The 68847-nt window shown below is 39.5% G+C and overlaps 8 protein-coding genes and 1 long non-coding RNA gene across 12 annotated transcripts; 4 read left to right on the top strand and 5 right to left on the bottom strand.

Moving 5' to 3' along the window:
* Nucleotides 1-2634: 2634 nt before the first annotated feature.
* Nucleotides 2635-3860, bottom strand: LOC139192270 (uncharacterized). Its single transcript, XR_011576314.1, has 3 exons — nucleotides 3526-3860; nucleotides 2926-3049; nucleotides 2635-2817 (listed from the first exon to the last, which is right to left on the bottom strand). It is a non-coding gene; the product is annotated as an uncharacterized lncRNA (long non-coding RNA).
* Nucleotides 3861-21169: 17309 nt separating this feature from the next.
* On the top strand, nucleotides 21170-28066 carry LOC103400039 (ubiquitin-like domain-containing protein CIP73). The gene is made up of 16 exons (XM_029094817.2): nucleotides 21170-21397; nucleotides 22441-22584; nucleotides 23755-23872; nucleotides 24051-24131; nucleotides 24353-24459; nucleotides 24578-24649; nucleotides 24797-24958; nucleotides 25084-25153; nucleotides 25253-25425; nucleotides 25671-25835; nucleotides 25932-26003; nucleotides 26085-26214; nucleotides 26322-26741; nucleotides 27084-27466; nucleotides 27660-27746; nucleotides 27857-28066. The coding sequence occupies exons 2-16, from the start codon at nucleotides 22462-22464 to the stop codon at nucleotides 27863-27865; spliced, it is 2172 nt and encodes a 723-aa protein (XP_028950650.2). The 5' UTR covers nucleotides 21170-21397; nucleotides 22441-22461; the 3' UTR covers nucleotides 27866-28066.
* A 240-nt stretch (nucleotides 28067-28306) lies between these two features.
* Nucleotides 28307-30171, top strand: LOC114819130 (small ribosomal subunit protein uS17-like). Its single transcript, XM_029094818.2, has 6 exons — nucleotides 28307-28538; nucleotides 28648-28688; nucleotides 28848-28948; nucleotides 29413-29557; nucleotides 29679-29768; nucleotides 29870-30171. The coding sequence occupies exons 1-6, from the start codon at nucleotides 28527-28529 to the stop codon at nucleotides 29958-29960; spliced, it is 480 nt and encodes a 159-aa protein (XP_028950651.2). The 5' UTR covers nucleotides 28307-28526; the 3' UTR covers nucleotides 29961-30171.
* Nucleotides 30172-33176: 3005 nt separating this feature from the next.
* On the top strand, nucleotides 33177-36330 carry LOC103431391 (probable protein phosphatase 2C 27). Of its 2 annotated transcripts, none has more exons than XM_008369544.4 (4): nucleotides 33177-33639; nucleotides 34524-34721; nucleotides 34845-35056; nucleotides 35338-36330. In XM_008369544.4, exons 1-4 carry the CDS (start codon nucleotides 33490-33492, stop codon nucleotides 35897-35899), a joined length of 1122 nt encoding a protein of 373 aa, XP_008367766.3. In that variant the 5' UTR covers nucleotides 33177-33489; the 3' UTR covers nucleotides 35900-36330. The 2 variants fall into 2 exon arrangements, with proteins under 2 accessions (XP_008367766.3, XP_008367765.3); XM_008369543.4 differs by having other exon boundaries at nucleotides 33177-33681.
* Nucleotides 36331-36890: 560 nt separating this feature from the next.
* Nucleotides 36891-39592, bottom strand: LOC103431390 (putative glycerol-3-phosphate transporter 5). 3 transcript variants are annotated; one of them, XM_029094815.2, is made up of 3 exons: nucleotides 37945-39592; nucleotides 37219-37797; nucleotides 36891-37062 (listed from the first exon to the last, which is right to left on the bottom strand). In XM_029094815.2, exons 1-2 carry the CDS (start codon nucleotides 38915-38917, stop codon nucleotides 37247-37249), a joined length of 1524 nt encoding a protein of 507 aa, XP_028950648.2. In that variant the 5' UTR covers nucleotides 38918-39592; the 3' UTR covers nucleotides 36891-37062; nucleotides 37219-37246. The 3 variants fall into 3 exon arrangements, with proteins under 3 accessions (XP_028950648.2, XP_070670971.1, XP_070670970.1); XM_070814870.1 differs by lacking the exon at nucleotides 36891-37062 and adding an exon at nucleotides 37086-37130; XM_070814869.1 differs by lacking the exon at nucleotides 36891-37062 and having other exon boundaries at nucleotides 37132-37797.
* A 72-nt stretch (nucleotides 39593-39664) lies between these two features.
* On the bottom strand, nucleotides 39665-44789 carry LOC103431389 (110 kDa U5 small nuclear ribonucleoprotein component CLO). Its single transcript, XM_008369541.4, has 11 exons — nucleotides 44571-44789; nucleotides 43426-44176; nucleotides 43149-43217; nucleotides 41834-43030; nucleotides 41622-41720; nucleotides 41381-41539; nucleotides 41043-41128; nucleotides 40768-40966; nucleotides 40494-40604; nucleotides 40157-40363; nucleotides 39665-40036 (listed from the first exon to the last, which is right to left on the bottom strand). The coding sequence occupies exons 2-11, from the start codon at nucleotides 44164-44166 to the stop codon at nucleotides 39938-39940; spliced, it is 2967 nt and encodes a 988-aa protein (XP_008367763.3). The 5' UTR covers nucleotides 44167-44176; nucleotides 44571-44789; the 3' UTR covers nucleotides 39665-39937.
* A 1648-nt stretch (nucleotides 44790-46437) lies between these two features.
* On the bottom strand, nucleotides 46438-51680 carry LOC139191682 (uncharacterized). Its single transcript, XM_070812675.1, has 2 exons — nucleotides 51517-51680; nucleotides 46438-46981 (listed from the first exon to the last, which is right to left on the bottom strand). The coding sequence occupies exons 1-2, from the start codon at nucleotides 51678-51680 to the stop codon at nucleotides 46438-46440; spliced, it is 708 nt and encodes a 235-aa protein (XP_070668776.1).
* A 7927-nt stretch (nucleotides 51681-59607) lies between these two features.
* Nucleotides 59608-64511, top strand: LOC103400032 (uncharacterized). Its single transcript, XM_070813593.1, has 6 exons — nucleotides 59608-59858; nucleotides 61963-62943; nucleotides 63244-63417; nucleotides 63782-63924; nucleotides 64029-64139; nucleotides 64233-64511. The coding sequence occupies exons 1-6, from the start codon at nucleotides 59736-59738 to the stop codon at nucleotides 64312-64314; spliced, it is 1614 nt and encodes a 537-aa protein (XP_070669694.1). The 5' UTR covers nucleotides 59608-59735; the 3' UTR covers nucleotides 64315-64511.
* Nucleotides 64512-65129: 618 nt separating this feature from the next.
* Nucleotides 65130-67599, bottom strand: LOC103400034 (uncharacterized). Its single transcript, XM_008338714.4, has 5 exons — nucleotides 66937-67599; nucleotides 66058-66840; nucleotides 65883-65962; nucleotides 65710-65781; nucleotides 65130-65626 (listed from the first exon to the last, which is right to left on the bottom strand). Exons 1-5 carry the CDS (start codon nucleotides 67261-67263, stop codon nucleotides 65278-65280), a joined length of 1611 nt encoding a protein of 536 aa, XP_008336936.3. The 5' UTR covers nucleotides 67264-67599; the 3' UTR covers nucleotides 65130-65277.
* Nucleotides 67600-68847: the final 1248 nt, after the last annotated feature.

Below are 68847 nucleotides of genomic sequence, written 5' to 3'. Positions count from 1 at the left end.
ATTCAACACCCATTAAGAATGATGAATTTCGAACCACCAAAGAAAAGGGAATTGGAGTGAAGCACAAAGAACACGCCACTAACCTCAAAATGCACAATCTGGCCGAGAGCACCTTTGGAGAATCTATTGACAATGCTGCCACTTCATTGCAACACATTGGTGAGTCATCTAGTCCAATTCCCATTTCAACTAATAGGTTGTTACCTTCTTTAATGTAGGTCCCCAATCGGTGGGAGCATTTACATTAACTTTAGAAAGCTAAATGCCACAATCAGGAAGGATCACTATCCTCTTCCATTCATATAGCCCAATCAGGGGCAATTCGAGGAGCATGTGATGGAGGAAACACCCCCCATGCCATGGGGTCTAATCAAGTTTAAAATGAGGTCTTCGTTCGGCTACAAGACGTTAAAGCAAGCGCTTCTTAGGAGGCAATCCATATATTCAAATAAGGAAGACCTAGGAATCACTCCACAATTAGATTTGCGTTCCTAAACCCTTCTCTTTACTGCATTTATCTTGCCATGCTTAGTTCATTAGTTGTTTGTTTGCTTATGTGTGAATCTATGTTTGAAATATTGAGGACAATATTTGGTTTAAGTGTGGGGGGTAAACAAGTTGGTTTTACATTGATTTTCGTCGGAAATGAACATTGGGTAGAAAAGAAAATAAGTAAAAAAAACAATTATTACAAGAATGTGCAAACAAATAGGAATGAGCCTTCATTGATCAGGTGGTGCCTCAACATTTGACGGAGCTCCAGAAAGACAAAGAGCCAGAGTTTGATTTCCGGAACCTCAACATTTGGTGAAAATCCAGATGGCGAAGACAAAAGTTGCCTCTGGAGTAACGCCACAAACCTTTGATGATCACTTTGAATCCGAACTTTGAACTCTTGCAGCTGGTCAAGCCTTCTCTTCATACATGTTAAGTAACTAATTGCGAGCATGTGCAACTTTTTATTCTCGTGTTTGAGCCCTCTGATATCTTGCCGAAGACTAGCCACCTCAGCCGTCAGAGACTCAACCTGACGAGATCGTGCAAGAAGGCGTTGGTCCATGTTTGATACTGAGCCTGCACGTTGTACGCTGAAGGCCAGAGAGTCCTGAACAACCAGCTCGTCGGACCGCTTTGAAAGCATCCTACTGTCTTTTGGAGTGAGAAGATTTCTAGCAACCACCGTAGCAGTTGTATCGTTCTTTATCACAGAGTCCTCAACTGTAAGATGACCATTGGGGGATAAGAATGACGGATGCCAAATGTTGTCTAGAAAAGACATGTCAATATCTTCCCCAACATTTAAGTCAAGATGACGGTCAGATAGGCAAGACATTTCCAAAGGTGTTGAAGAAAAAGAAGAGGTCAGACAAATCAAGATCTCAAAAGTGCAAGAACAGAGCTTCTACAGACGGCAATTCAAGTGTGCTTTGGAACGTAATGTGTGCCTCTATAAAAATCAGAATTCAGTTTGTTTTTCAATTGTTATGAACATGTGTAACTAAGTTTTTTTTAGTTAGAAGTGAATTCAAAGTCATGGACATATGCTTAATATGAATTGATTCCTTTCAGTTATTATTTCGTAAAACATGAATGTGATTTACTTATCTATTTGATTGATAACTTATTCATGTGTGTTGATTAAGGATGCATACTTAGTTTGCATACATGAATCTGATGCTAAATTATAATAACTTTCACCTAATCGTTAGGAACTTATAATTAAAAGTGGTGGAGATTGCTAGTCACAATCGTGTTAAGTAGATTCTTGGTTGGAGTATCAAGCAGTTCATAGTTACGATAGTCTTGTCAATGCTTATGATTTCCATGAAACTTAATGATCTTTGAATGTATTTTTATCATGTTGTTCATATAGGGAACTTGAGAAGAATAATTTGGTTGCGATGCATTGTCCATTCAATACAATGAGTTTAGGGAAATCTGGGAGTTAATTAGTGTATTCGTGATTAATTTGGGGCATTGTCATTCATGGTTTAAAGAAAAAATACTGAAAATCGATTTATGTTGCATATGTTCATGTGTGGAAAATGACCCTCTAACTAGCTTTTCACCTTTGAATTTACCTTAATTTCATTTTAACTTACTTTGTTTGCTGCAATTTACTTAGTTTTGTCAAATTCGTCCAAAAACCCCCTTAGTTCTTATTTGGTGTTTTAGTTTAGTTAATTGAGTTCAAATCTGTCTAATTTAGTGTTTTGAGTCAATTTAGTCTTAAATTCGTCCAATTCACTCTCTTGAGTATGTTTTAAGTCCTTTTAACTTAGTTTTGCTGTTTTGAGTCAATTTGGTCAGTTTTGAGTTACAAGAGTCTAATTAAGAGTCTTTGAGTCTAATTAAGTATTTTAAAGTTTAGATTGGGAAGATTAGCATCCCTTCTAATCTCCGGCCTAGAACGAGAGTCTTTAGATCAAAACTCCTGGAAGAAGATATTCATAGCATCGTGTTTGTGTGCTCTTTTAATGGATCCATTGTTCTTCTAGGTTCCCATTATCCTTGAGAATAGAAACATAAAAGAATAATGGATACACTAAAAGAGCAAACAATCACGATACCATGAATAACTTCTCCAATAGTTTTGATCCAAAAAAATCATCCGGTTTTTTAATTTTCTTTGCCTTACATATGAAACTTAATTTATTAAGTGGGCAAGCCAGAATTTTCCATTCTGGCCTTTGTAGGTTTATAACAATTTCTACAATGCAACAGCTATTTATGCTATTTCTACTAGCTTGAGGTTCTGATGGGCCACTTGGAAGCTTTCTTTATTTTTGCCATCTCCACATTGGATCCGAAACCCAACTGCAGCAAGGAAAACAGTTTAACAAAACTCAAAACATTAACTTTTGTTCTCAATGCATACATACAAAATATTAAGTTTTACTTCGTCGATAACAGATGCATACATACCCCAAAACAAGTTTATGCAAGCAGGGAGCTGCCTTCATGGAAGAAGCTAAGCAAGCAAGGGATAAACTGAAGTAGGCATCAACTAATAATTCCAAAGGGGAAATTTATACTTCTGAAGGTAAACCTGAAAGCCAACTAAGGAATTAGGAACAATACAACCAGAAAAGATAACTGGCACATCATTGGCATGAGAGTCAGCTGAAGGCACCCCTTATAAATTCACCAATAACGCCAAACTTATAAATTGATACCTCAACTAGCAACAACACATTCTTGAAATGAAAATCTGCCAGCCATCCACGATGACTAAACGAAACAATGTTTGCATAAAAAAAATCTCAATCTATTTGAGTTCACCACAATATTTTTTGTCTCAAGATATTCAATGCCATCGAGGGACCAACAGCACTTAAACTAACTAAATCTTTGGCAAAAACTCAGCAATAATCGTTCAAGAAATGGACAGTTGGACAACAAGAACTCAACCGCTTCTCTGGTCAAAACAAAAACGAAGATATTTGAGGGCCTTGAAACCAAAATTGTTCCGGCAAGGGCGTCTACATATCTAATAGTAGTTTTGCAGAAATGTATAGTTGTTACCTGTGTGTTCTAAAATCGGCCTAGGCCGTCCCGATTGGATGCCAGAACAAAAGCGGGCGCTCCTAGGCGGTGGTGCTAGGCGGTTCTCCCCGTCGCCTTCCACATCCGGTCGTACTGAATGACCGCAGATTCCCCGTTCGTATCACCGCAGATTCGCCGATCGAACCACCGCAGATTCGTCGATGAAATCTGACGAGGAAGTGAAAGAGAGAGAGGGGAAGAGAGAGAGGGAGAGAGATCGTGCAAAGAGGGATGGAGGGAGAAAGAGATGATCTGCTGCATGGAAAGAAATAGAAGAGAGTGTAATGTCTTGCTTAGGTTGATAGGGAGAGATGATCTGCTGCATAGAAAGAAATAGAAGAGAGTGTAATGTCTTGCTTAGGTTGATAGGGTTTCCTTTTTATAGTAAAATATTTTGGCATTTGTTATTCCAAAATTTTCATTTTACATATCAAATTTTTTATATTTAGAAAGAAAAATACATTTATAAGTGTAAAATGCAATTTTTAGAGTGTTAATAATACTTTTTTTTTTTACAATTATATTAGGCCCAACTTCATCTTTCTTAAATAAAGAATGTAAGGCCCAACAATAACTTAAAATTTATGATCTTAAACTAACCTTAAAAGTTTACACGATGCTCATATTTTATAACAAATATTTATTAGGAAAATTAATGAAAAGAGTTTGAAAATTTTGAGTTTTAACGATAAGGACAAAATAAAGGGTAAAGTGAATAGTACCATGATTGACATTTTAGTGTAAAAATATGGTTTTTCGTTAAAGTGAATAGTACCGGGGGCTATTCGTTAAAGTTCTCAAATTTATTTGGGTGATTTTGTATAAAATCAATTAAAAATTATGATATTAACAATAGGTCAATCAAATTTATTGGAATTATAAATAGGTCAATGAGACTTTAAAATACATTAAAACACCTAAATCAAATTAAAATTACAAATGATGCCATTACCATTTAAAACACCAAACATTTCCATCTCTTTCATTGTAAATTGCACCTCCCACCACCTTCAGACTTCAACCTCCCCTCATCCCACCACATTCAACCTCCATTACTTCAACCTTATCCGCCTCCCACCACCTTCAACCTCCATTTTTCAGACACTGCAATGCAATGTCTGTTTCTTGTTATGTGATTGTGCATTCGGATTCAAATAGGTTTGTGGATTCAGACACTTCGTTGCAGTGTCTGTATCCTGTTATGTGATTGTGCATTCGGAATCAAATAGATTTGTGGATTTCGGTTATGTGGATTTAGACACTTTGTTGCAGTATCTGTTTCCTATTCTGTGATTGTGCATTCGGATTCAAATAGGTTTATGGATTCAGTTGCAGTGTCTATTTCCGGTTCTGTGGATTCAGACACTTCGTTGCAGTGTCTGTTTCATGTTCTGTGATTGTGCATTAAGATTAAAAAAGGTTTGTGAATTTAGACACTGCAACGCATTATCTATTTCTTGTTATATGAATTCAGACCTTTGTTGCAGTGTCTATTTCATGTTCTATGCTTTCATGTTAATGTGCTTTTACAACGTCGGAGTCTCAATCTTCGCCAACAAGTTTCCCAGCGTATTTGCTGCCACGTGCCTCACTTCCTTTTACGCCCGGAACACCCAATCCATCAATAACTTCACGTGCCTCACTCCCTTCGACACCCAAACCTTGGCAGCCCAAAATTGAGTTCTTCCTCGACAATTCAATCTAAGAAATTCGAAATTCGACCCCTAATTCAATTTTTTGCAATTTTTTTTTCAGATGAAAAAAGAAGAAAAAACTATTGATTTGGCGATGTCAGCTAAAGAACCACACAATGCGAGTTCAAGATTGGCGACGAAACTCTCGATTTGGCATCACTGGTAAATTTGTTGTTGGTTTCTCTATATTCGAACTTAATCGAATCGGTGGCTATAATTTCTTGCTTCGTCGGCCCTTGCGACTGCTTCTTCATCCCGTACAACACCTCCGTGACCTCTATTTTTATCTCGCCCTAATCAGACGATGTCGTCTTGGTCGACAAGGACATCTTCAACGGTCGATGTCTTCATCTTCGTCCTCATCTTTGACGTTCACACTCTCCTCCGAACTATCATTGCGTATGTCTTCTCTATTGCTTCCGTACAGTAACCTCTCGCCTCTCCGCCTCTTGCTCCGGCTCAATCATCCATATTCTTATCCATATCTAATAATATTTAGGGTGATTTTGTATTTTATAATGACTTAAATCTTATGTGGCATTTATCATTGACCTATGCCTAATTAATAAAAATATATCATTGATTAAGTCTAAAATATAAATATGTCATTGATGTATGGCTTTTTAGTAAAGTTTTTATTGACCTTTGGCTAAATTACCTTATTTATTTTGTATGTTTTGTATTGGACAAGGGGATCCTCTATAATTTTACATGTGAGGAGTTATTTCTTGGTTTCGTCAAGTCATTAATAACTTGATTATTTTTATTTTATTTTTTTTCAAATTTTATATACAAGAATGATTTTTTTTTTAAGTTTAAACATGCACTTATTTATATATTATGTTGATGCACAAAATCAATGAGTACTTTGGTACAACAGTCAAATTTGTGACCTTTGCTAGATTGCTCCGGTCACTAGTGTGGATAGGTATGTAAATGGATAGAGACAGGGAAGCAAACACAAGATGTACATGGTTTACCCAGATTTGCTACGTCCACGGAGTAGAGGAGTTCCCATTAATTGTAAAAGGTTTACACAAGTACATTGGTTCAAGCTCTCTTTTAGTGAGTACTAGTGAATGATTTAGTACAAATGACATTAGGAAATATTGTGAGAGAATAATCTCTATTTATAGAAGAGAGTTTCTAGTTTCATTCTGACATTGACACATGTCATGCTGTGATTGGCTTCTGATGTCGACGCGTGTCGCGTTATGATTGGCCTCTGATGTTGACATGTGTCGCGTTGTGATTGGCTTCCTGGTTGGAGGGAGACTCTTGTCGGTCCTTGGCGGTATAATGTTAACTGGTGCTTAGTAGTTTCAAGGTTGATCACGTATGGTACAAACAAACATATTATATAATAAATTATTCAAAAGTACAAATTCGCTTTATCTGCTTAGCCTCACCTACCTTTTAATTAAGGAAAAGTGGCGCATCTTTTCCTTTTTTTGTCCTTGGGGGAACCTATCTAGTTTAACGGGCCTCTTGGCCTTCGAATTGGCTGATACCGGGGCTTCTCCTTTGCCAGTTAGCTCCAAGCAATGGTAAACTCGAACTGTAGCCACTTGTTTGACAAGGATATGCTGTTATCTATTATTGTGTTCACATGATGGCAAATCTAGAAGGTTAAATGTAGTGCTATCTTCAATAATAAATCCATCACTCCCAACCAGAATGTGTTGTCCATCTTTCACAACTCAACTACGTTCTGGGATGCCAATCGCCCTAGCCTAATGCCCCCCTGATTTATGTGAGCACCCATCAGGTTCTTCCTTGGTAGTGTCCTTCTGACGAGCTCTTAGTTAATGTCAATGTTAATGCCAACTGGCTCTCTGCCAGTGGCGGGGGTTATTCTGCGATGATTGTTCAAGACCATAAGGGGTTACTTTATGGCTGGTAAGAAACTTGCCATCTCAGCATTGGGTGTGGTGGTTATGGAATCGCTGGCTCTACTTCATGGATATGAGTTGGCTGCAAAGCTGGGCTATGAATAGGTCACCCTCGAGTCCGACTATTTAGAGATAAATACTCCCTTACACCAAATGGCAGTTGGGAAGCTTTCCCGATCTTGGTGAAAATCAAGCAGATTGGGGATTCTTTCCAAGATTATTGTTAATCTTGGACTCCAAGATCGGCCAACCATACGACACATTTCTTGGCATCGTCGAGGAATTTGGAGATGAGCAGGAACACTTGGGTTAATTGACCTCCATTTTCATTGGTTCATGTGCTTAACAAGGATGACCTACCTTGTCCTCCGTAATGCTTCTTTTGTAATAATGGTGTAAGGGGTTGACTTGTTTGCTTTTGTTGCAACGTCTGTATCCCCTTACACTACTTCTTATCTTCTTTATTTGCAACTTGCTTGCCTCTACTTTAGGCTTTCCTTGTACTTCTAGCTTTTGCCCTAGTTATGAATATTTCCAGTTTCACCAAAAAAAAAAAAAAAAACTAGTGCATAAATGAAACTTTTAGTCTTTACCTTGATGTGAATGGGGGTTTCTCCTTTTTCCATGGTGGTAGGTCTCGCGGCAGAAATGGCAGGCGAGCTCAGCGTGTAGTTGTTATCAGGTTGGTGATCGTCGTGGAGGGTTAGTGGTGAGTTTTTGGGAATGATTATCTATTACATGACAAACTTTTTTTCTTTTCTTTTTTAATCTTATGATTATTTTTTGGGCTAAACTATTGTGCGTGGTGTTTATTTGTCCAAGATGGCCCCTTTTTGTTGGGCCTTTTCTTCTCTTACTAGTCCGTAGTGGAAAAGACAGGAGATCTTAAATCCAATTGCAAAATTTAAAAAAATTGGAAACACATCTTTTATGTCTGAAGATAAATGATATATGCACTTATTATTTAGCTAAAATAAAAAGAGCTGCGTGAAAATCATCTTTCTTTTCGAAATCCAATTATATTACAAATCTATTCCAATTGTATGAGGATTTGAAATTTTGAATGAGTCAAAAAGAGAGGAAATCCTAAATCCGATTGGATTATTGAATTCTCCTAAGTTTGGTAACAATGGTTGGTATTCTCCTAAGTTTGGTAACAAGTGTTGGTACATTTGAGCACATCCATATTTGAAAAATAATCGAACCTTGAAACTAGTCTGATTTTAAATTACTACGTAAGCACTCATCACCACTTGGACTAATTTAACAAGTTAACGGAGAAGTATTTCACTTACTTCATCCGTTGTACTCATCATTTGCTATGTCAAACATACTATTAGTGCGTACGAATACTATAAATAATAATAATAATAATAATAATATTATTATTATTATTATTATTATTATTATTATTTGTAAAGGCCCATATTTTAAATTATATTATATTTGTGATAAGGGAAAAGATTTTGATTTTTATATACTCATGTGCTTCATTTTGTTTAATTCGGTCTTCCATAAGGTTAGATATTTAGGCACTATTAAATGTACATAGGAAGTGGAGTAAGCCACGTGAAGGTCTTTCTAAGTTTGAGTTGGATAGGCTTGTGAGTTTGAGGTTCTAATTTGGAATTGGGTAAACATGGGTTGTGATTAATGAAGTGATTAGGAAAAGTAATAAGTAGGATGGGAGCATCCTTATATTGTTGACAGCACCTCCTCTACGTGTACGCACATATCCGTAACAGGTTAATGTTTTATCTCTTGCCGCTAGACCATCCAATCAGAGTAGAGCTATTGCTGCCTTTTAGCTTCCTATAAATAGGGGTTGAGCCAGGGGTGCAGAGATCAGTTTCTTACAAGAAAAAAAAAAGGGAATTGCAGAGAATGAGAGAGAGAGGGAGGGGGGACAGAGAGACGGCCGGCAAAAAGGAGGAAGTGATTAAGACACTAATCCACTACACCCCTGTTAACACTATGGCACCCAAATTATAGGTAAGGATTTCTTATTCTTTATTCTTTCTTTACAACTAAAATGAGGAATATAAGGGATTGATCTAAACAGAAGCAGTCAGCTCTTATTAATTTCGTGAAGTTAACTCATATGTCATGGTCCATGGGTGGTGTTATTCAAGCTAGTTTAATACTCTTATAGAAATCTAGGTTTTAAGTATTTATACAAGCTAATATATATGCATATATGCAAAGGGTTGTGCGATTATGAAGGAAGAGAATGAAGAGTTTTCATATAGGTTGAACTGTAAAATAAGAGGGAATGCATAAATGTATATATGGCTACACGTGTAGATTAAGGAATTAGGAAGAAAGAAAAGGAAAATAAGGAGAGCATGGACTTTAATATGAGAATTATAGGCTATTGAGATTTGTTTGGCACAAAGTGATCTTACCCTTGTTAATTAAGGGTTATGGTTTTGTTCTTGGGTTACTGAATGCAGAAATGAATGTGGAAAATAAAAGGAGAACATCGGATTTCACAAGGTGTGATCAATGTGATTGCTTCGTGATTGCTTACTTTGGAATCCAGGCAGGGGAAATACGGCAGACCTTTACAGATATTGATTCTATTAAATTTCGTGAAGTACTATTGTAGACATCGAAATTTCGTAAATAAATGTTGACCGGTAAATCAAAGTGTCAACGCTCATGTATTACATAAATTTTACACGTAGCGTGTGACTCAACGAAAATTGAAATGAGTTGGAAAAGTCATCAAATAGGACACGTGTCAACACCTGGCAGAAACGACTTATTTCATCTGGAATATTATATTCAAAATTAGGCCTTGGAAATTTCTATAAATACAAGCCTATTTCATTCATTTAAGGGAACCAATTCATATTACACCTTGAAGCTCTGAAGCTCTGAAACTCCGAAGCTCTCAAGCATCCAGGTTCCCGAAGAATCAAGAAAGCTCTCTTCGTCCTTCGTTCTTCGTCCATCGCTCTTTCAAGATCAAGCCCCGACGGCCCTTGAAGAAAGCACCATCATTCATCATCCGTTCATCCAAGATCAAGCCCCAACGGCCCTTTGGATCAACAATCATCCACCTTCAAGATCAAGCCCCGACGGCCCTTGAAGAAAGTGTTCTTCGTTCTTCGTCCAACAGTTCATCCAAGATCAAGCCCCGACGGCCCTTGGATCAACGAAACATCCACAAATCAACATCTTACGGAGATCAAATCAGAGGATCAAAATAGAGAGAGATTGTAACCCAAAACCATCAAAAAATACAAATATTTGTTTGTGCACGTTGTTCTTGTCTCTTTCGTTTTCAGGAATTTTCTGTGTTTACAAATTGGCACGCCCAGTGGGACAATCTCTACCTCTCATCTCTTTCTCCGTTCAAGGAATCCAAGCACACCTCAAAGTCAATGGCATCAAGCAAGGGACAAGCCGTTCTTGCAACCACTGAGGGAATGATCCTAAGCACTTCTGCCGCAAACGGACAATCCATTGGCGCCACGACCGCTCCTCAACATGCCACTTCAAAATTGGTGCCGCTAAAAGAGCAAGGGGAGCATCCAAGGTGTGAGTCTGTCATCAACCTGACCTCGCTGGGGGCACCGAAGCATGATGCTGAGGCACATAAGATGACATCCCAAAGCAGCCAACGACGTTCTTCATCAGCATCCTGGATGTCTAAAGGAAAGTCACGTCTATTGGTCGCACAAGTCATGACTATCGGCGTTACCTCCGTTGAAGAACAACTGGCTCAAATGAATGAAGCAATCGCAAGGCTAACCCGAACTGTGGAAGAAAAAGACTTGCAAATCGCTGCACTCGTCAGCCGACTGGAGCCACAGGACGACGAGAACCCTAACCCAGAAGATGAGCCTCAGGTGGAGAAAAACGATGCGAAGCCGGAGCCAGACCAAGCAGCGGCACTCATGGGATCTCTTTCTATCCAGCAGTTGCAAGAGATGATCACCAACACCATCAAGGCACAGTACGAAGAGAGCTCAAATACCTCCGGGTTGTACTCAAAGCCGTATTCAAAGAAGATCGACGCCTTAAGGATGCCGAGGGGTTATCAACCACCAAAGTTCATGCAATTTGATGGAAAGGGAAGCCCGAAACAGCACGTTGCCCACTTTGTTGAAACTTGCAACAACGCGGGGACGGAGGGAGACTACCTCGCCAAGCAGTTTGTGCGCTCGCTGAAAGGAAATGCCTTTGAGTGGTACACGGACCTAGAGCCCGAGTCCATCAACAGCTGGGAGCAATTAGAGCGGGAATTCCTCAACCGCTTCTATAGCACCCGCCGCACTGTGAGCATGCTAGAGCTGACGAGCACGAAGCAATGGAAGGAAGAACCAATCATGGACTACATCAACCGATGGCGTAATCTAAGCCTCGACTGTAAGGACAGACTCTCCGAGATTTCTTCAATCGAGATGTGCATCCAAGGCATGCAATGGGGTTTGCAATACATCCTTCAAGGCATTAAACCGCGGACCTTCGAGGAATTGGCTACTCGCGCCCATGACATGGAGTTGAGCATCGCCCATCATGGGAAGAAAGAACCGATCGCCGACTACAAGAACGACAAAGTTCTTGGGACAAAGGTGGAAAAGGCCGCATGGAAACCCACCAAGGAAGCGATGACGGTCAACACAGCTCCCGTCAAAATCTCCACACGAGGCAAGGCGATTCAAACCGAAGCTTTTCGTGATCAAGAGATGCGTAGACGCACTTTGAAGGAGCTTGAGGAGAAGATTTATCCATTCCCCGACTCTGATGTAGTTGCCATGCTGGATGACCTGTTGGACAAGAAGGTGATCAGTTTACCTGAGTGCAGACGGCCGGAAGAGATGAATCGTACCGACAACCCAAGATACTGTAAATTCCACCGCTTCATCAGTCATCCAACGGAAAAGTGCTTCGTACTGAAAGATCTCATCCTGAAGCTAGCACAGCAAGGGGAAATCGAGCTTGACCTCGAAGACACGGTGGCGGCACACACTACTACTATCGTGTTTGAATCACTCGATCCTGTGCATCTTCGAAGCATGCATGATCATTCCCGTCAATGTTCAAGTCACATGGCACCTCCTACACAACCATCACCGGGGGCAAGCAACCAAGATGCATCTACTGGTGATAAGAAATGGCGGACATCGGTGACCTACAAAAAAACGAGGAAGCCAAGACCACAAGCCACAAGGCCAAAAGAGGAGCCTAAACCCGCCCCTCGAACTTCAGTCTTCGAAAGACTGAATTATTCAAAACCTAGAATTGCAGCACTTGATCGCATCAGTGGTCGAGACCAAACTTCTGTCTTCAAAAGGCTTGAGACGCCAACACCGCAAAGATTAGTCTTTGAAAGGTTATCAAAGCCCAAGAAACAAAGCGGCACAGCTAGATCTCCTCCGCAACGGTCGGCTTTGGACAAACTTGAAGAAACTAAGAAGCCTTCTAGAAACAGGAAGACAACGCCAAAGGGAGAGAAGCTCGACAGTCTAGCAGGAAAAGACGATGTTCAAAGCTTGATTCCTTCAAGGATGAAGCGCCAAGCAACTTTGGAAGTCGACGCAAAAGGACCACTGAAGGTAAGGAGGCGCACCATCATCTACACCGGCCAATCTTCACGGCAACAAACCCAAGAGGACCACACTGAAGAGAAGGCCCAAGAAGATAAAGAAGACGAAATCCTGGAAAAAGACGTCACTTCCGGCTCTATCAACTCAAAATTTTCACCTCAATCGCTGGGGGCATGCTCCAAAAACATGCCAGTCAAGCCGAGTGAAGTTGAAGGATGGACTTATGTCACTCCGAAGAAATTGCACAAGAAGCATATGTCTTCTCCACAAGCTCACCAATGGGAAATGGGGCAAAACAGCTCCTGTTCACCTCTAGAACAATGTGAAAGTGTTGGAGATAATGAAACTTTGACACGAAGATCATCCATCCCCATCATGATGCGTGACATCTTCCCAGAAGACTTCTTCAACTACTCAGTCAAGGCTTCTTACTACGAAGATTGCGAGGAACGACTCTCTCAGATCGCTTGACGACCAAAAGCTCATTGTCTGCAAGAGCCTAAACTGCAAGACACCAAAGCTCCTTGTCCGCACGAGCTTAAACTGTAGGACACGAGGCTCCTTGCCTGCACGAGCCTAAACTGCATGGCACAACGCTCCTGGTCTACACGAGCATAAAAGGCAACACCAACGCTCCTTGCCTGCACGAGCTGAAACTGCAACACGGCACCAAATGCTCCTTGCCTGCACGAGCTGAAACTGCAACACGGCACCAAATGCTCCTTGTCTGCACGAGCTGAAACTGCAAACGGCACAAAAAAAAAATACCAAAAAAATATGTATGTATTTGAACTACGTTTTGACTTGATCTATTTATTTGGAAGGGTACGTAGGCAGCTTGAATATTCAATTTCAGGTTCAGTCACATCAAAATAAAGAAATAAATGTTTTATTGAAGGTGACTAATGAAAGTCACATCAAAATTACAGTTTCTTCAAAAGAAAAGAAAAGAAAAAAAAAATATATATATATATATATATATATATATATATATAAACTCCTTCTCGTCCCAGCCAAGCTGCCATGTCTTCCACTCACCTTCTTTACCACTAGGACCTTACATTTTATCCATTTTTTTTATCCGTTGAAAGTTTGAAAAGGCATGCAGCCCGTTGAGGTCAGAACTGAAGCCCATCAAGATTTTGGGCCTCATACCTATGGCGGCCCAAAGAATGTGCCAAAGTTTATGCAGAGGAATCCTCTCTCTGTCGCTCCACTTCATCCTCGACTACCGACATCAGAAAGAGACACTTGAAGAAAGGTGAGTACCCAGGCGTCTCAGAGACGACTCCGGTGTTTTGCAGAAAACCCTTTTCTCTGCACTCGGTCTTCCTCAGCGAGCTCTAAGAACTTCTGCAATCGGATGCACTACCCCTCCAATTTCAAGCGGAGCGCCGCCCCAGCACGGGTTATGTTCTTCTAGAACGAGTCCTGGGACGACTTGCCGAACCCGATCGTCGAATTTCTGCGTGCAGGTTTCGCGGAGCGCAAGGCGGTGGTCAGCGTTGACGTGGAGGGGTCAACGATGTTGTTTGACTTTGTGCGAATGTTGCATATTGATTTGGGGGCTGGGAGTCAGAGATCTATCGCTTGGATTGACGTGAACGGTAGGCCTTTCTTCCCTAAGGCGTTTGTCAGCGAGGATTTGGTGGACCGGTCGGATAGTCCGAAGGTCCAAATCAACCAACGGGTCAATGTATCGGGTCGGGTTTTGGGCAAGAAGCGGACGGAGGAAGAGCCGGCGGATGAGGACGAAGTAACATCGTCGATAAGGCCGTGGAGTTCGGAGTGGCCGAATGTGAGGTTGCTGGGAGGAGTTGAGAGGGTTTACACAGTGTGCAGCGATTTGTTTCTCGCGGGGATGAGGAAGGTCGATCTCTCGGCTGCTGTGACGGCAGTTCATCAGTGTGTTCGTGACGGGCCGTTGGATAAGGCTCGAATGGAGGTGTTTCAGAAGCAGATTGAGATCACCAAGGCGGCTCGGGGCTAGGCCAATGTTGTATACGCCTGGTGCGGCGTCTCGGGCAGCGATGTGAGAGGCATTTTGACACATGGGTTCGGCGCACCCAGCAAGGTTTCTGGGACGCAGTCGCATGGCGTCGGTCTTCACCTTTCGCATTTATCAGCGCCTTTCCTGAGTTGTGGGCAGTCGGAACAGGATGATAATGGCGAAAAATATGCTATTTTGTGCCGGGTTATACTAGGCAGTGTTGAAAAAATTGAGGCAGGAAACACCGATCTCGTTCATCAATTGCTCCAATCGCCACCTTCCTCCACGCCAGCCCGTATCCTCCACTCCTCCTCTCCAGCTTCAGAGGCCTGGGTTGCGCCACCTCCGCCTTGCAGCAAGTCTCGGTGCCGGAGAAGATCAGAACTCCGCCGATTGGAAGGGAAAGAAAGTGAAGAAGAACAAAGAGGTTGTTGACCACGGCGGCTTTGACTTTTCGCCACCAGAAGTTCAAATCCGTTCTGACGGCGTGCTCCGCCGTCTCTCCTCTCATCTTTGTCCTCTCTCATTCTCTTCCGTCCACCTCCCTCTCCAACTACGACAAGCTCATGGCGGTCAACGTCCGCGGGATGGCGGCATGAGAGGGAACATCATGTGCACGGCAAGCGTGGCATCGAGTGTTGGGGCGGGGCGTTCTTCACGGAGCTGCACCGACAGGGCCTCGCTCTTCCATGGCCGCCCACGCAATCCTCCGCAGCCACAAAGCCACCATCTTCATCCACCAGGCTCCTCCCTGCCTTCTCTCCATCCTATCCTGCATCCTATATATATATATATATATGTATGTATATGTATGTACGTACGTATGTATGTGTGCATATAAAAAATTACAATATAAAAAAAAAAAAAAGGAAAATAAGAGACATGGTGCACCCGGCACCGAAAGCAAAGAAAAAATATAAAAAAAAATAAAAAAATAAAAAAAAGGGGAAAAGCAAAGGTGGTGCCAGCACCATGAAAGAAAAAATAATGAAAAGATATAGAATGGTGCATGCAAAAGAAAGTGGTTGTGGCTAGCACCGAAAGTAAAAAAAAAGAAAATATAATAATAAAAAAAAAGGGGTCATGATGGTGCGGTGTGTGCATATATATATAATGTAATATGTATAAAAATTATATATATAATAATTGCATTGAAAGAAATAAAGTTCATTTTATTTATTTCTATATATAAAAAAAAAATTACATTGAGAGAATTTTTATTTATTTCTCTGGAAAGATTACATAAAATTGCATTCTACATACAAAAAAAAAAAAAAAAAAAAAAAAATTTACAAATGTGCAAACAAACGGGAAGGAGTCTTCATTGCTCAGGTGGTGTCTCAGTACTCGGCGGAGCTCTAGGAAAAAGAGACGTCGGAGGTTGACTGTTTGAAGTCACACCACTCGGCGGAACTCCAGGAAGAAGAGGCATCGAAGGTTGATCATTTGAGGCTTCATTACACGGCACAGCCCCAGAAGACGAAGGCAAATGCTGCTGGAATAAACCCACAAAGCTCTGATGATCAAGTAAAATCTGACCATTAGATTCCTGCATCTGGTCAATCTTCCTCTTCATGTTTGTCGCATAGCTATGGGCGAGCTTATGCAACTGTTTATTCTCCTGCTTGAGCCCTCTAATCTCTTGTTTGAGACTCATCACCTCAGCCGCCAATGATTCAACTTGACGGGTTCGAGCAAATAGGCGTTGGGCCATATTAGACACAGAACCTGCACACTGCACACTAAGAGCCAGAGAATCCTTAACAGCCAACTCATCAGACCGTTTGGAAAGTAGTCTGTTATCTCTGGGAGTGACAAGGTTTCGGGCCACCACCGCAGCGGTCATATCATTCTTCACCACCGAATCCCCAACGGTAAGAGGACCAGTAGGGGATATGAAGGATGGGCGCCATATGTTGTCTGGAGAAGGCGGGACTGCCTCTTCACCAAGGTTCAAATCAAAACGACGGTCGGAGGGCCCAGACATTTTCAAAGGTGTTACATAAAGAAGAGGTCGGACAAATTAAGATCTTAGAAGTACAAGAGGGGAGTTTCTACAAGCGAAAATTCAAGTGTGCTTTGAAATGAACTGCGTGCCTCTATAAAAAAATCAGCACTCGACGGGATTTCAGAGATCGAAGAGGTGAGCTCAGAGTTCGAAAATGCCGATTCAAAAATCGAAGAGGCAAGCTCAGAAATCGGAGAAGCATCTTGCTTTTCCAGACGCGTTAGCACCCGTCACACGCAAACTCAGCTTTGCGGAAATCACGGGCAATTTGTTAAAGCGCCAATCCCAGGTATCGAAGAGGCACCAGTCTTTTTCAGCCTCGTCAGCACCCGTCACGCGCAAACTCAACTTTGCGAAAATCACGGGCAATTTGTCGAAGCGCCGATCCCAGATATCGAAGAGGCGCCAGTCTTTTTCAGCCGCGTCATCACCTGTCATATGCACACTCAACTTTGCGCAAATCACGGGCAATTTGTCGAAGATTTTCGGTGAAGGAGAAAGCACGTGAAAATTTACTGTTCAATCACGCGTTAGTTGCCGACACAAGTGAAAGAATAGTACCTCTACAGGTATTAAGGGATCTCCTATAACTGTCCACCTTCACCTTCCGTAGCAAGACAGACATACAGAGCCTTTCTTCATCTTCAAAAATGCTTTCCCAACGAAACCTCTCGAGTCATTCAGTGTTCCTTATTCCTTGGGGTACCTCTGCAAGCCAATGACTCCAAAAGCAAAAGTATCTCATATCACCAGGGTAGAAAGCAAGAGTATCTCATATCATGCGTTCTCCCTATCATTTCCTTTGTCCTTGTTCTTACCTACAAAGACAAGGATAAAGAAAACAATATGCCGGAACTTCCACTCAAACTCGGGTAAGGAACCGACTGCTTGGAACCCTTCCCTGATTGCCTACCTAGCACTGCTCTCGAGTACTCGCCTTCCACTGCTGCTGTACTTTCAAAGAAGCTGCCACATCTGCCTGGAGGACAGATAAGGCAAGTGAAAATGATACCTTGCAGCATGTGGAGACAAGGTGCAGAAGGAACAAGCAGAGAAGAATGCGGTCTGCACGGTCAACTCAGCAGAAGGAGTCCGAACTGAGGAACTCGAGAAGCTGCCACATCTGCCTGAAGAAACAAGCAGAGAAGAATGCAGCATGCACAGTCAACTCAGCAGAAAGAGTCTGAGATGAAGAACTCGAGAAGATGCCGCATCTGCCTGAGGACGGTGAACTCGTTTTGACCCTCAAATTCTTGGGTCGACTTACTAGGCGTTGTGGGCTGCACGTGCCGATTCACCACTCTTGAATCAAATCCTTAAAGACCAAGTCACCAACTGGAAGAAGAGCCCATCAATCTTGAAGATCATACCGTTGACCAAACTGCTCAGGTGTGAATTAGAAAGATTGAACAAAGCAACAAGTCGTCACCTTCACCTCGTGCCTGCTTGCCATGTGTTCGAGTCAGCCTTCAAGAATCAAGCCCCAACGGCCCTTGAAGAAGCTTCCAGCCAAATTCAAAATCAAGCCTCGACGGCCCTGGAAGAAATCACAAGTCCGATTCAAGATTAAGTGTCTACCACCCTTGAATCAAAACCTAGTTCAAGAATAAGCTGTGGAAAATCAACAATTGAAGGAATCCAGAAAATCCTTCAACCCAGTTCAAGATCAAAGCTGTGGAAAGTCAACAAGCGCAACAAAATACATGCCGATTCACCCACTACCAAAGCCAAAGATCATCTACCACATGAAGCTCCTTGTGGTCCAATTTCAACCTTCAAGATCAAGCCTCAACGGGCCTTGAAGAAATCTCAAACCCAATTCAAGATCAAGCCTCAACGGCCCTTGAAACAATCTCCAGCCCAATTCAAGATCGAGCCTCGATGGCCCTTGGATCGACATCTACAGTAAGGGACTTCAAAACGCATCTCCTACACGTGACAAGCACATGTATACGACGTGCCTTGAAGTGGGGGCATTTGTAGACATCGAAATTTCGTAAATAAATGTTGACCGGTAAATCAAAGTGTCAACGCTCATGTATTACATAAATTTTACACGTAGCGTGTGACTCAACGAAAATTGAAATGAGTTGGAAAAGTCATCAAATAGGACACGTGTCAACACCTGGCAGAAACGACTTATTTCATCTGGAATATTATATTCAAAATTAGGCCTTGGAAATTTCTATAAATACAAGCCTATTTCATTCATTTAAGGGAACCAATTCATATTACACCTTGAAGCTCTGAAGCTCTGAAACTCCGAAGCTCTCAAGCATCCAGGTTCCCGAAGAATCAAGAAAGCTCTCTTCGTCCTTCGTTCTTCGTCCATCGCTCTTTCAAGATCAAGCCCCGACGGCCCTTGAAGAAAGCACCATCATTCATCATCCGTTCATCCAAGATCAAGCCCCAACGGCCCTTTGGATCAACAATCATCCACCTTCAAGATCAAGCCCCGACGGCCCTTGAAGAAAGTGTTCTTCGTTCATCGTTCTTCCAAGATCAAGCCCCAACGGCCCTTCGGATCAACAAACGTCGACAAATCCACACATCCAACCGTTCTTCAAGATTAAGCCCAAAAGCCCTTGAAGATCTGTTCATCACTGTTTCTTCAAGATCAAGCCCAAAAGCCCTTGAAGATCCGCTCAAATCCACCTTCAAAGATCAAGCCCACGACCATTTGAAGAAACTTCCAACAGTTCATCCAAGATCAAGCCCCAACGGCCCTTGGATCAACGAAACATCCACAAATCAACATCTTACGGAGATCAAATCAGAGGATCAAAATAAAGAGAGATTGTAACCCAAAATCATCAAATACAAATATTTGTTTGTGCACGTCGTTTCTTGTCTCTTTCGTTTCAGGAATTTTCCGTGTTCACAACTATATTTGTGTTGGTTGATTAATGTGGTTGGACATTGTTTGGATTATTGCTTCAGTTGGTTGTTTACTTGTTAGAACTACTGGAATGTTATTCGTTGAGATATATTGTGACACGGAGATATATTGTTGCATGTGAAAGATGTAATAACGTTACTTGTGCATCACTCATGTGTCAGAAGTGGTTGGAACTTTGTTGGTGAGAAAGGAATTTGGAAAGAGGGTAATGGAAATGATCTTTTGTGTAATTGAGCCAAACTCTTAGTAGGTACCAAGTCTCAGGCGAGCCCACAGTGCACAGTTTCTTTGAGGGTAATTCGGGATTGGCGACGAAGAGTTTTGGCAAGATGACTAACAAAAGGGGAAATTGGGATGATTGAGTTACATGGGCTTAATTTGTATATTAAAACATTCGAACCACCACTGCAGAGGTAAAATGCACGGTATGGGACGTGCAGGTCCGCGTGTTTTATTATATGAATTAACGGGTAGACATGAAGAGTATTGTATTGCACTCATGCATTGTTGATGATAATGATTTGGTACTTGATTACATGATTTTATTACACTTCATTTAATATTGTCAATTTACTGTGATAAGGTTATGTCTCTACTGAGCTGTTGAAGCTCACCCCTCTATTGTTATGCAGGTTTACTAACTAAACTGTCAAAAGGGTAGAGGGGATGAGACGAAATAGATGTGAGGCTAGAATTTGTATTTATTTATTTAGCCTTGTAAAGAATTATGGATTTCTTTTTATAAGAGGAAATTTATTTTTCACTTCGTTATTTTAGTTTTATTTTATTTATTTAGCTTTTAACCCACGTTTCAGATTCGGGTTCAAGTTTTTATTACCGACCCCAGGTCCGGGGCGTGACATCATTATTATTATTATTATTATTATTATGTCACTACATTATGATAGGTGACAAACTGTATTCGATGTATAGCTCATTTAACACAGTATCTATTTGTATAGTAGGAAAATAAAATTGAATAGAAAATCTGACTAGCTATTCAATTTTATTTGTTTCCTTATTAATTTGGATTCTTTTCTTAATACATTTTTATATCATCTTTATGTACTACGTAATGTGATAAGTGATGCATATATGTCAGGTTAATTGATAGATTTATCTCATTTGATGTTAATTATGTGCACCATTTACCACTTCGTGAGGTACAATAATATGATCCTTAACATTATTGTAAATAATTTTATTTGAGCGGTGCGTGCTACTTATTTCGTAACTTTTTTCAGCCTCTCAAAACGTCAATATATGTACTTGAATGAGGTTTTTCCATAAAACTCGTCCTAAGCTTTCGAGTTTGGATCCAATAACAATATCGCGAGTTTGTATTCTCTACATTTGAAGAATAGCAAATATCGCGACCTATAGATTGACCAAGATGACTTTGTAGTATGAACTTGATTGGTTTTGAATTAAAAAACTTCATCATCCGTGATGTAACCGCACGTGCTCTATTTTATTTTCTAAACAGTGATAAAAAAACCCAATCCCGACGGTGAAAATGCAGAGCTATTTACCTCTCCAAAAAAAAAAAAAATTTACCGGTCGATTATGCCCCCACTAATTTAGGCAAAAGTTAGTACACCAGTATTTCCTTCCTGCCCAGCCCTCCTCCTCCATCATTTGCCACACAGTGACAGAGCGGACGACGACCCACAAAAATCTCAGTGGCAGAGACCACCTGCGTATAAACCTCTGTGTCTCCGAGGGCTTTTGTACACAGTTGTCCACGGCTATAGGGCTTTTGTCACGATTCCTCATCTTCCGGAAGCTTATCGAAGTTTCTGTATTTTAGGTAAGAACTATGATCATGTTCTGTGTATTGGGTTTTTCGTTTTTTTTTTTCGATTTTATTCGGTGATTCAATTGGGTTTTTTGTGTTTTTGGGTTGGTTAGGTTTGAATGTATTGCCCTTCTGGATTTTTTTATATTTTGGAATTCTGAGGTTTTTTGTTTTTGGTTGTTCTTGATTCCAGAAATCCTATGATTGTTAGTATTTAGGTTGTTGTTTGTTTAGGATGTGTTTTGTAATCATCTGTTCGTGTGTATGAGTAAAAGGTGTTCACTTTACTGAGGTTTTGAGAGATTGCATGCGATTAAATCCAATTTCACAAAGACAAAGGGAATGTGAAATGAGTTGTTCATTCAAAGTTGTTTGAATCAAACAAAACCAAATCTTGTTTCGGCATTAAAAAGTTCGAACAAAGTTCATGTGTGCTAGCTGGTGAGAGTGGATCAAAGTCAGGGTCATGAAATGTGACATTGAAAAGAAAAAAAGAGAATAGGAAATTGTGATACGAGTGCTGTTACTTTCCTTGTAGTTCCGTTACGATGTTTGCTTGTGGAGCTGATGAGTAGATTTTGGTCATAAATTTTAGTGATGTGATTCGGCATTTAACTATAATGAATGAATGCCTTTATACTAACTTTTATGCTTTGCCTTGCATATGTGCAGACTATTGAGTGCAATGTTGTTAACTCAGAATAGTGACAAAGAGTTTGTAATTGTACACAATCATGTGTTGAAGTTGGCTTAGGTTATGGAAAATCAAACACATTGTATATATGAATTTTTCGTTGGAATACTTGTTGTGGTTTGGGAATTAACCAAGAATTGCTACCCATGTTTTTACTACAATTGCGCATTACTGTTAATTAGAGATGGGCATGCCTTATAACATTAATGGTTTTTCCTTTTTCTCATTTTTTTTTCATTGTCGATTATCATGTCATTATATTATTAAGTAGTAGTTGATTGAATGCTCCATTTTCTCCAGCCCAACCTATAATAAGGAGAAAGAGGGCTGTTTTATGATTTATACTCTTGCTGTTTTCTAGGTTCATTGCGGTCTGAGGAGAATGGGAAGTAATGGTAGTGAACAGATTCTCATGGGTGAGCAGGTCGAAGGGTCTGAAGCCACTATTGAGATTAAAATAAAAACATTGGATTCACAAACCTATACTCTCAGGGTGGATAAACAGGTTGCTTCTTTAGTGATCTTTTATTATATCTCCTGCTCTTGTGCAACACTTACATCCTTGCGTACAATATTTACCATTGTACCCCATGTGCATAGAGTGTACCCATATAATATGTTCCCAACAGCTTGAGATGGTTTCCTCAAGTTAAAGGTGCTAATATGTGTGAAAACTCGAAATGTTAGAAAAGTTACTTGTGCATTTGACATAGTTTTTAGGGTGAAGTGCCGATTTAGTCCTTGAACTATCATCTCAGTGAAAATTAGGTCCCTGAATTATTTTTTTGGTAAAATAAGTCCCTAAATTCATTAAAAATTGCTAATTTCATCCTTGCTATTATATTCAAAGCTATTTTATCCAATTTTTCGTCAACTTAAGTCACTTGACACACTTTAGAGTGTAATACTGTCATTTTCTCGCCTATAAGCCCTTAACATTTCATATAGGTTGCGAATCTAACTTCTAATTTACCCTCCAAAGTTAACTTACACTATGTCTTATGAAAAACTACCAATTACCCTCCAAGGTTAACTCCATACACTATTTCTTTATGAAAAACTATCAATCTACCCTTCAATGTGTATCACATGCAAGTAATGTGACTTAAATTGACGGAAAGTTGAATATAGTAGCTTCGAATATAATATTAGGGATGTAATTGGCAAATTTTTAAAATTTAAGGATTGATTTTTTTGAAAAAATAGTTTAGGGACCTAATTTTCACTGAGGTGATAATTCAGGGACTTAATTAACAGCTCATCCTAGTTTTTAAAATAATTAAAAAAAAAGGTCGTACCCAGTGCACAAGGCTCCCGCTTTACGCAGGGTCTGGGAGAGGTGAATGTCGGCTAGCCTTAGCCCCATTTATGGAGAGGCTGCTCCCAACTAGTTTTTAAAATAATTATTGAAGCTTATTTGTGAAGGAATATTGCCCGTGGAAAATGCCAGTAGCATTTTTTTTTGTAAAAGTTTTCCCAACAGTTTTGAATTTACTAAGGGTGGTGCTATCCACACACCCCTTTTTACCTTTCACACACCCCTTTCAATTTTCTGCTGTCAGATCGAATGAATTGAAAAGGATGAAAGGATAGAAATTAACATGGAGTGTATGGAAGGTAAAAAGGAGTGTGTGGATAGCACTACCCTTACTAAATTGTGTTTTATGAACTGCAGATGCCAGTTCCTGCTTTGAAAGAACAAGTTGCTTCTGTCACTGGTGTGCTATCAGAACAACAACGACTGATATGCCGAGGAAAAGTTCTAAAGGATGATCAGCTTCTCTCTGCCTATCGTATCCTATTCTTTTTGTATTGTGGAAGAATTTTTTAGTTTTAAACCTTGTGGCACCTCTATGTTACTTAGGATTCTCTGTGGGTGTGTGTTTCCCAAAATGTAGGCTTCATAGGCTCACTTCCATTCACTCACCAGCTTTTCATGTACGCATTTGATAGTTCCTTAACACAGTTTAGATGTTGAAGATGGTCACACCTTACATTTGGTTGTGAGACAGCCTATTCCACCATCACCTGAAGGGTTACCAGATCATCAAGGTTGATCTTAATACTATTAGTACTCTACAATTCTATGTGTTGTGTGTTAACATGTTTTAGATATGGACACATTGTTTGCAAACTACCTGATAGTTTGGGTTCATGGGCTGTTTCGAAAAATTGGTAGTCCAACATTAATGGCAAACCTTAATTCTCTTCTAGATATTTGATTCAACTATTAACATCATTGACATTGTTTTCATACTACCAACTGTGTGTAGGAACTGATCCAGCTTCAAGTTCAAGCCGTCATGCTGGCCCTGGTGTTGTCATTGAAACTTTCAGCATGCCTGTTCAAGGGGATGGATTTGCACCTCAAATCAATCGGGTGTGTCTCTAACTAAATAATTTGTATTTCTACATGGTGTAAATAAATTTCATGGTAACTGAAAAAAAAAAAAAAAATTCATGGTGATGATTTCCTCCTTGTCTCTGTGTCTGAGCAGATAATCTCTGCTGTTCTCGGCTCTATAGGAATGCCAAATATTGCAGGTGGCAGTGAAGGGATTGAAGTCAGGGTAAATTTAAAATTGAAAATTTCTGAAGCTAATATCACTTAATGGATACTGTGTTTGTGCATATGTATATCATTTGTTATTATAAATTTATGTGTACTTTTATGCTTACATCTTTAATCTGTTATGGGGATGGTTGATATGCTGAAGGAACATGGGCCACAGAGGCCAGAAAGGACATTGGGTTTGGGTGGTTTGTTTGATTTCTCCCAATTTCAATCTGAACAAACTGCCGCAAGGGGTCCATCTGATAGATCAAATGGGACTTTTAGTCATTCAACATCATTTCCTTTGGGGGCCCTGCCACCTCTGGCAAGTTAAAAGTTTCCAATTTGTTTCATTAAGTTTTATTCTTCTTGCATAGTTTGATCTTTAACTTAATGAATCTCTTTGAAAGCAATAGTATAAATATTCTGCTTTATCGGTGATCTTTGCAGGTAATTCCTGATTCTTTGACCACTTTAACCCAATATCTGAGTCATATGAGGCGTGAATTTGAGGCTATTGGTGAGTTTTCTATGTGCAAGAATTTTTATTAATATAAAGTTGTTACACAAATGGTGCTAGTTCGCTGAAATGGTTAAGTGTCAACTCATTTAACAACAGACAGAGATGCGGGAAGCAATCAAGCAGTTGCTACTCATAGGGCTGAAGAAAGCTCCAATTCCTCATCCCGTTCAGGGATAAGGCAAGAGGGGCTCTCCACTCCTGCATCGTTGGCAGAAATCATGCGTTCTACTCGACAATTACTTGCTGAACAAGTTGGAGAATCCTTACTTGTGCGTTCTTATGTGTCATTGTAATTTTTCGCTATATTATTGCAAGTATATATATATTTGTGTTCCAAGTTGACAACTTGTGGTTGGAAGCTTGATTTTTCATTAGCTGTCACAAATGAGCAGTTTTATTGTTTAAAGCAGAAGAATCTAGTTACTGCGATTCTATATTAGCTACAAGCTTTCAGCTGTTTGATTTATCATGTTAAACAAAAAGACATTGCGATTTTCATGTTACATCTTGGCAGCAATTTGCAAGTCAACTGGAGAATCAAGTGAATGTGACTGATTCTGCAGCACGGTTGAGCGCCCAAGCTAGTGCATCGAGAACTGGAGCTTTATTTCATAACCTAGGTGCCTTTTTACTTGAACTTGGTCGTACAACCATGACATTGCAAATGGGTCAAGCACCGGTAGTGTTTCCTGGAATTGCACTTTCCTTGTCATGTCATTCTGTCCATTTAGATCTCAGCTGACTTCTAAACTTTTCTCTGGGTCATCTTATGCAGTCTGACGCGGTGGTTAGTGCTGGACCTGCAGTTTTCATATCCCCTACTGGCCCTAATCCCATTATGGTTCAGGTAATTTTCTAAACGCTTAATTAACACCTCGTTGAAAATAGTTTAATTTATACTGACTGAAACTGAATCATATTTGGCCAGCCTCTTCCCTTCCAATCTGGAACGAACTTTGGTGCCATCCCCATGGGAGCCATGCAGCCTGGTTCTGGTCTTGTTAGTGGACTCGGTACTGGTTTTCATCCAAGGCGTATTGATATACAAATACGAAGAGGTGCCTTTTATTATTTATTCCCAGGCTATTTCCGTCCATGTTTGGTTTACATTTGTTTAATGCTTAAGTAGAAGTTAACTTTAAGAATTATTCATTGTATCCATAAGGTTCGTCGGCAACCACACCCGATGCCACTCGAGATGAACATGGGGAGACTCAGCAGCCTTCAGGGCAAAGAAACCCAGTAACAAGTTCTGGCAGTGAAAATCCTACTAATCAAGCCACTTCAAGGGTCTCAGGTGGTTCAGCTTTTGCTGGAGATCCGGCTGTAAGGATAATGCCAATCAGGACCATGGTTGCAGCAGTCCCTGCTTCCCTCAGTCGCCAACCATCAGATTCTTCTGGTATTTCGGGAGGGTTATACCATCCACTGCTTGGAAGGTTTCAACATGTAGCTTCTGGGAATGTGAATAGTGAACGAGGAACTCCAGCGTCCAGAGATCGTCACCCTGCCAATCTCCATACTGATCATCAGTCTTCTGAATCTGCAGCAGAACAGCAAAATGCTGCAGATCCTGCAAGAGATGGTAATATACTCTCTGGCTGTGCCAGGAGAGGACAATTTGTTTTCTAGCACCATCAGTGAGTATGGCGGTGCTAGAATTTTCTCAGATATTTTGTTCTTTATACTTTAGATACTGCATGTCTCTTAATTTGTTATACTATGTAATTTGTGAAGTAGCAAGAAAAAGGTTTGGTTCAACAAAAATAACACATAGCTCGTCCAAGGTCTTACGCACAAGAATTAATTTAGGCAGTAGCTCATCAAAGGACTTGATTTGAGTTGTTCATCTCTTCTAATTAGTTAACCCTTGTGGTTAAGTTGCTATAATTGGTTGAGTGTATTCATTAGTGGCTTTTTCCTGCAGGATCAGCTCCCAATGTAAGACGACCATCAATCTCACGAAGTGTCAGTATCAATATTTTATCAGCTGGTGGAACCCCAAACAGCCAAGAATCTGAGAGACAGGTCCCAGGTGGTATATTACAGTTTATAAGGACCCTCTTTCCGAATGGTGAAATTCATGTAGAAGACGGCAGTGCCGAGGGAGTGACTGCAGGTTCTGTACCAGATCAGCCAAGGCCATCTAGTGGTGGTGTGGCTGCACCGGAAGCAGAACCAAGGGCCAGCGATGAAGGAATATTTTTGTCTAATTTGCTTCATGAAATCATGCCATTCATATCTCAAGCCACAGGGGGAGAGCCAGGAAATTCTTCCGAGCACAGAATGGCCCAAGATTCTCCCACCAGGGTACGTATTCTACACCAGTTATCATTTTCATGGCATTTTACGCCAACATTCAGTGCCCTTTTTCTCGTGAATGGCCAAACAAAGCATACCTGCACATTAAGTTGTGGAAAATCTTGATGTTAGGCTGAAACAAAATGTTACCGATGAATTAAAAAAGTGATAATGAACATAAAGATGATTATGTGTTTTGCAGGCTGAGACCTCCGATGTTGGGTCATCCCGTCGGCGGAGTGATTCTGAAGAATCCGAACCAAATCTTCCTACTTCAAAACGCCAAAAGGTGACAACGATGTACATGAAAATCTAAATCAGTTTTATTTTCATTCTTGTACTCCTATGCTCTTTGATTTTTGTGATGTTTACAAGTAGTGTGGCTTTTCTTCGATGCAGAAGGAGTAGTCATGATCGGATGGTTCAAGCAACGGTACTCATTGTCGTGAAAAAGTTATCGGGTTTTTTTAGCACAATCTTTTTTTTTCAACACAGATTGCTTCTTGTTTTTCACTTCATGCGAGATGGTGTAAAATTTCTTTCGATTTGTGGGGATACTATCGAGACATTGTTTAGCGGATATAATATCATAGTGTTACATAACTTAAATATCAGGAAACCGAATTCCGTCCTTGCTAATTAACACCTAGTTTTCCATGGATTATTTGATCCTTAGAAGGCAGATATATACTTTGGTTAGGAATTCTCCCGCAAGTAGTGAATTGCCCAACTGAATATTCCTCTTCAAGCCGTACGTCTCAAGTTCAAACCTTTATCTTCATCTTTATCTTCATGTAGCTTAGAGTAGTAATATGCTCGGAATTAAAAAATCTTAGATAAGCAAAATAAGGTGTATAAACAGAAGTCAAACGAAAACGAAGGCTCGCAGAGTCGGAGTCGGCCCAAAATATCTCGGCCCAAAACACCCGGCCTAAACTTACCCAAATCGCGCCCTTATGAGTTATGTCAGTACAACACGCGGGCGGCGCGCAAACGAGAGGGCTAGGGTTTTGTGGAACGTTGAATCGCCTCCTCCGCTATCACCTGGACTCCTCTCGGGCTTTCAATCATGGCGGAACAGGTCGGTTCTTTTCTTCTATCCCTGCTAGTTGTTATTGTATCCAAAATGGCGTCGTTTCGATGTTTATAGCAGTCGTTTTATTTGATTTTTTTGACATTTTTGGTTGCAGACTGAGAAGGCGTTTCTGAAGCAGCCCAAAGTGTTCATCAGGTAACTGGTTTGGTTGATCAATTTTTTTTTTTTTTTTTTTTGTTGGGATTAAGATTTGGTTGTTCTAAATTTGTTTTGCTTAATTATGCATTTACATTTGCGTCCTATTTTATAATTTTTATTTATTTATGTTTTGCTGTAATCGAATTAATTAATCAGCTCTAAGAAATCTGGGAAGGGGAAGAGACCCGGAAAGGGCGGTAACCGGTTCTGGAAGAGCGTTGGGCTCGGTTTCAAGACCCCCAGGGATGCCATTGAAGGTCCTCTCTATCTTTACTTGTGTATCGTTTATGTATAGTAGGTTAAGTTATGCCGTGAAATGAAATCGAAGCGTTTGGTGTATGATTGTTTGGCTGTAATTTTGTATGCTGATTGATTAAAAAGTGGTATTTGAGTAATGTTGTATTATCATTCTTATAGTGATTTGCATTGTTAAAGTCTTTATGGTATGTCACTATGTCGTTCATTAGCGTATACTACTACCTTTCAATTAGGAGAATTAAGCAGATGAGAGACTATAGCGAGTGTTATTCCGTGAAATAACTTAAGTTTTGAATCAATCACTTGAAATGCTTGTTTTTTGGGATTTCCAAAGATCGGGTCCTAGTTTCGCTCCAAATTGAGCTTTAGTTTTCCTGTTTATTTTTTGTGTCAGCATTGAGCAATTGGAGTGTTGTATTTTGCTGATACGGTTGCGATATCTCATTTTTTTTGTTTCTTACAGGGACTTACATTGATAAGAAATGCCCGTTCACTGGAAATGTTTCAATCAGGGGCCGCATCTTAGCTGGAACTTGCCATAGTGCTAAGATGAATAAAACAATCATTGTTCGAAGAAATTATCTACATTATATCAAAAAGTATCAAAGGTATGATGTTTGCATTCTTTTTTTCTTTTCCTTCAACATCTGTTTGACATTTTGGAAAATTAAAAGGTACCATCCTCTATGCTTTCGTTCTGAAATTTTGTTTTCTTGTCGCTTGCTTAAGATATGAGAAACGACATTCCAACATACCTGCCCACGTATCTCCATGCTTCCGTGTGAAGGAAGGAGATCACGTTACCATCGGCCAGTGCAGGTGATTTACCTTAGAAGCTCCTTTTTAGTTTCATTTTATGAATATAGGCTGGCCACCTGTGCTCATTTTCGATTTTCGTTTTGTACTTCACCAATGTTCAGGCCATTGTCCAAGACTAAGAGGTTCAACGTCTTGAAGGTGACACCTGCCGGATCTTCCGGCACTGGCAAGAAGGCTTTTGCTGGAATTTGAATTTTTTTTTTTTTTTAGGAACTTCGAGTTGCATTATAGGCCGGCGCTGTAGGCATTTTGGGTTTTGCTCAAGATGATTGTGTTAGAGAATTGAGGAGATATAGCGACTTCCCCCGTTATTTGACTCCAGTTTTCGGTGTACTGGTTGAGTTTTGTTGTTTTCATGATCTTCATGGTACCGAAAATAGGATCACTTTCCATTTTGTTTCAATTATAGTGCGTATGCTCTGAGCTGAAATGAGTAGTTCCTTGTGTGTCACCGCCGCAGACGGACGGCCGGCCGGTACCGCTTCCAGGCTGACTGATTTTATATAGTCTAGTAGGGTGCGGTGGGTACGTAACAAAGTGGATGTGTTTAGTAGCGGCCCAAATTCGGAGTACAAGGTTGATTTTCACACGTTTTCTTTTACACTTTTATCATTGTTATTCTCCTTTGATTTATTCAATTTGTAACGTGTTTAGTTATTAGGAATCAAGTAAGGAATCGAGGAATGAAAGAACTTAGGAATATGAGAAGTAACAAATGAGAATCGGATAAACTAAACCGTAGTTTATCTCATTCTTTGTTTGAAGGTGAGATCGGTATTTTTATTTATTTGTTGTGTTAGTAAACATCAGGGAAGTCAAGACTGAATGATTGTCTTTCCTCGTATACCCATTGTTGATAAGTAAATACATTATCAAAGGTTTTAAAAAAGCAAAACTAAAGAAAAGGACTTGAAAACTTTGAGTTTTAACGATAAGGACAAAATAAAGGGTAAAGTGAATAGTATCAGGATTGATTTTTTAGTGTAAAAATAAGATTTTTCTTTTAAAGAAACAGTATCGAGAACTTTTCGTTAAAATTCGTTTTAAAAAAAACGTTGAGTGCACATGGGAAAATGAGTGTTTGAAATATCTATCCATCGCATATATATTGTCTAGTTGGCATAATAGGACAATCCCTACGTATTTTTAGTGGGAGTTTTTTTGCTCACCATCATTTAGTGTGGTGTATGCTCACCATCCTATTTATTACCGTTAGATGGGTTTGAATTTCGAGATTCGTGTAGTGGATAAGCACAAATCTCAAAATTCAAACTCATCTAATAATGATAAATTAGATGGTGAGCATAGACTATACTAAATGGTGGTGAGCAAAAATGTACTCATTTTAAGTTTTTTGTATGAAGTCGTAGAGTGGATAATATTATGCCACGTCAGGCCCTACCGACCGCGTATTAGTCTCCCTCCCTTGTGTTGGAAGTTAAGCAAGCAGCGGACTAGGAAGATTCCTTCTGTGTTTAATAAGCTAATTACCCACTATTAACAATTAAATATTCCAGAAAAGAGGAAGAAATAGCTCCTCCTTTCTCCTTTTCCTTACTTTGAATTTTTTGTCCCACGTAAAAGGAGAAAGCCTGAAAGTGCTTTTGAACCACGTGCAAGTGAATTCGGTAAAGGTTGAGAAAATGTCAAAAAAATATGGTGTTGGTGGACAACTTGTAGAGTAGTGGATGGTATTGAAGCAAGCAACCCTTCGTAGAGGCAAAAGAAAAAGCATGAAAGACTTCTAAGATGATACTGTTGCGTTATCTCAAGTTAATGTTTATGTGAAAATGTTAAAACGTATCATATTGTAAGAACTTGTAAATATCCCAACTGCGTGGTTCTCAATGTAAGTAAATTTCTAACTATCTTTCTATTGTTTTAAATATAAATGAGATTATTTTTTTCTCTCTGTCTATTCTCGTGATGAGGAATATAGAGAAAACCTATATATCTCGATTACATTCAAGAATTCAATGTCATTGTCTTGCATTATCATTTTCTCAACTAACATGTCCTTTGGTTTCGCCTTCAAACTTTTTGGGGGCAATTATTGTCAAATTAAATTAGACAAACTTCCTCATGTAACTTGTCTTTCAACTTATTAGGCTTTGGACGAATCTTATGGATTTGAAGGTTGTGGGGGCAGTAGAATTCCACCCATCATATTCCGAGGCTTGATGAACAAGCAAAGAAAAAATTAGTGAAAAAATAAAATAATTTTGGGTTAAGTATTATGTGTTAACTTAATCGAACCAACTAATCTTGTCTTTTGTGTTATGGAAAGTCATGCAATGAACCAAAACCCAGCATATGTAGTTGCTTGTATGTTGGAAGATTATCCCAAATCCCATCCTTGTAGATTTTTTCTTCCATTTTTGGCCAAACATTCTTCTATTTTTGACCTTTTTTAGTTTAGTCGCTCCGTACTAAGTTTAGTAGTATTTTTTTATAATTGTAAGTGACCGGTCTTAGTTATGATTTTCGTAAATCAACAGTTAAGTTACTGAATCCCATAGCAGTACATGATATAACATAATTCTTTGTGAATTTTTTTATATTTATTGAGCGCATTTTCGCTCATCTTTTAAAGTGAGGGTGATGCTTATTTTTCATTGATTGTCATTAAATTAGTTTAAATTTCAAAATCTAACGGTAATCAACAATGAGTGAGTGAAACAAGTTTCAATCATATTTACTTCTTTTTTATAAATGCATTTGGTCATTGCACTCAAAATAGTATATTCCCACAAATGCGCAACGCATCTAATAATATATTGTAAAAAAGGACGATTAAGACTGATAATTTGGCTAATTGTGGTTAAGACCAAACTATTGAATTAATTAGTAATTAGTGGTTAAGGCATTTTTAAATGGAACTTTTTTTGTTTCTTTAGTTGTGGCATTCATTTAATCATTTTAGTCAAATGGCAATTTAGATATAACTAAAAACAAAACAAAGGCAACTTTTAGATATTTTCGAGGACATTTCTCCCATATGAGATCAAATCTTCTAACTTTCTGTGATCTTATAAAATAAAGATACTTATTCAACAAAAATATTAAAAAAACATTAATGCATGACGTACAAACTTTAACAGTTAAATGTGCACGGAAGAATTTTAAGAAATTAATTTAACAAAGCATATACGAGCTAATTAAAAATAACTTGTACTATTTAACAATGTATAGTAAAATGAGCAAAACGTGTATTATTATTGTAAATATTAATTTTAAAGGATAAATAATTCCATTTAACTCCAAATCTTGATAGATTTTGGAGGTCATTTGTGAATATTTTAATTTCGTATATATCCGATTATTTGTCAAAGAAAATAAACATAAAACATTTTGAATATTGAAAGTGGGAAAAAAATTAAAATAATATCATAAGAACCCAACAAACTCGTTTCCAGCCACGCTTTCGCATAAAAGTCTGAATTCCTCTCTCTGTCTCTCTGTCTCTCTCTCTCTCTCTCTCTCTCTCTCTATCTCTGTCAGAGACTACGACAACTACTACTACAATAACCAGAGGCCCCTACGACAACTACTACTACAATAACCAGAGGCCCCAATTTCCCACTCACTCACGTTCTCTCAGAATCTTCTCACCGGAGTCACCCACAAATCTTATATTTTTCTTCCCTCTCCGTTTCTTACTACTTTCCGATTCCCTCCGCAACTCCGCAGCACCGCCATTAACGTCTTCACCGGAAGAAGCATGTGCCTGATAGACGCAGAACAGCTCGGTCAAGAAATGGGCAACAGGGAGAATAACAAGAACATCGATTCCAACGACAATGACAACGAGCAGTGGTCTCTGCAAGTCGACCGGAAGGAGGAGAATTTGGACCGGGAAACTCCTGCTGTGGTGAGCTCAAGTACCCAGAAAAACATGCTCAATTCGTTTCAAGTAAAAATTCTTGTCCTTTGACTGCTTAAATATGTTGGGTTTGTCTCAATTTTGAAACTTTTTAGGACCCAAATTGAGTCCGGTCTTTTGAAAACCCTGTTGAATTCATTTCAAAGTTAAACTTCTGGGCCTTTGACTGCTTGGCTTTGTTGGGGTTGTCTCAGTTCTGAAGCGTTTTAGGAGGTTAAAATTGAATTCTGGGTCTTTGTTTTCTTATGGGATTGATGATTGGAAATAACTTTTACCCTTGATTATTTACTTTAGCTTTTGGTTAATTTTTATATTCATGTACTGTTCAAATAATTTTTCTGTAGTAATTAGTTTGTACAGCTTCATCCTACAGGAAAGTTTTCTGCTTGAACCCTTGAGCCATCCTATTCTCTTCAGCTGTGATGGAAGTTGTTTTTCCATATTAAAACCAACCCTATTTGGTAAATTTCACTTCTGAGTCTCGCTTTCATTGATCGTGAGGCGATTCGTGTACAAAAGTTATGTATGATTATGATTAAAGCTATTCCTTTCAAAGATTTCTTGGATTGTGGAATAGGGAGGGAATTGATGCTTTTTTTATGTATTGACTTTGCTTTAGTAGCTTTTCATATGAATCATATTCCATCCTTTCGGTGGAATCCGTTGGCGTTGATGTTTAGGTGCTATGTAAACTTTTGTGCATTAATTTTGTGGTTGGAAAACATTTTTTCGTTGAAACTGTGCATATGATGCTTGGATGAAACTTCTCCTTACTTTCTTGAATATGAATTTCGAAACTTTGTTTCCTTGATCTTTCTACTTGCATTCCTTCACATGCTGATTCGAGTTCCTTCATGTTGGCTGCCTATTAGCTTGAAAGCATAGGTGAGGATACAGTGGTTGCAGACAGAAAGCAAAGCCTGTTCAACTTTGTTCCTGCCCTCAGGTCAGGAGAGTGGTCTGATATTGGGGGTCGAACCCATATGGAGGATACTCATTTATGCATTGGTGACTTAGCTAAGAAGTTTGGTTATAATCTACTCAGTGAGGAAGCTATCTCTTTCTATGGTGTAAGTTTTTCTCGCCCTCTTCTGTTTACGACAATTCAAACCATCCCAATGAAAGCTCGTAACGGTTCAGACTTCTGTTTTTTCACCAATCTTAATGATGTAAATGGAAATTTGAATAAACAGGTATTTGATGGTCACGGAGGAAAGGATGCAGCACACTTTGTTCGTGACAATTTACCAAGAGTCATTGTTGAGGATGCTGACTTTCCTTTAGAACTTGAAAAGGTGATAACAAGGTCATTTATGGAGACAGATGCTGCGTTTGCAAACAAGTGTTCTCGTGAGGCTTCCCTTGCTTCTGGCACAACAGCACTCACTGCAATGATATTTGGGAGGTAAGGAACTCGTTCTTGTGGTGTAGGTTGGTTTTTATTTATAATCACGGTGTTGAATTACAAGTAGTGTGTTGAATAATCTTTCACTACGATTCTTGGCCATCAGGTTAATGAGTAAGAGCAAAAACTTTATAGGCCCGTTCATTCGGTGTTACGCGGAAAAATGAACTGTGTCTGTTTAATGAGAAAAAATATAAATAAAAATAGTATCCATGCCCTATACCTCCCTGCTCGAGTTCCAGAATTAACCTGTTTCACCGTGAAATTATTATTTTTAACAGGTCTTTGCTTGTGGCAAATGCCGGAGATTGCCGGGCTGTATTATCACGATGTGGAGTGGCTATAGAAATGTCGAAGGACCATAGGCCCTGTTGCACAAAAGAAAGAATGCGTATTGAGTCCTTGGGTGGATATATTGATGATGGGTATCTAAATGGTCAGTTAGGTGTAACCCGTGCATTAGGTAATTGGCATCTTGAAGGAATGAAGGATGCGGGTGAAAGGGGCGGACCCTTGAGCGCTAAACCAGAACTTAAACTGATGACACTGAGCAAAGACGATGAGTTTTTGATCATTGGCACTGATGGGATATGGGAGATGTTCACCAGCCAAAACGCTGTTGATTTCGCTCGAAGGAGACTGCAAGAGCACAATGATGTGAAGTTGTGCTGCAAGCAAATAGTAGAGGAGGCAATAAAGCGGGGGGCAACAGACAATTTGACGCTTGTTATGGTGAGTTTCCACTTGGAGCCACCCCCACATGTGCTGGTAGAGAGACCTAGATTCAGACGAAGCATTTCTGCCGAGGGACTTCAGAATCTCAGATTCTTCTTAGATGGATAGAATTACTCTATTATCTGTCAATAATTCCCTGATGGCCAACCGGTCAGCAATAATACAGCCAATGGACCGGAGTTGGCCTCGTGTAGATGCATTCATCCAGAAACGGACTGCCGATTCGCTTCCCTTTATGTCCGGTGCACCAATCTGTTCCAGAGATGAAGGATGCAGAAGATGTTCGTATTATCAAGTTTTGGAATAAATACTTGTACCGTATTGGCAGACAAAAGAATTAGAAGGCTTCGCGTTGTATATCTGAGGTAATCAGGCTGGTCGGATAGACGGGGAGATTGTCCGTTATTGTACCTTAGATGATTAAGGCATGTGCACATAATTCTTATTCTGCAAAATTTGTAATCCTTATTATTGGTATACGAAGGAAGGAAAGTATGTAATTATATACTTTAAAAGAAAAGTTCGTAACATTCTTCAAACCTAGTATGCATACCTTTCATATGTCGTTCGCTTTCTCACAAGTCCTGCTTGCATTTTTGTAGCAGCCTCTGAAAACAACTCGGCCATGGAGTCGAACAACTCAACCATGGAGCTGAAAACTTTAGAAGGCCGCATCTGAAATCCGTTCACAGCGATTACGCGTCTTCTGCGTACTAGTATGAAGATTCTTCTTCTCGATCCGTATCTGTTTCTTTCGGTCTGTTTCTTGCACAAAATCCTCCTCCCGAGTCTTCTGGCAAGCTTGTCAACCTCCCTCTTTTGTTGGCGCTCCTTGCGTTGTTGATCCCTCAGGGCCCGGACATCTTTCGCGAAGCTTTTCAAGGCGCAAGTCATTGCTTGATATGGTAGCTTATCTAGGCCAGCTGAACATGTCGACAGATTGCAAGCGAGGCAGATTGCTTCTGAGCCATGTCGGTCTCTAACATCCTCGAAACATGCAAACCAGAATCATACAACCGCCCGGAAGTAGTCTTCGACATCTTTCAATGCTTCCAACAGTTCTCTCTCTTCTCTGTCCCCTTGTTTTACATTCGGACAGTTACTCTCAATCTCCACCCTTTTCATTAACTTATCTTTACCGTCATCACAGGGAGATTCCGATTTCTCTCACCTCACCATCCAAGCAATCGGAACCTCCATGTGGTTGCCGGCACTGTTTGATCCCAATATCGCGCTATAATCTAAATTTTTCTGCAGCTGAATTCCTCCATCTACATTCGAAGAGCACGTCAAATTTTCAAAATGATGGCTTTCTTCACTGACTGTCGACGCGACAAATCTAGACCAAATTGAAGAATTTACAATCAATAAGTTGTGTTCTGACTAATGAATGTAGTACAAAAGAATGAGAGACAAAAAAAACGTACACGGAAATGGATCTGCGTAAAATCTCAGTCATTGACTGCCTTCTATGCCGTTAAACAAATACCATTTTCCCTCATTCAATTTCCCTTTAATCTCGGCTCTCGCAATCCGAATCAAAAACAAAGTTGCACAGAAAATAGCAAGAATTAGCATAACAAACACGTTGTTCCACCCCTTTGTGGAGATATACCCCGCCAAAAGCGGGCCAAGAGCTGCCCCAACCGAACCTGTTCCGTCTATGATTGCCGTTACAGTAGCTAATGCTCTGGAATTTCCTTTGATCGTGGTTTGCGTACCAAGATCAGCTGCAACGGCTGTTGTGATGAGTGAGTACGGGCCATTCACCAGCAATCCAGAAAGAAACATCAAGACAATGTTGGCAACCATCGATAGGCTGCCATAAAGCCGGTAGAGAACAAGGGCGGGAATGGAAAGTAACAAAAATGCGATTGAGGTTACAGCTCGAGCTTCTATCATATCAGATATTAATCCTGCTAAAATTCCGCCAAGGACACCTCCAACATCGAATATGGCTGAAAGGTTCCCGGCAGTTTTGTGTGACAAATGCACGCCGGCAACAGCTGCATGGTGTAAAGAAACTCATAATGAAAACAAGAATAACGAAGGTGGTCGCTTAAAACTAAAGCATGAAACCCTACAATAATCCCAAGCCGATCCCAAGAATTCAATTGCAAAATCATGTACACAAATCTAACTGGAGAAGGTACCTGTGTGCCTTATGTAAAAGGGCAACCAGTACAGAAAAGTGTAAGACACAAGCTTCGAAAAGAAGAGGCAGAAAGCAAATGGCGCCACACCCGGTAACCTCCATGCCTCCAGAAACCCAATTGCAGCCAAAGAACCTGTGTCTGCATCGGCATCGGCATCTGCATGCTCTGTTCCAAGAAGCCCTGCTTCCTCTGATTCTACTTTCCCCTCCAAATTCTTCACGCCATTAATTTCCACATTCATCTGAATCTCCTTCACTGGAGACTCAAACCCCAAGTCTTCTGGACACACGGGGAGAAACAGAAACACCACAATCCCAACCAAAATCACCAAGACCCCGGGCACCACAAAGGACCAACCCCATCCGAATTCCAAAACCCCTGATGCCACAACCGACCCAATGATGTTTCCAACCGAGGTATGTGCGCTCCAGACCCCCATGATCAACCCCCTCTTCCCTTTCTCAAACCAGTTTCCCACAATAGCCACCACACAAGGCCACCCAATCGACTGAACCAATCCACAAAGAACTTGAACCACCATAAAGTACCCCAATACATGAACATCAAACCAATATCCTAACCCGAAAAATATTGTTAAAATGCCACTACACATCATCCCAAATACAAGAAACAGCCTCAAATCAATCCGATCACCGACATGCCCTGCAAAGTACATTCCGATCGAATACGCGGAAAGAAACGCAAGATCAAGCTCTCCTAGCCGGTGGGTGCCCCGGGGACCATCAAAGGGAGCCCACCCCGTGTCGACGGAGCTCGAATTGGCCTGAAATGTGGGCCCAAGCACGCTCTTGACAATGCTTGGGGGCTTTCTGGAGGCATGGAAGGAAGCATAGGCGAGGAAGGTGATGGTTAGGGCTGAAATTTGGTGGAAAGCTAGGGTTTTGTGTGGGGGTTTGAGATTTGGAAAAAAATTGAGAGCTGGAGCTAGGGTTAGGGTTTTGGATTGCATTTTTGTATTTGATCCCAATATACTGCAATTCTCATACACAAAAATTCTATACAGAAATGCTCAGATTATACAGTGAATGTAAGTACAGAGAAAAATGGTGGGTCCATAAAGATTGAATCTTTAATTGCACAGAGAATTTACTGACTGCAAAGGATTGAAAAATGTACAAAACCCTAACTTTTACCTGATTTTTCCGATCAAATTCTGATTGTTGCAGAGGGGAAAAGGGGGACGAGGCTAGGGTTAGGGTTCTTGGATTTGCCTTTGTATGATCCGATATCGATCGAAAATGTATGAAAATATCTGTATAGCAATGCATGAAAAGAAAAATAATATGGATTTCAGATTTGTAGTGAAATTTGGAGGAGGAAGACCTGAAATTCAACGGTTGGGGCTTTCCTGGTAATGTCATTTCTCAGAAAACCCTCTGTTTACCTAATTAATTATTAATTTGGAAATAAAAAAACAAAATATATGGAAAAGAAACAAGGAAAATTCTCTCTCGCCCTTCCACCTCTGGATCAATTAAAACTTCTTATAAGAAAACGAATACGGAAAATCATGGAAATGGAAGAACTTGATGACGAGGGTCAGTACTCGAAGCTAATCACAAGCTAATCACACACTGTTATACATAAATGTTAAAACACGTAATAACGCATAATTAGCTTGAAATGTTAGTGTAACCAAGTTTCTCTCGTAAAAAAAAAAGGATAACACATGTATCAATTAGAGAGAGAACAATAATTTAGAAATTCTCACATCACTGTATCTATGCATTGATGATCGCATCGATTTTTCTATTAAGTTTGAAGGATTTGACGAATATCGGGTACAACGGTCACAAGAGTACTTGGACGTCCAAAAGTTACAACAGCTAGATTTACTCTTGCATTCAAAATTGTAACTCGTAAGCTCAACACTACAAATACTTCTACTGGTTTTCATCGTACTAAAATCACGTACGCTCTCGTTCCTCAACTTTGGCACTGTGGACACCGTATTGTGAAGCTGCTACGATCATATCATTTGGAGATGAAGATCAGCTGCCTGCTGAGCCAGCTCCACCATCATAGCCTCGTCGAAGAATTTGTTGATGCTCACATCCTCGCTCATTCCCTGGAAAATTGAACAAAAGAAAACTCAGCCATATAACGAGGCAGCAGTGCATGGTTTGGGAAAATTATGTTTTCTAGAGGTACCAAAAGTGGAAGAGAAAGATAGGACTGAATGTTTTACCTTTCTACGTCTTGTCTTGACCATAAACTCACGGGCCAGATGCTGAATCGGGGCAGGTTCAAGGGGTCGCAGAACGATGCTCTTATCAAGTGGATCCCCAGGAACTATAGCCCAGTGATCGAACACTGAGAGGCAGAAAGCCTGTCCTTGGGTATGGTACCTCAAGTCAGTTTCAAAGCCAAAAGATTCAATCACTGGTAAGAACGCCTGAAATTCCATGGATGAGAAAAATAAATGAAATCAATATTATGGCTGAACATTCTTCAATCTCATGATAAAATCCAAGACCAGTATAATGGAATTAAGACTCGACAAAAATAAAGTTGATCCTACAAACCTTGACGATGTAAGCAGGGGTCCCAGGTTGAGGAACATCAGCTGTAACATGTCCACGCCTGCGAGATAGAACAGTGTAGATTGCAGAAATACAGTCGATGGGTGTTTGTATCTGAAACAACAGCATAAAAAATTAATCAGAAAATCAAAGTGCGGCGCCCCTCGCTGAAGTGAGGGGATTCATACATTAAGCAATCTAAATTCCTGAGGACTTGAATACAACCCTTTTTGAAGATCAATATCATTATGATGTCAGTGAAGAAGCAAGGATTTACCTCCACATAATATACTGGTTCCATAAGCCGCGGTGTTGCCATCAGGAAAGATGAATAGGCCACACGTCGGGATGTAGGAATGATCTGGCCAGATCCACGATGCAATGGCTCTTGGGCAATCCTTGCATCCACAATTTTGAACTTTACATTTCTGATTGGTTCATCACAAAGGGGTCCTTCTCGAGCACCCCACTGAAACCTGTGCCATAACACATAGTGAGCAATAAATTGAAACAACAATATAGGGGAAAAGAACAAGAATTCTAGTAAAATACCCTTGAACAATCGAATCCTTCACAGCATTTAGCAAGCTTTTGTCAACTTCAGTGGAAAGTGTGTCATCTAATAGAATGTTAGGTCCCTGCAAATATACCCTTTTGTCAAACAAAATCATACCAGGCCTGGAACGTATAAGTAGAATTTGAAGAAACGAAGAGGGAGGGAGAGATGAATAAAAGAAAGTTATGTCACAAGGTGATTTGCTACCCGCCTGTTGGGGGCGGGGCTATATAAAGCTATGTTTATACTCTAACCATTAAGATTAAAACAGAACCAAGGACCACAAAAGAACTTCATAAACAAAATAACGTGTTGCCTATAACAGGTGCATTACCTGCTTATCAGGGCCAAATGCCCATATGGACCGTGCAGCAAGAACATCCCACTCATATCTAGTCTGGAAAAAATTGCCTATATCCTTCCGAGACCAATCAATGCTTACAACACCATTCTCAATGTCCTCAGCAAGTCCTCTCTCCAATGGCTCTGCAATCTACAAAAGGACAAAGGTTTTTAGAGATTATAATTTAAAAACTGAATCACATAAAATTTCTGAAAATTAGGTTGCTTCTTACCATAGTTATTTTATTCTTCTTATTGGGTGTTTCAGCAAAACATTTCATTGACGAAGACTCCACCACTGTTTCACAAAATGAAACAACAGGATCCGCAACCTACAAACAAAAGCATATCCAGAAGAAGATACAGTTTTTATATCCTGGTGGAAAAATATTACTATAAAAGAAAAAAAGTGAAGAGAGGATGAGAACTGGGAGCAAACAATTACCTTGACTTCTACTTCCGAATAAAGCTCTCTTAGGTCCTTCATTATTGAATCCAAGTAGAGTTCTCCTGTCCCTAATATTGTGTGCTCCCCGGACTCCTCAACTTTAGTGATTGCAAGAGGATAACTCTTGCTTATCTTTCTTAGTCCCTCCACCATCTTCGGCAGCTCACTTGGATTTAGTGGCTCGGTTGCTGTTTTCACAACTGGCAGAGTATTGAACTGAAGAGGACGGAAGATGTACACATCCTCGTCATAATATTCATTACATAGGGTGGCAGTTTTCATAATAGAAGCATCCACACCTTCAATAAGAACCCAAGTACCAGGAGGAGCCTCGGCTATTGGTATCCTGTCTCTAGCTTGATACAACCATAACTTTGTCACCTCTTTGACTGTCATGTCCTCCTCGTCCTCTGGTGAATAGCCTTCTCCCAGTACCCGTACAGTCTGCCCCGTCTGAATCTTCCCACTATAAACCCTACCAAATGCATCAAACACACTACAGTCGGACTTGGGATACAATTTTGTCACATTGACCATCAAAGGACCATCAGGATCACAATCTTTCATGGCCCTGTAAATCAAAGAGTCTTTTGGTCCAGTATATATATGGTCTACTTTCCTAGTTGCGGCACCTTTAGGGGAAGGAATATGTTGAACCAGCATATCAGTAAAGCCTGAGGCAGATCCAAAGACTGAGCTACAAGCCAACCTCAGCAGAGGTCTAACATTCAACTTGTAAGCTGCATTGCTGAGTGTGACACCAAATTCGGCAAGAGTTGCCTCCACACTCTTTTTATGTTCTCCAATCACCTGGCTATAAATCTTATACAGGGGTTCGAGCACAAATTGGACAAATGACCTTTCTCCTCCACTGGCAGGGGGTTTTCTCCTGAAACTCCTGTCGTCCTGATGATAGTACATATCTCCCCAGAGACGAGAAGCAAACTTATCTACGTCCGTATTATCGGCCCCGTGGAGTTTAAGATATAGCCTTGCAAACGATTGCAACGTGAATGACCATCCTGCGGTAGCACTTGCAAAGCAAACATTTCCTGCAACAGGGTCAATAGTTTGTACATTGCCAGCAGTCGAAGAGGCCGCAGTTATGTGGGTATTAATGACGTCCAAAGTATGCCTTATCTTGAAGTAAGCATCTCTTGGGGGCAATTTGAGTTCTGTTATCAATCTGTCAACCTTTGACATGAAAATTCATGTTGGTAAGAATAACAATATAGTTAATGGGTTCATACCATCACATAATGGGGGAAAAAAAAGAGAAATAAAGAAGCCCTGAAATAGGAGAAAATCGTACCTTGTTGATTACAACCACAATTGGTAGTCGCTCTTGGATTGCATGGCGTATAGCCCTCTCGGTATTTACCTGTTAATCAAAATTATATAATCTTCTAAGCAAGCGGCATATCATACCCATTCAGACATTCTTCTACAGATAAAGCAATAATGTATGACAGCTATATCATGTTGATGAAGATCTTAAATTAATAAAAACAGAAAACTATAGTATAATAAAGGGCACAATATCATGTTGCATATTCATTATTCAATGAAACGAAAGATGAGTTGCTTACCATCATTCCTTCTGCAGCGTCCACAATCAAGACAGCACCGTCAGCAAGCCTGAGGGCTGCAGTCATTTCGTCAGAGAAATTGACATGACCAGGGGTATCCATGATGTTGCACAAATACGATTTAGACCTGCTATCCTCGAGTACAAGGGACATAGGAACTGCTTTAATGGATATCCTCCTCTCTTGCTCATCAATCCTTGTATCAGTGTACCTCATGTGCTTCTCACTATTTGAATCAAAAGTGGACATATGGTGAGTCTGCTCTACCAACATATCCATGAACACCGTCTTCCCATGCTGCAAATGCCCAACAAGTGCAACATTCCGAACCAGAGATGGGTTTGACATGAGTCCCAAAAGGAACTGATTTGACACGTAGGTGGAAGAATCCTTGACACCAACCTCAAACTTGACATTCCTAACAGGCTTAATAATGGGTTGTTCCAGAGGCTGTGCATCTTCATCCATAACCAATGTCTCAACATCTTCACCGTAGACCTCTTCAGCGGTTGGATAATACTTTTTGTCCTCAGCAAGGACAACCTGGTTATCCATATCGACATCATTGGCGGCAGTCAGCCACCCATTGGGACCAGTAGCTGCATCATCGCCGTCCGATGCAGCCCCATCCTCTTGCCTATCGGGTAGCTCCTCATCCTCGTCCTCTCTATCACTCTCTTGATCAGACTCAATTTCCGGGCCTATGTAGTTCCCGAACTCATCGTACAGACTGTCATCCATTCTACCAAATCTGCTATTTCAAAAAAAAATCTATTAGTTCACTGAACACTAATTAATCCACTTAAATCAAATGGATTTCGACTAAATTCGGTACAGGAACAAATTGGTCGTGTTAATTTTCTCCAAGTAACACAAAAATCAAATTTTCATTCAAATTTCGGAAATCTGGCAACAGGGTTTAAACATTAAATGCAATTTAACACTAATGAATCCACTGAAATTAAATGGGTTTCAACCACAATCCGAAGAGAAACAAATTGTTGGTGCTCTCGATTTTCTCTAAGATAAAGAATAATCAAATTTGTTTCCAGATTTCGGAAATCTTGCAACAGGGTTTAAATATAATTACACAAAAAGACATACATTCGTAAGTGAAAGATGCGAAGCAGAGAAAGCACCGTTACCTGAAAATCTTCTAGGGCAGAGCCGACAGTCGAAAGCACAGTTCGAAGAGAGAGAGGAGAGAGAGGGGTTTATGGAGGGGGCTTCTAGGTGGTGTGCGAATATGCGAAGGCGTAGGGGTTTCTGAGTCGCAAGCAAGTACTGTTCGGACTTCTTCGTTTCCTTTCTTCGCTACTGAGCCATGTAGAATGTAGTGGTGCTTTTGGAGACTAAATTTTGGGCCTTCTTGCTTTGGAGTTTATATTTAATTTGAGCTTTTATTGGGCTTAGGGTTTGGGTTTAAGAAAAATTTTGGTTAAATAAGAAAAAATGGCAAAATACTCTCGATTCTTGTCAAATCATTTTGATTCATTGTTTATTAAATTAAAGGTATTTTTATCATTTTGATCTTTATTAATAGAGATTTCAAATGGAATGATCAAAATAATTGACAGTAGACAAACTCAGAAACCACTTCTATTGATTTTAAATCTCAAAGATCAAAGTGAAGAATCATATCAATCTCATAAACCATTTCGCTAAAAAGCCTTAAATAAAAAAACATTACCAATCTTAATACTAATCTCACTTCAAAGATTATCTAAATGAAAAACAAATACTCGAACACAAATTAATCGAAGAGAAAAGCATTCTATATTCAAACATCAATTTTGCTTGTTTGTGTTCGATATGTAATACATTGACAAATTTATTCTACTTCCTAATATATAGCAAGCAAGAAGAAATTTTTGAACAAAACAAAATAGAAAAGGCACCATTTCAACAACATGATGACGAACAGAAAGATGTTCATTCACAAACAAGCAAGATTAAGATGTCCAAGAAAAATCTTTGTGAACATCGAGCCCATAAGCAATGCCAACTTTCTGATAATTGAGGACATATGTATATAAATCTAACTTTTATAGCATCTTTATCTTTTGAATAATTAGTGATTGAAGACTACAATATATGTACATAATCTAACTTTCCTAGTACTTGTATCATTTGAACAGTGCCAATCTTTTTATAAGTATAAAATTATACAAGCCCTTTAAAGGGAGAGATCGTTTTTTTTTTTGTAAGAAATAGGGATTTGTTGTGGGATCTATTCAATATCAAACAGTAACGATCTGAGCCGTTTATTTTGTAAATCTAAATTCTCAGATCATTTATGCAAAAATTCTATTTCATCCGAAACTATTTGTTAATTTAGCATCACGTGAAATTTCAATGTTCTTTTAAATATAGTGTTCGTCAATTTCTTTGAACTCAATTAAATGCCTCAAATATTTTCAAATTGATAATATCTTGCAAGGATAATCTATAAGGTGCAACTTGGAAAATAGATGGTTCGGATCGTTGAAGTTCAATGTGATGTTAGCCGCACAACCAATCCTTTTTTTTTTTAATCAAAAATGAAAGTCCTTCCCTTGAAGACTATAAAAAATCTACTTTTTATAACCTCTGTTCTGGTAATGTATATATTTCCAAAACATTTTAAACTCCAGCAACATCACACAACCACGTTTGCTACTATTTCTTTGATATCCCATCTTACCATCTTTAAATTCTACCGATATATATAATAATTAGAGATCATTGGAAATAGATTAATTATCAAGAATGATAAAAAGGTTTCTAAATAAAGCACTAGAGAAAAGAGCAATCATGCATATACTATAAATGGAAATATCATAATATGCAGCATATTCAACATAGTGACAGACACATGATCCTCCCCAGATCCTCTCCAGATGAGCTGGTCTGGTGGTGATCTTAATTCTTAAACATGATTAGTAAACTAATTAATTATAAAACATGAACAGCATATATATGTATATATATATACACTACTTCTTGTACACCAGAAGTTCTTGGCCGAGACCATTAGTTAGCACTTAGCAACGAGTCAGCGACCACCTGGTCCACCTCCACCTGGTCCACCTCCACCTCCACCTCCACCTGGTCCACCTCCACCTCCACCCCCGTGTCCGCCTTGATGCCCTGGTCCTCCCGGACCGCCGCCTGGCCCTCCAAAACCGCCGCCGGGACCGCCAAAACCGCCGCCTGGCCCTCCAAAACCGCGGCCTGGTCCTCCCAAACCGCCGCCTGGCCCTCCCAAACCGCCGCCTGGTCCTCCAAAGCCGCCTCCTGGTCCTCCAAAGCCGCCGCCTGGTCCTCCGAAGCCGCCTCCTGGTCCTCCGAAGCCGCCTCCTGGTCCTCCAAAGCCGCCGCCTGGTCCTCCAAAGCCGCCTCCGCCTCCCGGTCCTCCAAAGCCGCCTCCGCCTCCCGGTCCTCCAAAGCCGCCGCCTTGTCCTCCCGGGCCTCCGCCGCCTGGCCCTCCATGACCGCCGCCGCCTGGCCCTCCATGACCGCCGCCTGGTCCTCCCGGACCGCCGCCGCCTCCTCCCGGACCGTGCATCTTCTTGATCTTGTTAATTTGATGTAGTTACACAGAGACTTGTAATGCTTCGATATAACTAGCTACTCTCTTCTTTTTGATTTGGTGTGGCGAACTGCTGAATAAAGTAGTGGGGTTTTATAATGCAATCATGTCGGTGCAAAAAACCAAAAGACCAACTTCCACTTGCATTATCTTCAAATGCTAGCCAGTAATTAGTAGCTACTTTTCTTCGTTGTGAAGGTGCCGCATAAAAAAAAGATCTTTCAAATTATATGAATTTTTATCCATCTAAAAATGTATAGGATACAAGAAGATTATACGTAATCAACTATTCTTTTACTGGGAATAAAATAAGGCTCTGTTTGGTATCCTATTCGAAAATTTTCATCATTTTTCAAAATATTTCTTAAGAACATTTATTGAAAATAATTTTCTTTAAGACTCAAAAACTTGATTGGTATGTGATTTAAAAATTTTAAATTTTACGACTTAAACTAGACAAAGAGATCTAAAAAAAGGGGTCACGGGAGAGAGAAAAATGAAAGAGGAGGAAAGAAAGTAAGAGATAATTGGAGGAAAGAGAAAGAAGAGAGAGGATCAAGGAAGAGAAGTGAGAGAAAGAACCGAAATAATGAAAAAAACGGATTGGAGGAGAGACGAAAAAATATTAAAAAAAAGAGAGAGAATGAGGAGAGAGAAATAAGAAAAGAGAAATAGAATTGGAGTGAGAGGAGAGAAAATAAATGAGTGAGTTTAAGTTTAAAAACTTTAAAAACTAATTTTTTGTATTTTTAGATAATAAACTATATTTTTTAATTTAGTTTTTTAAATAGTCATACCAAACAAGTTTTTAAGACCTAAAACTTGAAAATTATTTTTAAGTTTAAAAAGTTGAATTTAAGGAGATTATCAAAAGACCCTAGATTATTTTATAAGACTGGTAGTGGTAGACTGGTAGGTAGGAGCCAACCAAGATCCGTCAGCCCTTATCTACAAGTCGAGAAAGCCCTTATCTACAAGTCGAGAAAAAGACTTTCATGTCACCACGGGCTCGTACCTCAGAAGCTCGTTTTTGCAGCGATTAAATTACCCCTGACCTGCTGCATGTAGGGTTTTTAGTAATTAGCTGCAGTATTATATAGGGTTTTATTTGCTAATTGGTCTGCTTAGCAGGTTGTTTGTAGTTAGATTCGCATCGTACTTAAAATAAAAGGAGAGGAAATTTTGCAGTAAACCACACTGTGATCAGTTACTTCTGTAAGTACCAAATTAACTAATTAACTTAGAGGAAATTACACCCCCACAGAACCCATCTTATTATTTTATAGGGGCTTAATGATCTCTGTTCATTTATTTCATATGTTGTTGAGTGAAGTCCATAACGTAACCTATTCACAATTGCCATCCATCAAATTAAAAGTGTGTGCCATGTTATAAATCAACCCATGCTAGAGGTTTAGTGTTTATGAGTAAGTTTTATGTGAAAGTGTATACATATCTTAGCCTCTTAGGGTATGTTTAATAAACATGTGTTGTAGGTCCAAAAAGTTCCATAAACCTAAAGCAAATGAGATTCATTAGATTTAAAAAACCCGAGTTGTAGGTAAATTTTTCATAAGTTCAGCAGATTTAATAAATCCGAGATGGTAGTAATTTAACACCATAATTCTTGAACACAAATTAATGGAAGAGAAAAGTATTCCATATTCAAACATCAATATTGCTTGTTTGTGTTCGATATGTAATACATTGACAAATTTATTCAATTTCCTAATATAGAACAAGCTAGAAGAAATTTTGAACAAAACAAAAAAGAAAAGGCACCATTTCTACAACATGGTGACGAACGAAAGATGTTCATTCACAAACAAGCAAGACCTAAGATGTCTAGGAAAAATCTTTGTGAACATTGAGCACATGAGCAGTGCCAACTTTATGATAATTGTGGACATATGTATATATATCCAACTTTTATAGCATCTCTATCTTTTGAATAATTAGTGGTTGTGTTGATGCACAAAATCTGGTGGATCTTGGACCAACGTAAATCCGACTGTGAATCACACAAACGCACAAGAACACAAAGATGTATCGTGGTTCACCCCAATATTTGGACTACGTCCACACTGATGTTGATTCCATTTCACTGTATGAATGTATGGATTACAATAGATCGGCAAGGGAGCTCTATGTAGATGCAGCCCTTGCCATTTTGCTCTCTATTTGGCTGAAATGGTATTGCCCTCTATTGTTGTGAGGGATGTGAGATTCTCTTTTTTTCTCCCCTAGTGAAGGTGAGGATGATCCCTTTTATAGAGTAAGGGTTTCCTCATCTTACATGGGTTATAAGCTCAGTAATGAGGCCCAATATATGGTACCAACAGGAGTCCCCCAAGTCTTCAGTCAAGAGAGTTTTTTGACTGGAGACTTCAAATATAATCCATGTACGAGCCGAAATGACTGGATGTCGTCCAGAACTGGTACTCGACATAAGACGGTGTTTAACGTCAAGCAATACTCAGCTAGAGGTAGCACACGTTGCGAGGCTGCTCGGCTAGAGGCGATGCTCTCGGCCAGGCGGTTGCTCGGCTAGAGGCGGTGCTCGTTGCGAGGCGGCTCGGCTTGTTGCGTTCCTCGTTGCGAGTATGCACTCGACGTCGGCGTGTGCTCATTATGAGTTGATTCTTGACATGACTCGAGTCTGCTTGTCGGGTTCACTAGCGTGTGCTCATTATGTGGATGCAGCCCTTGCCATTTTGAGATCTGTTTGGCTGAGAGGGTATTGCCCTCTATTGTTGTGAGGGATGTGAGACTATCTTCTTTTCTCCCCTAGTGAAGGTGAGGAGGATCCCTTTTATACAGTAAGGGTTTCCTCCTCTTACATGGGTTATGGGCTTAATAATGAGGCCCAAAGACGAGGCCTAATATATGGTACCAACAGGAGTCCCCCAAGTCTTCAGTCAAGAGAGTCTTTTGACTGGAGACTTCAAATCTAATCCATGTACGGGCCGAAGTGACTAGATATCGTCCAAAACTGGTACTTGACATAAGATGGTGTTTAACGTCAAGCAATACTCAGTTAAAGGTAGCACACGTTGCGAGGCTGCTCGGCTAGAGGTGATGCTCTCGGCCAGACGGTTGCTCGGTTGGAGGCGGTGCTTGTTGTGAGGCGGCTCAGCTTGTGGCGTTCCTCGTTGCGAGTATGCACTCGATGTCAGCATGCGCTCATTATGAGTTGATTCTTAACATGACTCGGGGCCGCTTGTCGAGTTCGCATATTGGGTCTATGTGTCGGATCTTCGGATCGGGTCTTTGAGTCGGGGCCATACGTAGGGTCATCGAGTCGGGGCCATCTGTAGGGTCTTTGAGTTGGCTCCGTGAGTCGAGGTTCAAGCTCAAGGGTGTCCAGGCACATAGGTGTCCAAATAAGCGAGTATCCGAGCAAGTGGGTGTCCGGTCAGATAAGAGATCACCATTCGTACTAAATCTTTGTCACCATAAGCATGTGGCTCAGTGATATGTAGACATCAATAGTGTCGATAGACTTCTTTAATCAACAACAATGTTGATCAACAAAGTCCGTGTCATGAACCACCAAAGTTATGTCACCGTAACATTCAAATAATAAAAGGTGTAATTTGGTCAGACTTGCCACATGTTATGGAAAATAGTCATGTGATAAATCATTAATAATAATGTAAAACATATTATTATAACATGTCACCCCGTTCGTTTAGGTAGAAATGCAATTTATATGATAGTAAAGTAATGATAGTAGTAATGATGTGTATGCGTCGTGACCCGGCATGATAAGCACACAGCAGTAGTAGAAAAGCAGATATTGTGAGGTGCCGCACTATCAGATCATATATATATATATATATATATATATATTCTGAGGTGCCGTACTATATGCACACAGATCATGAAAGCAAATAATATATTGCTAACTGTGTACTAAAATATAAGTGTGATAGAAATGATGTGGTCTCCTCAAAGAATATGCATATTGTAAAGCGTTCACCAACACAAAATAATAATAAACTATTAAATAATAAACTAGTTCATGGATGATTAAATAATAAACTATCAAATAATACTGTGGTCTCGTCAAGCTACTGCTATTGCACAAGCAGTGGAGCGTGATGACATCCATGAAAGAAATGATGTGGTCTCTAATATGCATACTTTAAAGCGTCCACCAACACAAAATAATAATAAACTATTAAATAATAAACTAGTTAATGAATGATTAAAGCTGGCATGATTAAGGAATATAGATTTCTTATCTTCTTCACAGTTGTCTTGTGGGTTTTTTCAGAAAGTGGGCATCGTGGGAACATGCACTCCTCTTCATGATGAAAGTCTTATCTTTTTCAGAAGTTGGTGGGCATCTTCTCGATGCTCTCCCCAAGATCCCCACCACTGAAAGAAACCATCTCATGCAAGGCTAGTGACTCTTGTGTGAGATATGTCAATTCTAACTTATCCACCAAACTTCTTAGGATAGCTGGATCTGTTGCTGCCTCATTTTTACATGAAAATCGAGAGGTTGTGATCACTGTCGGTTGCTATCGTAATTGACGACCTTGGAATCCGCGAGCCAGCTGGAGTGTTGAATTATGGACCGTCCGATCGAGTTAATCCACTCCTCATTCTCTTTCTGTATTGCATCAGCTGCAGCCTCAAAGTCTAATCTCTCACGAGCACGAACTGCTTCTGACATATGACTAGCTCCACCAGACTCGGTAGATCGAAGTCCTCATTGGTATTTTTCCTTGAGAAACCACTCAAAATTTTCTTGCTTTGCAGGATCATCGTTGAAGGGTTTTGCAACTTCCAGCATCTCAACAGCATAACCGGGAAGATCGCCCTTCTTTCCAAACCCATCAAAATCCTCTCGATTAGATAACTCCGACCCATATTGGTCCAGCGACCTTCGTAACCAATAGCGATAAGTGGCGACTAACGACAAGGCGACCAAGGCGATGATTAAATTGCACATAACTATGATGGTGATACTGATTCGAGTCGGCATCTTCTTCTTCTTGCTCTGAAGTAACAGCACCTGCAGCTTTATCCGCGCCATGAGGTTCGAACTTTAACTCTAATCACGAAATCTTTGGGGGGTTGGTTGGATTGGGTCGCAGTGAGGTTCAAGTGTTTGAATCGGATAGAGAGAGATTATAGTTAGGTGGGCGATTTTAAGTAACCGATCTGGTTATAGGATTTTGCAGATTCACGGTGGTGGGATGAGAAAAATGAAAGAGAACCGACATAGATTTTCGTGTCGTTTCCCACAGACGGCGCCAAATGTTGATGCACAAAATCTGGTGGATCTTGGACCAACATAAATCCGACTGCGAATCACACAAACGCACAAGAACACAAAGATGTATCGTGGTTCACCCCAATGTTTGGGCTACGTCCACACTGATGTTGATTCCATTTCACTGTATGAATGTATAGATTACAATAGATCGGCAAGGGAGCTCTCTATGGATGCAGCCCTTGCCATTTTGCTATCTGTTTGGCTGAGAGGGTATTACCCTCTATTGTTGTGAGGGATGTGAGACTCTCTTCTTTTCTCCCCTAGTGAAGGTGAGGAGGATCCCTTTTATAGAGTAAGGGTTTCCTCCTTTTACATGGGTTATGGGCTCAGTAATGAGGTTCAAAGACGAGGCCCGATATATGGTACCAACATGTTGAACACTACAACTTATGTCATAATCTAACTTTCATAGTATTTGTATCTTTTGAACAATGCAATCTTTTGGTAAGTATAAAATTATACAGGCCATTTAAGGAGAGATCGTTTTTTTATTTTTTATTTTGTAAGAAAAGGGGATTAGTAGTGGGACCCATCCAACATCAAAACCTCAACGATCCAAAACCGTTTATTTTGTAAATCTCAATTTTTCATATCATTTATGCAAAAATTCAATTTCATCTGAAACCATGTGCCAATTTAGTAACATGATGAAATTTCAATGTTTCTTTAAACATAGTGTTTATCAATTTTTTTGAACTCAATTAGATGTCTCAAATATTTATGATTTGAATAATATTTTGCAAAGATGATCTATGAGGTGCAACTTAAAAAATAGACGATTTGAATCATTGAAGTTCGATTTGGTGTTAACCCACAACTAATCTTTATTTTATAAAAAAATAGAAGTCTCTTCCCTTAAAAACTGTAAAATTATATATACATCTCTCTCTCTCTCTCTCCTCTATGTATATATTTTCAAAACATTTTTAAACTCCAGCGACATCGCACACAGCCACTTTTGCAACTATTTCTTTGATATCCCATTTTACCATCGATTAAATTGTTAAAAAGAATTGTAATCTTCTCGTATTGTATCGATATATATAATATATTCAATTAAAGATTTTTGGGTTTGAATTAAAAATTGAAGTTCTTGGGTTCAAAACTCGTTAGAGTAGAAGCCAGACTTGTGGCCAGGAAAAAACTGAAATGCCTCTGTGAGTCTTCCCGGCCCCGGAAGGGATGGATAACCGTGACTTGCCATCAATTGTCCCCCCTTAAAAAAAAAAAATAAAGATCTTTAGAAATAGATTAAGATTTATTTTTAGCTATGTGCACTAGAACTCTATTTTAGTCTTACTTTGCTCTCTGTAACTCATAAGTCGTCATTTTATCATCTAAAACTCCAAATTTGCTTTACTTTGCCCCTAGAACTCGATTTTGATTCCATTTTGACCCTTAAAACTTGAAAGTCGTCCCTCTAAAACTCAAAATTAGTTTCCCATTGCCTTAAATCTGTTAATTTCTTATTTGGTTTAATTTTGGGTGCAAGCTAATCAATTTTTTTTTTCAATATCTTTTATTTTTTTTTAAACTTAATAATCTCTTATTGTTGAATGTTGACGCATAATAGAGATTTATAGTCAACTTTATTGCACATGTGACGTTTTCTTATTGAGTGTTGGGTTCTACATGTGTTTTTCGAGGCGACCTATAAGTTTCAGGGAGAAAAGAGAGCCCACAAATCAAATGAAACGAATTTAGAGTTTTATTGAGTAAATTGGTGACTTTTGTGGTACAGGGAACAAAGTGAGATTAACATGGAGTTCCAAACAGGCTAAAAATAAGTCATAGATTAATTATCAAGAATGATAAAAGGTTTCATATAATTCCAATCATATCATATAAATATAAACGGAACTCCATTTTATTGATATCATAATATGCAGCATATTCAACATAGTCCCATTATGGACGGACACATGATCCTCCCCAGATCCTCTCCAGCTGAGCTGGTCTGGTGCGGTGATCTTAAACATGATTAGTAAACTAATTAACTATAAAACATGATCAGCATATATATATATATATATAAGTACACTAGAAGTTCTTGGTCGAAACCATTAGCACTTAGCAGCGACCACCTGGTCCACCTCCACCCCCGTGTCCGCCGTGATGTCCTGGCCCTCCTGGACCGCCTCCTCCCTGACCACCGCCGCCTCCTGGACCGCCTCCTCCCTGACCACCGCCTCCCTGACCACCTCCCTGACCACCTCCCTGACCACCGCCTCCCTGACCACCTCCCTGACCACCGCCTCCCTGACCACCGCCTCCTCCTTTTCCTCCAGGACCGCCGCCTCCTTGTCCTCCAGGACCGCCGCCTCCTTGTCCTCCCGGACCGCCGCCACCTCCTCCCGGACCGTGCATCTTCTTGATCTTGTTAATTTGCTGTAGTTACACAGAGACTTGTAATGCTTAGCTAGCTACTCTCTTCTTTTTGAGTTTGGTGTGGCAAATGGTTGAAGAAAGTAGTGCAGTTTTATAGTGCAATGATGTCGGTACAAAAAACAAAAGATCAACGTTCATCGTGAAGGTGCCGCATGAAAAAAAAAAGATCTTTCAAATTATATGAAATTTTATCTATCTAAAAATGAAAAGGACAGAAAAAGATTGTATGTAACGAACTATTATTTTACTGTGAAGGAAATAAGTGTTGGCGTGCGTCAACTTTGAGATTAAGGAATATAGATATATTTTGGGTATGAAATCATGTAATGGATATCCTTGTATAGTTGGGATTCCTATTTTCTATGTCATAAGAACTTGTATAACTATATATCACCCCTACGTGAGAAGAATAAAGCAGAACACTTTAAACCCTATAATTACAATTTTATCTTGGTATCAGAGCCAAGGTTTTTGCATGTGCAAGCCAATGAACTTGTCACCAAGAAGGAAACAAACAAGTCAGGACTCTTAATAGAGAACCGGTCTCTGAGTTCCATTGAAAACAAGTCTGAACTCTTAACATGGAGCCAACCTCTGAGTTTCAATTGCCGATGTGTGGATCTCCACATGTAAACCACTAAATGAGGTTACACGTGAAGGGGAGTGTTAGAATCCCACATGCAAAAGAAAATAATGGGTTTAAATATTACTACCCTATTCTAACTAATACCGAGACCTTTTGTGGTAAAACTCCACACTTGACAAATTAGGCAAGTGGTAAAGTTGGAGACAATATTGGTGTCGTTAGAGTGGGAGCCTCCTAGGCCCGTCGATCTAAAAAATTTCAACATGGTATCTGAAAGGTGCACCTGAAAAATGGTTGATTTTCAGTAAACATGGGCATATGCAGATAGGATATACATATGCTGATTGGGGTGGGAATATTACTAATAGATGTTCTACGTCATGCTACTTCACTTTTGTAGCAGGAAATCTTGTAATTAACTTGGAGAAGCAAAAAACAAAACGTGGTAGCTAGGTCCACGATAGAGGCAGAGTATTGGGGTATGGCGCATGGGATTTGCGAATTATTGTAGTTGAGGATTCTTCTCACAAAAATAGGATTCAAATCATAGGGAGATATGTCATTGTACTGCGATAATCAAGCTGCAAGTGAGATAGCTAATAATCCGGTTCAACATGATCGCACAAAACATATTGAAGTGGATAGACATTTTATCAAGGAGAAGTTAGATATTAGATTGATTGACATTCCATATGTGAGGTTTGAATAACAGTTAGCCAATGTACTGACTCATGCAGTATCAGCGAGAGTGTTTCGAGACTCACTTGACAAGTTGGGCCTATGAGATATCTACACACGAACTTGAAGGAAAATGTTGGCGTGAGGCAACTTTGAGATTAAGAAATATAGATATATTTTGGGTATGAAATCATGTAATGGATATCCCTGTATAATTGGGATTCCTATTTCCTATGTCATAGGAACTTGTATAACTATATATCACCCTATATATGAGAAGATTAAAGCATAATACTTTAAACCCTAGAATTACAATTTTATCTAGAAGTTATTTTATATAAGAATGGTAGTGGTAGGCTAGTAGGTATAGGAGCCTAGGATCGATTTTGTGCGGTCATGCTTCTGCACAGTGTTTTAAAAATCACTTTAGGCGGCTGCCTAGTCGGCGCCTAGACGTTCGACAGTGGTCTTTCGATGCGATTTGGGGGAAATCGTTACAAGGTTCTAAAAACTAAGCAATTTCTCGATGCATTAGGCTGATGGATCGTGGCTATTTGAAAACTAAGCAATCATATGATAAATTGATTAATCGAAACATTTGTACTTATATGGTAATAGGCGTATATAATTGATGCATATATGATCATGAGAAATGATAGAAAGCTAGGTAGATACAGGCATGGAGTTGCTTCTGAAGAGGTAAAACGTGTCCACCATCTTCACCGACTGCTTGTCACTGCCATAGTTGTTTTACTGGTAGGTGAATCCTACAATTCAACTGGATATTTCTCTGCCGACCTCGATCAAATATTCACATATACTCCTGCAGTGCTGTCATTTTTCTTTTGATAATGCTTGTATCCCTTATAGGACAACTTACTCGCTATTTCACTTACGATTAACGAATCTATTATCTGGAGATCATAATCGAAATCATTCATTCTCTTTATAATCATCTAAAGACCATCTATGCAAAAAATTATTCAATTTGGAGATCTTTTAGTCATTCATATGCACAAAACAAAGGTTCATTATGAGGATGTTACTTGTTACCAAAATTGTTGATTGGTTTAACACGTATAGATGACTAAACGATCTCTAAATTGAACATTTTTTTATGATATGATCTTAGATGATGATAAACTGATAAAGAGGACGAATGGTTTCGATTATGATGTTCGAATAGTAAATATCCGTTAATCGTAAGTGGGGGAACACAAACATTATTCTTTTTCTTTTACTGCAATTTGTAATTAAATAGAGATTATCATACGTCTTGACACATCTAAAAATATCTATATTTTGGGTAAGATCATAAAACGTATATTGGTTTTGCGTGTCTGAAATATGGAGTAGAATTATCTCCCCTCCTATTCTCATCCCATTTCCTCTCCTTCTCTCACATATTGCTTTTTGTCTTATTGTCTCTATAAAAAAAATCAATATAAAATGTTGATGTGGCTAAATCGTAACCGTTCAAATATGAGAGGAGGGAAGGGGAGAGAGATTAGGAGGGGAGAGAATTCTCATTCTTGAAATATACCAATCACCACTACATATTTCATGCCTTAAGGTATCATTTGGTATGCAGACGGGATGAGACAGGACGGGACGGAATGAAGAGGGAGCAAAGATGCCCTCAGATGGAATTAAGGAGGAAGAAGAAGGAGACGGAGATGTTATAATTTTGTGTTTCATAGATGTGGAACAAGTCGTTCCAGGGGGTGAGGCAGAACGAAAATTCACCCAAAATTTGTCCCATGGAACAGCGCGTTCCACCCGTTTTAGACTCACCAAACATGGGACGAAACGCCTCGTCCCACTCCGTTCCGTCCTGTCCCACGTACCAAACAGTACCTAATTGCACTCGTACATAGACCAAACACGTGCCCCCTGTCACTCTCAGAATTTATAATATGCTTCAATTATTCTTGTCCACATTCCACGACTCGTTACGTTTGTAGATGTTAAACTGCAGCTTTGTTCTATCAGGACCGTCTTTGAGATTTCAGGAGTTCTGTACAAAATTTATAAAATGGTCGATTTTTAAGATAGTTTTTTATTTTTTTTAAAGTAGGACAATATATTAGTACTAGAAAATAATAACTTAAATCAAAACAACCTTTAGGACTCACTGATTGTAAGTTTACAAATGTCATTAAATAAGTAAAAAGAGTTACAAACATAACCTTCACTAAATAATAAAAAACAATTTAATCTTAAGCAACCAAATAAGGAAAAAAAAAGCTTCAAAAATTCTAAATTTAAAGTTTAACTTGAATATATAGCATTATTATATAATAAAATTGGAAAGAAAATTGTTTTTTAAGGTGTTGTTATTGGCACTCTTACTATCTCATTATGCACTTCAAATTTTTATATTTAGAAAGAAGAAAATTTACTTATAAAAAGTACACTATATGATTTTAAAGTACTAATAAAAGTACATTTTTAATATATAACAATATTACATAAAAATATAAGATACCAACAATTTTTGGGGCCCTTCAAATTTGGGGCCCTATGCGATTGCATATTTCGCTCACCCTCAATGCTGCCTCTGCGTTCTATTCTTGCACATTTGGGCCGAACCTCGATGATCCAGGCCCATAAAATTGACCAGTCTGTCAAGCCTGGTAACCACTGTTGGCGGATTTACAATCTCCCAGGCTCAATTATTTCAGGTTGGGTTTAGGCCCATTTTTTCCAACGAGCCCACATCCAACTTTTCATGATATAAATTATAATTTCAAAAATAAAAAATAAAAAATCTACACCACCTTTATACCAATTTAGTGACAAAACATTTTACTCACTCCATTGATCACCGTTGAAATGCAAACAATAAATTGTAGTAATGGTTCCTCAACTTTAATCAAATTTGAGCATTGGTCTGTTAACTAAAAATCTATTACCATTGATCCCTCAACTTATCAAAATGTGTAGCTATGGTCATTTTATTCAAATTCATTAGAATTTTGTCAAAATAAATTATATTGAAATGATCATTGCTATAATTGGGGCCTCTCAACTCATCAAAACATATAGATATGGTATTTTGTTATCAATTTCATCAGAATTTTGTCAAAATAAGTTATGTTGGAAGAATCATTGCCACAGTTAGGTTAAAATTGAGGGATCATTACTCCAATTGAGTTAAAGTTGATGGATCATTTCTTTAGTTGGATTAAAGTTGAGGGATTAATGACAATTGATTCTTAGTTGAAGGACTATAGCTATACGTTTTCATGAGTTAAAAGATCAATTATAATAAATTTTTAATTAAAAGACCATTTCTTTAATTGAATTAAAATTAAAAAATCATTACTGCAATTTACTCAAATGCAAAATAAGACTTCTAAGTGTCTATAACAACTATTTTATTTTATTCAGTGTTGTTGCAAAAATATCACCTTTGATATTGCAGTCGGGAATAACCAGAATGTTTCACCCAAAAAATAATGTTAAATATATGACTCAGAGGAAGTCCACAAAGGACTTGGATCCTCTCCTGAGCCCAATGAGAGCATCCTCCTGATCAAAGGATTACAAACAGAAAATCTCTTTAAAGTTGTAATAATTATAGCAGTTAGATTTTCATCCAACGGTCCAAATTCTTTGGTCAGGAGGATCCTCTCCTTGGGCTCAGGAGAGGATCCAAGTCCGTCCACAAAAATAATTGAATTTGAAACACAAGGAAGAAAGAGCTCTCTTTCTCTCTCCTTTCTCTGTCAGCTGGTTTGCTTCAATTATCATCGTTCATCACGAACTCAGCTCTCTCTCTCTCTCTTTCTCAAATGGGTTCGAGCAGCAGTCGACTGGGCTCGCGCCCATCTCGGCCCCGAGTCAATCGCACCGCTAGTCGTTCCATACTCTCCTCTTTCGTCTGCGGTGGCTCCTCCGCACGTGCTACTCAAGAGGTACCTCTTTTTCTTTTTCTTCGTCGTCTTCCACTAAAATCGATGCCTTTAATTCAACCTTCAATGCCCATTTTTGGATTTCTCATAATTTTTACATTTTTGGTTGCAAAATTCGATTTTTATTGGTTTTGGATGATTTGGGATTTGATCATTTGGTGCAAATTTGAAGAATTTTAAGCTTTTTTTTCTTTAAATTAATTATTTTGGGGTTTGTTTTTTCTCATTTCGAGTTACAATCCAATAAAATTATACGGGAGTTGTCCAAATGATGCAGAAGATTGGTCCTGTTCTCGGTAATGTCGTAATGATTCAGTTACTTTGAATTTTGTGTTATAATTTCCCTGCAAATGTGAATATTAAATTTATATATTAAAACTGCGAATTATGTGATCGTGTTGTTGAAAAAGTTGGGGGATTTAGTTAATGGGGACATTGAATTGACGGTTCGAGTTATGTTTGTTTTAATGTATACGTTCAGTATAACAATCGTGAATGAAGCAAAAGGATTTAACTTTGTTTTCAGGTTCTGAACTATAATGTTTGATTTTTTGATGTTTTTGAATATGAACTCTAATGATGATTCCCGATGAGTGATTGGTGGGATGCTAAGGGAAATGGTTGGAGAAAGGTTGATTATGATTGTAGAACTCGAAGGTTAAGGTTCTTAATGGTGCGGAGAAATGATTACATAGTCTTTAGCACAGCTTATGTTCTTGAGCTGGGAATCAACCATGGTGCTGATGTAGTGGTGTGAAGTGGTTTGTAGGATGTTTCTGTGTATATGCACCCATTCTTGGGAGATGGAGAAGATTTAAAAGTTTGGATGAGTATGGTATTTTGCTAGAATATAAGAATACAAGTATGTGCATGTCTATTATTATTCATAGTAGTCCCATGATGAACGTTTAGGAATCCTCTGGAGAAGTGGGGGCATGTAATTAGATATCGAATGATTGCAGTTGTTTTTATTTAGTGCTTTCCGATGCACTTCTTAAGACAACCTTGATGTTATTGTTTCCACAAAGTCATACAACAACAACAACAACAACAACAAAGCCTTTTCCCACTAAGTGGGGTCGGCTATATGAATCCTAGAACGCCATTGCGCTCGGTTTTGTGTCATGTCCTCCGTTAGATCCAAGTACTCAAGTCTTTTCTTAGGGTCTCTTCCAAAGTTTTCCTAGGTCTTCCTCTACCCCTTCGGCCCTGAACCTCTGTCCCGTAGTCACATTTTCGAACCGGAGCGTCAGTAGGCCTTCTTTGCACATGTCCAAACCACCGGAACCGATTTTCTCTCATATTTCCTTCAATTTTGGCTACTCCTACTTTACCTCGGATATCTTCATTCCCAATCTTATCCTTTCTCGTGTGCCCATACATCCCACGAAGCATCCTCATCTCCGCTACACCCATTTTGTGTACGTGTTGATGCTTCACCGCCCAACATTCTGTGCCATACAACATCGCTGGCCTTATTGCCGTCCTATAAAATTTTCCCTTGAGCTTCAGTGGCCTACGACGGTCACACAACACGCCGGATGCACTCTTACACTTCATCCATCCAGCTTGTATTCTATGGTTGAGATCTCCATCTAATTCTCCGTTCTCTTGCAAGATAGATCCTAGGTAGCGAAAACGGTCACTTTTTGTGATCTTCGCTAGATTGCTCCGGTCATTAGTGTGGATAAGTATATAAATGGATAGAGATAGGAAAGCAAACACAAGATGTACGTGGTTCACCCAGATTGGCTACGTCCACGGTATAGAGGAGTTCTCATTAATTGTGAAGGGTTTCCACAAAGTCATGCTTCAAATTAATCTTGAAGCAGAAAATTTGCTTCTTGTTGATTTAGGTTGAGATACCTAGCATTAGTCCACTTAGTGTGTAACTGAAGTTATTTATTTCTGTGTTACTTGTGTTCACTTGGGAGTAAATGCTCATCTCTTCTGATGGACAGTATAGAAATGTAAGTTTAATACTTTTTTGGTGGCTCCAAAGAACTGTAATGTTATGTAGTTATTTTGATGCCTTGATAGTGCACTTGGTGGTTATAGTCATATAAATAACAAAAAGAGACTGATTCTTTCAGTACTTTTCATGCAGATGGAAGATCACGCAGCTGTGTGTCTTGTGAAATGTGCAGAGCAATGTGATCGTGATATCAATCAAGTCCAGAACTCCGGAGAGGGAACCTTGTTGGTCTCCAGTACTGGATCACCGTTCACCCGCCCCGTTATTGAAATTGGATCATCATCTGAGCACACTGTTGAAGAAGGTTTAAGCGGTGTTCACACAAGTAACCGGGGGAAGTGCTTGTCCAAAAGTAAAGAACTAATACCTCATCAGGTAAGTGCTGATTATAGTCACGACCAATCTTGTATGGATAATAGTACTACAGCTAGTGCTTCGTTTAGACAACAACAATCTTCAGAAACAGTCTCTTTGAATCGTTCGGTTAATGTGGATGCAGTCAATGGCATTGACAATCCAGCAGACAAGAATGTATCTCAGACCTGTCCCGAGGTTATGTGTCCAAGTAGTTCATCTCTACAAGGGATGCAGAATTCCCGTTCTCAGGAAGTGTCTGTTGAGAGTCATGTGGCTGACGTAAGGGGTGTGCAAAGTTCTAATGCTGATACTGATTCTGCTAATGTTTCTGAAATTCCATCATCTTTTGACTCACTTGGAAATGATTCTCTAAGGGAGGCAATACCTTCTGGTTTAGGTTTCCTTGTGTCCAATAGGGAACAAGGCCAGGAAGATGGAAGTGTACTTCATGTTGATGTTATGAGCATTTCTTCCAACTTTTTGAGGAGTAGCAATGGTGATGCAAGTAATCGTGAGGCTAGAAGGAATGGCAGACGACTGTTCTGGGATGCATTTTCAAGGCGCAGCTCCAGGAGATTCATTGATTCACCAACCATTCTTTTCTCTACTGATGATACTGAGGATATGGGATTTCATGACAGATGGCTACTTGGTTTGAGTGGTGATTTATTTGATGATGGGATTGGAGCTGATTCTGGTCACCGGGCCAGTAGAATTCCCTACTCGAATGAACGACGACGACATTCTAGATCTGAGGTGATAGTTTAGAACATTAACAAATATTATGATGTTGTTTCAGTTACGTGGTTGATCTGAAAATTGAGTTTTTCTTCTTCCTTCATTTGGGAGAGTTTTGGGGCTTAAGTCTTAACTGTATATGTCTGTTCATTTACATGGTTTACAGACAACTCATACATCAAAGGTACTTTTATACTTCCTTTGTGAAGTGTTATATATGTTTTACAGGCCAGAGGAAACCAGTAAATTGTAGCGGCTTTATTTATTGGGGTCCCATTAGTAATTTTTATTGATTTGCATCTGCATGACTCTCTGTAGGTCTGGGAAAGACTTCGTGTTGGCCTTGATGATAACGGCCAGCGTAATACCTCTTGTCCCACAGGAATCCACCCTCGTGGCATGTGCTCATGTGGCTCATTCTCGACGACCGAAGAGTCTAGTACTCGGGCAAGTATATCAAGAATTGTCATGCTCGCTGAAGCTCTATTTGAGGTAATTTTCTTGGGAACGTCGTAAGTTAGGTGGGTATTTATGCAATACGTTCTTGCCTTTTGTGTTTACCTTGGGATGCCGTGATTATCCTTGAAGCACGAAGTTCTTTAATTTTTTCCTCTTTGGGGGCTAAACTTAATTAAATCAGGGATGAATTTAGTATATTCTTCTTTTTGAGGTCTCTTTGATGGTTTTGGCTGCATGTTTACCGCTCTAGGTTGAACGGCTATGCTTTGGTTTTCACAGTTTTTTTTTTATTTATGTTTGAGGGTCAAACTTAGTGGCAGATGTTAAACAACAGATTACTGTTTACCTTATGAATGCATTACTCAAACCTAATTTTGTTGTAATGTGCAATGTGCAGGTTTTGGATGAAATTCACCGCCAACCTGTGTCACTTTCACTATCGATGGTCTCGGCTCCTGCCCCAGCATCTGTTGTTGATGGTTTTCCTCTTAGAAGTCACACAAAGGTTGACAAATCAAAGTCCGGGGATGATGTTGAGCAGTAAGTTTTACTTAAGTCATGCCCATTTTCTTTTGGCCTTACATGATTCCATCAATAGGGAGCATGATGCATTTGTTTGATCATGGTGAGTTAATAATTGATAGGTGTTACATATGCCTCGCTGAGTATGAGGAAGGAGACAACATTCGAGTTCTTCCCTGCCATCACGAGTATCACATGTCCTGCGTTGACAAGTGGCTCAAAGAGATACACGGGTATTGTCATTGCCATCCTGTTTTTTCCCCTTCATGATTGTCCTTCATTCCCCCATGATTTTTTTTTCCACTGAGAATCACTCCTACGTACAGGGTTTGCCCACTTTGCCGAGGAGATGTTCGTGAGGGTTTCACCGACTGTTCTGTCTCTAACTCAGAGATATCTTCTCTTTGATTTAATTGTACATACTACACGGTAATGTAAATGGTTAAAGATGGTTCTTTGCATCTGCCATGACATGTATTTTGTCCCCCAATACTAACTTGTATCTGAATTTTTCCGAAATCCATGATATTGTAGCGTCTTCCACTCTCGATGCGGAATTGTAGTACTTATATAGTGATTGAGAAAATGAGATATTTATACATCAATGTGCATGTATACCATCTTTGATGTTTATATGCAGAGAACACATTGGCATTTTTCATCTCCACTAAGAGGCTTCCAAATAGCAAAACCCTAGGAATTTCGTTTTGCAGTTTTTTCCATTTTTACCCTCGGTGCTTCTGTTACTTGATGGTGATGTGTTTCCTTATCCTTTTCAAAAAAGTGGGTTTCTTGCTGGAATTATTTCCTTTCTTGCTAAAAAGCTTGTAGATTCCTCTGCTTTTACTTGAACGTGTAAAAGAAGTATTTGCCAGTTTTGTCCTTATTGTAACGAGAAATTATATTTTGACCTGAGTCGCTTCTTTCTCTAATTGATCAATAGAAAGTCGACTCAGGAGGGTTCATGTGTTTGCAAAAAATTCTTTTTGCTCTCGAATTTGCAGCTTTGAATTTGATTTTCGATCCATGTTGCCAATTTGCTTGCATCACAAGCAACCCTTACTCCTGATGATCATGTTATGTTTAAATTGATTTGTTTCTTGTAGTACACGCATCTTTGATATTTGCATGAAGGTCCTTTGAGCAATGAGGAAGAACACAGTCGCAGTTTTTTCATCTCAACAAAGCGGCTTTCAAATAATGTGTGGGAAGAGCTAAGAAAATAAAAATCAAGGAGCGAATCGAATTCCGGAAACATTTAAGGAGATAATACATTGCCTGCATTTACAAATCAAACATAAAGTTTGAATGCTTGGGAGAGCAGAGTTCTTCTCTCAAAGTTCATACAACAGATAAGAAAAATGTATCGCGTCAGTAGCCATGCCCCGGAATCCAAAAGGGATTCTGATTCTGATTCTGGTCTTGTGTATAAGCTGCCGGTTTCGATCTCAGCTTCCTAGGGGTGGTGTGAAGGTGATCATCACAGAATGGATTGGTTTCATGGAACTTTGAGGTGTAATTGTGGTTGTTGTCACACGGCGGAGCAAAGAGATTCGGGTGACAATTCTCCTCGTCATCTTGGAATGTAACCCATCGCGCTGAGTGGATACCGTGCTTCTCTCTTGCTGCATTTCTCAAGCTCTCCATCTCCCCAACATGCTCCTTGAATTCTTTCTTCACCACGTCCAGAACAACGTCTCCATACCGATCACACCACGACCTGAAAACGAAACAAAAATCAATGATGAATAAAAAGGAAAGTCAAAGGAGGTGATGGTTTTAGTTAGTGAAGATTTTGCTCACTTAGGAAAGAACTTCTTCAGGTCAGCCTTGTCCACCGGAAGCCTTGTTGAAATCGCTTCAATTTGTTCATTCCTGAGTAAATCACAAGAACCAGACTCATATATTTTCAATACAAACGGATTGCTTTTCAATGCCAGTGCGAATATTAAGAAAGTATCATCGAAAAGGCTTACGTGAATCGAAGATTTGGATTTGAAGCGCAAAGCTCTGTCTGAATTCTTGACAGCTCCTTCTTTATCTTCTCCCCCACAACCTTAAGATCATAAAATACAAAACCCAAGATTCAGTTTTGGATCAAGCTTCGAATATTCGCCGAAGATCACGAAATGAAATTGAACAATTACGAACCTTGTCAATGAAGAAATCAGAAGTAGAACCATCCGAGAGCAGCTTCCTTTTTATGAGCTTGGTGTCTGGCCCTTCACCCATGGGGCTTGGGACAAGCTTCAGGTGGACCTCACTATCCGATCTTTCGTTTAGTGGCAACGGAGTTGTCTCGTTCTCCTCTGAGTCACTCCTCTTCCACTTCTTGAATCCATCAAAACCCCATTGCCTTTTCGCAGATTTCGAAGGTGTTTGTTCATTTTCATGGCCATGATCCCCCTGTCCCTCTCTCTGTTCTCTCTGAAACAAATTCCTAAACGGCTTCCTCCTCGTTCGATCTGCGCTCCCACTCTCTTTCATCGGAACCTGTGGCAAGCTTTCTGGCATGAGTATCGACGATTGACTTCCTGCTTCATGCTTAGAAGAGCTGGCGGAAGAGAATTTCGACGAGTCGAGCAAATCGAATATGCTATTTTCTCCCCTGTTTTTCCCCTGTTTGTAAGGTGATACAAATCCCAACACCGAAGCTGCCCCTTTGATTTGCTTCACTGCCGAACTGTGATTCAATTTGTTCTTCGAATTTGAACCCCCTTTGTCTTTCGTTAGCAAGCATTTCTCATCCTTCAAGTCAATTTCAGACCACTGCTCTTGATCTGCATTCTCTTTCAGGTCCTTCGCTGGCAGCGACCCTGAAGCGATTACATCTTTAGCCTCGACCTCAGCTCCCTGAGCTGCTAATCGCTGCAGCAACGGCCTCTTCGATGAATGGTATTCGTCTTCTGATATGCATTTCGCATACAAGAGCTCCTAAACATTGTTTGGCTACTCAGAAAACCAAGAAAGAAAATCCAATCGAAATTAAAAAAAAAGAAAAGGATTTGATATTGCAGACTGGTTTTTTACCTGCAAGAATAGCAACTTGTCTCTCAGAATAACCGGCTGTTCGTGCTCCGCCGCTGGAGAGGCGACGAGGGTTTCGAGCAAATGCAATCGGAAAGCGGAGACCTCGGTCTCAGCCAAGATTCCTTCTTTGTGCAGACCCATCAAGTTCATCATCTGGTGGAAAGAGTCCTGCTGCCACTTGAGGTTATCCGACTGCAGCTTCGAAAGCTTCTGCTCCGCCGCGGGCAACCGCCGCTTCTTGAAGCCGAAGGGAAGAATGGACTTGCACAGGGAAGTCATCGAGTCGTGAAGAGTGGAGTAGTATGTGGGCGCGTACGAATACACCATTTTTGAAATTCTGGGTTCTTGATTCGAATTGCCAAATGGGTTTAACAGAGATCGAATTTGGGAAGTTGCCAGAGTTTGGATTTGGATTTGAATTTTGGTTTTTGTTTGCGAGTGTTGTTTGAAAATTGAAAAATATTTCCGGGAATTTTGGTTCAGATTTTGAATTTTGGGAGACGGGAAAACGGTCACTAGGAAACTAGCCGTTGCGGGAGGGTCTGAAAACGTAAAATACTAAAATCACATGGTGCGAGAAAAAAAAAACGTCGTCGTTTGTTGCGTTTCCTTTCAATTTATTTTTCTTTCAACATTTTTGCGTTTTTGCATTATTGCAACCGTATGTTACTAGAGCTCAAATTTTTTTTTTTATAGGACGTCAATAAAGCAATAAGGTCAGTAATGCTTTATACGCAGAATGCTAGGCAGTCATGTATCAACACGTGAAAAAAAAAAAAAAAAAAGAGTACAACAAAGATGAGAATGTTTTGTTGGATGTGTAGACACACGAGAAATGATATGATTAAGGACAAAAATATTCGAGGTAAAGTAGGAGTTGTCACAATTGAAAATAAGATTAGAGAAAATCGATTAACGTGGTTTGGATATGTGAAACAAAGACCTACAGATGCTCCAGATAAAAAATGCAATTATGAGATACATGCTCAAGGCAAAAAAGGTAGAAGAAGACCTAGAAAAACTTGAAAAGATAATTTTTTTTTTAAATGGAGCATTTGGAACTAACGGAAAATTTGACGCAAAATTGAGCGCAATGACGGTTTAAAAATGATACGACCGACTCGACTTAATAGGATAAAAACTTCTTGTTGGTAGATGATTTGTGCAACTCCTTTTATTCCTAAATTTTTTTAAATCAAGCATTCAAATTCTAAAATTGTTAAAAAATAATTTTTGAACTTTGAAATGTTGTGATAAGGTGAAAATATGAGCCAGGATTTCATATCATCGTCTCAGACTTTCACCTTCTATTTTAACTCGTATTTCGCCTCAGTTTTTTATTACGATATGGTCTTGATTTTGACATAATCCAAAATGTATCAGTTTCTAAAAAAAAATTCTAAGAACGATTGATTTTCTAACAAGGTGAAACAAAGAAATCCACATGCCATGTCTCATTCTATTCGTGCTATGTCTTTGTCACAAATCACTTACGAAAACTTTGAAACGTTATGGACTCTTGCGTCACTTCGATCAAAAAAAAGAATAAAACGAATAATTAATCAAATCTCATCTTAAATCCTTGCCTAATCATCTCTCCATCTCTATAATCAAGACAAAGATTAATTAGCTAATTTCGGGGCCATTCTTTAGTGACCTCCAGCTAGCCAGTAGTGACTCCAAAACAAGGATTAGGGTGGGAGGAAAAGAAAATTTTACCAAATTAGGACTGAATCCTAGGAGAAAATGACGTTCCACCTCCAACCTAAATGTCTTTTATTAATATTTTTTTCGATCGTATTAGAGATAATTGAATCTTTTACGTGATCTAATCTTAACCCACTTTTTAATTTTTAAGGCAAACCTGTCCAATGGAAATGACTTGCCGTTAGATTTTGCCCACCCAACAAC

The sequence above is a fragment of the Malus domestica genome, chromosome 15 (genome assembly GCF_042453785.1).
Source record: "Malus domestica chromosome 15, GDT2T_hap1".
In the NCBI taxonomy this organism is placed as follows: domain Eukaryota; kingdom Viridiplantae; phylum Streptophyta; class Magnoliopsida; order Rosales; family Rosaceae; genus Malus; species Malus domestica.
The sequence above is the reverse complement of the archived record's forward strand: the minus strand, read 5'-3'. Positions and strand labels throughout refer to the sequence as shown.

Bases quoted from the DNA above. Each gene is read 5' to 3' on its own strand.
- LOC103400039 (XM_029094817.2), top strand. From the start codon at position 22,462: ATGGGAAGTAATGGTAGTGAACAGATTCTCATGGGTGAGCAGGTCGAA. The intron at 24,460-24,577 runs GTGTGTCTCTAA...GTGTCTGAGCAG, and splicing joins TTGCACCTCAAATCAATCGG to ATAATCTCTGCTGTTCTCGG. The intron at 26,215-26,321 runs GTGCCTTTTATT...TGTATCCATAAG, and splicing joins TGATATACAAATACGAAGAG to GTTCGTCGGCAACCACACCC.
- LOC114819130 (XM_029094818.2), top strand. The intron at 28,689-28,847 runs GTAACTGGTTTG...TTAATTAATCAG, and splicing joins CAGCCCAAAGTGTTCATCAG to CTCTAAGAAATCTGGGAAGG. The intron at 28,949-29,412 runs GTCCTCTCTATC...TGTTTCTTACAG, and splicing joins CCCCAGGGATGCCATTGAAG to GGACTTACATTGATAAGAAA.
- LOC103431391 (XM_008369543.4), top strand. From the start codon at position 33,490: ATGTGCCTGATAGACGCAGAACAGCTCGGTCAAGAAATGGGCAACAGG. The intron at 33,682-34,523 runs GTAAAAATTCTT...GCTGCCTATTAG, and splicing joins ACATGCTCAATTCGTTTCAA to CTTGAAAGCATAGGTGAGGA. The intron at 34,722-34,844 runs GTAAGTTTTTCT...TTGAATAAACAG, and splicing joins AAGCTATCTCTTTCTATGGT to GTATTTGATGGTCACGGAGG.
- LOC103431390 (XM_029094815.2), bottom strand. From the start codon at position 38,917: ATGCAATCCAAAACCCTAACCCTAGCTCCAGCTCTCAATTTTTTTCCA. The intron at 37,798-37,944 runs GTACCTTCTCCA...TACACCATGCAG, and splicing joins CTTTTACATAAGGCACACAG to CTGTTGCCGGCGTGCATTTG.
- LOC103431389 (XM_008369541.4), bottom strand. From the start codon at position 44,166: ATGGATGACAGTCTGTACGATGAGTTCGGGAACTACATAGGCCCGGAA. The intron at 43,218-43,425 runs GTAAGCAACTCA...TTTGATTAACAG, and splicing joins ACGCTGCAGAAGGAATGATG to GTAAATACCGAGAGGGCTAT. The intron at 43,031-43,148 runs GTACGATTTTCT...TTCATGTCAAAG, and splicing joins TTGTGGTTGTAATCAACAAG to GTTGACAGATTGATAACAGA.
- LOC139191682 (XM_070812675.1), bottom strand. From the start codon at position 51,680: ATGTCAGAAGCAGTTCGTGCTCGTGAGAGATTAGACTTTGAGGCTGCA. The intron at 46,982-51,516 runs GTGATCACAACC...CAAATTAACAAG, and splicing joins AATTACGATAGCAACCGACA to ATCAAGAAGATGCACGGTCC.
- LOC103400032 (XM_070813593.1), top strand. From the start codon at position 59,736: ATGGGTTCGAGCAGCAGTCGACTGGGCTCGCGCCCATCTCGGCCCCGA. The intron at 62,944-63,243 runs GTGATAGTTTAG...GACTCTCTGTAG, and splicing joins GACGACATTCTAGATCTGAG to GTCTGGGAAAGACTTCGTGT. The intron at 63,925-64,028 runs GTAAGTTTTACT...AATAATTGATAG, and splicing joins TCCGGGGATGATGTTGAGCA to GTGTTACATATGCCTCGCTG.
- LOC103400034 (XM_008338714.4), bottom strand. From the start codon at position 67,263: ATGGTGTATTCGTACGCGCCCACATACTACTCCACTCTTCACGACTCG. The intron at 66,841-66,936 runs GTAAAAAACCAG...AACAATGTTTAG, and splicing joins ACAAGTTGCTATTCTTGCAG to GAGCTCTTGTATGCGAAATG. The intron at 65,963-66,057 runs GTTCGTAATTGT...TATGATCTTAAG, and splicing joins CTGATTTCTTCATTGACAAG to GTTGTGGGGGAGAAGATAAA.